Raw genomic sequence first — 68310 nt, forward strand, 5'->3', positions numbered from 1 at the left:
AAACTGTCATCAAATCATCTAGCTCTGGCGTTCATTAAGGCACAGATGCAAGGAGGGGAATGCTGGATTTGAAGGGCTGGAGGGGCTCAGCTCCTTGCAAACTCTCTCCTGGCTGCAGAAGTGACTGGGGTACTGGGGGAAGGTCCCAGCTCCATGAAGGTCCTCAATGCCACCAGGACCCCTCTGTGGCTTCCAGCCCCTGGGCACCTGTCCCCCCCCAGCCCCAGCCTGGCTCTCTGTGGCTTCTCTCCTCCCTGCCCTCCAGCCAGGCCGTTGTTCTCCTTGACAGATCAAGGTCCCCCCGAGGTGACAAACCTGCCTCAGGGAACTGGCCTTCTGGCACCTCCACGAGCCCTTTCCCCAGCCGGGATGGAGGTTTGGGGCACTGCTGGGTTTAGGATACACGCCGAACCATGCTCAGAGCCTGGCTGGGAGCAGCAGAGGTTCTGGGACTGCTGACACCAGGGGACACCCCCTGACTCCTTCACCTCCTCCCTGAGCTGCAGCCCCTCTCCTGTGCCAGAGCATTTGGTCAAACCTCAGCTGCTGGACCCCCGAGCGATGCCCCCGTGCTCGTGTTTTCACACGGGGAAGGCAGGGCAGTTCCGCAGCACAAACAAGTAATTTAAGGAGGGGAGCCCGGCCCTTGTTCAGGGTGAGGACAGGTCCATTTTTCAAGTGCAGACAGATTACAGTGCTACAGCACGATGCTTGAAGGTTTCATTTTTCCAGCCAAGATGAAGGCAGTCCCCACAAGGAGAGGCCGTCTCTGCCCCGGAGAGTTTACAAAGGGAGGATAAAGCATGCGACAGATAAAGGAGCAGCCTCTCTGCTTTGTGCAGGGCAAAACGGAGGCACAGCGTGATTGGGGGACTCGGTTAAGTCCTGCGGGACATCAGCAGTAGCTGATGGCGAATGCAGATGGCCCAAATCCCAGGCTTTTGTCTGAACTGCTGCTGAATTCTCCCGAGGCAAAAATAGCGATTTCGATTGCCTCTGAAGCACCCATCGAGGTGCCGAGCCCTCGGGGAGGGGGAGCAGCCGCGGCACTGGAGCAAAGTCCCCGGGGACACCACGTGGGGCGATGGCTCCGGCAGGGCAACGGGACACAGAGGGGGTGTCTGGGGCCAGGACAAGGCTGTTTGGGACCCAGAGGCCTGACCCCCAGCCACGGCGTTGCCCGAGGATTTCTAACTCCGGGCAACGTTTGTCCCTGCCCGGGGACCTTGGTGGCAGGGCTGACACGTGGGCTCAGGAGGACGGTGCCCCTTCTCCGGGCAGCTTGCAGGACACGGGCTTTGCCCTGTCCCCACTTAACGTGCCAGGCGGTGGAAGAGCTCAGCCTTTGCTGTGGGCATAGCAGAGCGCTGGTTGGAAACTGCCCATGTGTGAAGATAAAATGACGGGAATGTCACGTCCTGCAGCCGCCGTCTCCGGGAGCTGCCGGGATTGGAGCTGCCAGCGTGAGGCTCCGCACCGGTCTGGGGCTCCTCATTTCACCCTCTTATGGACGTGGCCCGGGGGCTTTGCCCGCAGCAAAAGCAGGAGGCACCGAGCCCCAGGAGGTGCAGCCACCCCATGAATGCCACCAGGAGGGAGGGGACAGGAGCTGGGATGCTTGGAACCTGGGCAAGGTCTGGACAAAATGTGCTCATCACCCTGATTTGGACCGGAATCTGCTATTTCAGTAGCTGTGACCTAATGCTCTGTAGGTGCCTTTGAAAATAGCCCAGAGAGCGTTAGCAGAGGCTGGGTTTCAGCAGGGCTCTACCCCGAGCTGCCATGGAGCAGCTCTGGCCATGCTCCCCTGGTCCAGCAAAGCAGGGCAGCTCCATGGAGAAGTCCTGAGGAGTTTTCATGGTGAATGACAGTGTTTGGTCCAGAAAATGCCCTGGGTCGTGGCAGCACACGAGGACAGGGAGAGCCAACAGAGCGCAAGGAGCAGTGCTGAAAGCCCTCGTTAAAAGCGGTACCAAAACCAAGCTTTTTCCCGTGAAATCATCTGGCTGGAATTAAATTATTTTTTTTCCCGACGGCAGCCAGCTCCTGCAGGGGTTAACTGCAGCCCCGTCTGTAAAACGCGTTTCCGAAATGTTTCCACTGCCCGTTGTTTTTACGGCCAGGAAAGGCAGGGCAGGCCCGGGCAGGAGGCGGCCGCGGGCGGAGGCTGAGGGTGGAAGGCTCGGGGTGGAGGCTGGGTGTTGGGGGAGGCTGCAGGGAGCCCCCGTCACCGTCACCCACAGGGCGGCTGCTTTCCAGCAGGGTTACGGAGAGGCTGGCGTCCGGGCTCCATCACCATGCCCCGGGCTGGGACACGAGGGCTGAGAGAGGCAGAGGGTGGGCACCGGCTGCCTGGGCACCCCAAATCTTCCTCTTGTGCTTTGCTCTGGCACAAGCCCGGAGGTTCCTGCAGGCTGAGCCCTCTCCTGCCACCCCCACCCCTCCCTGCAGAGCCCCCAGCGCTGCCCTGGCTCCCTCCTGCTCCTTTTCACAAGCCCTGGCTCCCGGCATCCTCCAGCGCTTTCAGACCAGAGAGGCTTCCAAGTGCTTTATACTTAGCTCAGGCACAGAAATCAGTGTCCAGGCTGCGGCAGAGCAGAGGCAGCCAAGTTTGATTTGGGCAAAAAAAAAGTATATTGAATTCCCTGACCTGCCTAAAATGAGGAGGTGAAGCGGGAAGGCGGCCGAGGAGCCACTGCTGCAAAGCGACGTCTGCGTGCACACGGGGGAGCAGAGCAGGGCAGGGCTTTAACCCCAGGCTGAAGGATAAATGAAGAAAATGTGAGGTTTTAGGAGCAGCAGAAGCGCAGAGCTGAGGTTTCTGCAGACGTGTGCCTCCAGGCTGGGGGCCAGCTCGCAGCCGGGCAAGCAAGCAGCCGATGGATGCAGGCGTTCGGTGGCCAGGCTCGGACCAGCTGGGTGGAGGTGAAGGGCTGGGGAAATTTTTATTTTCGCTTTGTGCCTTTCCTCGCTCTCAGACGTAATGAAATGCAGGAGCCAGCATTAATGCACCATTAAGACTGCAAATTTCAGCACGCAGCCATCGGGAAATGCAAATACCCGGGTCCGCTGTCAGCTCCACCTCTGCTGTGACAGCAGAGGAAGGGGCTGGCGCGGGGCTGACCTTTGCCACCACCACCAAATCCTCGGCGGCTCTCGGCTTGTGGCTCTCGCCCCCCTTGCTGAGCCCGGGGCTCCTCTCCCAGCAGCTCTGGGGCTCGGGGGCGACCCTCGCCGGGCCACCAGGGACGGCAGCCGGAGCCAGGGAGTGAAGAGGGCTGGGAGCGGGGGAGGCTGAAAGGAGCCCTTTTAGCAGCCGGCGAGCACCGTCTGTTCCACCTTGCAATTGTACTGTGCTTCGCTGGCAGGGACCTGCTTTTCCATAAATTTGGGTGGAAGGGAGAGCTTGGCAGAGCCCTGGGCTGCAGGGAAGGATTTACTGCCGCTCTGGCTGCTCCGCGCTCTCCTTGCAGGGCTGGGGCTCCTGCGTGAGTGCTCGGAGGCGGCGGTGGCGGAGGAGGAGGAGGAGGAGGATGGAGCATGACCAGGGTCTCTTCCCCCTGCTCCCACAGAGGGTCTGAATCCATCCCTAGGCTGCGAGGAGCAGCGCTCGCGGGGGCACACTGCCGTGGCCGTACCTTATGAAAAGAGGAACCGGGTGGGTTTTGTCTTCTCGCCCTTCAACTGTGAGCTGCCGGGATGACAAGGCAGCTGCCACGGTGCCTGCGTTGGGATGCTCTGCCTCGTGGCGACTTTCTATTTATTCTTCCCTTCTCTCCCGCTTGCTCTCTTTAAGTTGAAACAAGAGTCAACCGAGGGGGGAAGCGCACCTCAGACGTCCGTCCTCTCTCCTCTGCAGCGAGCACAAAATAGGCATTGGCCGTGTTTCCCGACGGAAAAGTGAGGTCTGGGAATGGATGAAGGCTTTTCCAAGGCTTTGGAGCAAGGTGTGGACAGCGCTGAGAATAGCATCTCGAAATCTCAACTGCCAAGCCCTTAGCCTAACCAGAAGGTTATTCTTCTTCCCTTATGCTCATACATATCCATTAGGATGAGACCATATGTGTGAGATGTAGATGAATTTCTTTCCTCTTGACAAGTCCAGTTGGTCTTCCTAGGTAAGGAAATGGTGATCTGTTCCCATCCAACTCTGGGCTGGCTCTCTGCCGCGCTTTCTTGAGTTGTGTTTGCCCCGGAAGAAATGGAGCTTCGACTCTCATGGTGCCCAAAGCAGCTTCGGGCCCAGCTCCACATCACCCTCCTGGGCCCTCAGTGACAGAGGTTTTGGGGGAGCTGCAGAGGTTTCCCCCCTGGGCACAGGAAGCCTTCAGTGGGGGGGAGCAGCGAGGTGAGGTGGGGTGGTGGGGAGCTGGTCCTGGTGACAAGCCATGTTCCCAGACAGGCTGCGGAGAGCTCTTGGTGAGGAGGTGCCTCCCAGGCAGCAGGAGCAGCACGGTGAGTGCACCCCACTGCTGCTGCTCCTGGGGAGGCTGCACAAGGGCCTGCGACCCCTCAGAAGACCCAGATGGGCCCCTTGCACATCTCTGTTTGCCTGAGAGTTTGTTGCCACCCTTTCAGTCAAGCTCTGCTATTGAAGGGTCCCTTGAAGATGAAGCAAGGAGAGAGGACTTCAAGGTGTCTGAGGAGGTTGAGGAGCAAGCCTGTGATGCAAGAGATGCGTGGTTGTTGCTCAGCCCCTATCTCCCTTCCTGGAGGAAGACATATCTGGACTGCGTGGGTCCTTCTGACATCTCCCAATCCATTACAGGCTGCGGATCAGCGCGGGGTGGCATCAGCCTGCATGATGGATAGCATTTAAGAGCTCGGGGGGGGACAGGTTCCTCTCTCCATACAGCCAGATCTGTCAGATCCTTTCAATAGCATTGATCACAAGTTGCTGCTGCTGTCCTTACGGCCAACGTACGGGAGCACAGAGCAGTGCCCTGGGCCTGAGGCATTTTCCAGCAAGCAGGTGTAAATGCAAGGGTGATCGCTGCCTAGGACAGTGGACCTGGGCAAAGGAACCCAACCCCAGAGGGGAAGGCGCTCCGGTGGCAGCAGCAGTGGCCAGGGCGCTGCTGGAAAGAGGGGTGGTGAAATGGGAAACGTGTCCGGTGGGCTCTCACAGCATCACAGGGCTGTCACAGGGCTCTGCACCCAGGCCTGCCCAGCTGGGCCAGCAGCTCCCCAGCCATGGGCCTGCCCCGGGGCTTCCCTGCTGGGTGGGGAAGGTTCCCCACAGAGGCAGCCCAGACACCACCTTCCTCCTGTGCCCATCGCTGGCCGCTGGCCCGTGCACACAGGAGTGCCCAGAGGGATGCTGCTGTGAGCCAGGGCTTGCTTTGAGAGCTTGCCTCCAGGTCATTGCTTCTCCATGGTCCCCAATAAAACAAAAGCATGCTCAGGATGACACCGTGGTTCTTGGGGACTCAAACCCCTGAGATCTCCTTCAGCACGGGGCCGTGAGGTGCCAAGGCTGCCCTTTCCCAAGGGCTGTCCCCGCTGCTGGCTGCCTGTGGGCAAGCTGCCTGGCCAAGACCTCAGGGCAGGCGGCAGGGAGGTAGATGTGCTGGGGGAAGGTGGTGCCCCGACTGCCATCCTGGTGAGGGGGAGGCCAGCACGGCTTCTGTGGTTGTTCCTCCACAGCTCCTGACTCAAGCGTGCCCAAATTAGCTCTTGCCATAAGTAACTTCTGATATTTCCCGAGGAAATCATTTCACTTACATATCTTTCTCTAAAATTGCAGTTGCCTTCAACCATCGGTGTTTGCTCGGAGTGCTGCTGCAGGCAGGAGCGATTCAGAATCTGTCCCTGCAGTCCCCGCTGTGGGGGCCCCCCGAGCAGGGAGCCTTTCCTCACCCTTCCCAGGTGCCAGGGCTGAGGGGTGCAGTCCTGCCACGGGACCGGTGCTGAATTTCACGGTGTGAGGGATGGAAAAAGGGCTGGCCGGGAGAAGAAGTGTGAAAGGATACCAGTGGAAGAGCTTTTCTTCTCTCTGTCTTGTTCTGGATTTCAGCTTCCACCTCGGTCTGAGAACAGACGCTTTTGTGTCGCTGGTGTCCTCCCAGACTTGGCTGCTGAGCGGACGCCTGGGAGAGCCAAAAAAGCTGCAGGCACTGGCAGAGCTGTGCTGCTGTGTCCCAGGACGAGCGTCCCCGTCCTGCCTGAGAGTCACGGGGCTTGCTGCTCCCTTTTGGCCGGCAGGGCTGGGGCACCGGCCTCCGGCCACGTGCAGCGGGAGCCACCAGGAAGGGACCCGGCCGCGTCCCAGCCTGCGCAGGCAGATGGCTTTTGCAGGGCGCTCCGGATGCTGGAGCGAGGCTATTTTGGACCACGTGGGCGTCTGAATTCCAGGCAAATCCCTGCTCTAAAAAACGCCTGCCAGGGTCCCCGGAGGTGGGAACGCTGCGGCTCGAGTGTCCTCGCGGCTCCTCCGCTGCCACGCCGTGTGCGTGCTGGCAGCACCGCCCGCTCACCGTGCACCCGTCCCACGCACCGTTGGGCGCTGCGGAAGCACAGCACATGCTTTTACCCTTCTCCTCCATCCCCTGGACACCCTGATGCCCCCACGGGCTCCCAGCCCCATGGCACTGCCTCAAGCAGCCGCTCAGCCCACGGAAAACCCTGCGTGGTGCTGGTGGGGGAGGGAGGGAGCTCCTGTCTTGACCCCCCGCTGCGGACCCACGTTGGCCACCAGGCTGCCAGCTCCATCCACCTTCCCAGCGGCAGGGAAAGGGCACGGAGCCACCGGCCGCTGCCCTCGCCCCGCAGCGCGGGGCCGAGCCGCTCCGCCACCATGCCGCGCACGGCGGGGCGCACGCAGCCGCGCGGGGATGGGAGAGGGCAGAGGGAAGGCGGCTTCCTGCCCTTCTCCCAACTGCCGCCGCGCGTGTTTGCTTTGAGGCCCGGGTCCCTCCTGCCAGGACATTCCCGGGCAACGGCTGCTGCAGTTTGCAAGGAGCCGTGGGACAGCCCCGACCGCAGCCGCCCCGTTCCCGGCTGCGCCGGCCAGCCCTGCGCGCCTGCCCCCAGCTGCGTCCCCCCCCCCCAGCCCCGCGCTGGGTCCCACGGAGGGGGGGGGATCCGGCCAGGGCCATGCTGCAGGAGTTTGTGTCCCCCCCACCCCCAGGCCCTTTCCGGGATGGGGTGGCCGGACCCAGCACGTCCCTGGGAGCAGGGGCCAGGACGAGCCGCTGTGGCGAGTGCCCGCCATGTGGGAGACAGCTGGGGTTAAAAATTAACACAGACAGAGCCTCAATTAATGCGCGGCGCGGCTGGCCCAGGGCTACGTGCTGCTCCGGGCATGCAGCTCCGGGGGCCTGAAGCTTCTGCGCCCTGAAAGCCTGCTGCTGGCCTGGGGGACCTGTGGGCTGGGGGCCTCTGGGCACGGAGGGGCTCGCTCAGACCCGCAGGTTAACACCCAGAGCCCGCTGGCCGCTTGCTGCCCCATTTTCCTGCAGCACCACGGAGCAAGCTGCTTTCTCCAAAGATGACGGGCTCGCAGCAGCCAGCTGGGGCGGGGGCTCCCCCGGCGCTGCATCCAGAGCAGCTTCGCAGCACTGCATCCCCCTGAGCGCCCTGGTGCTGGGTGCTTTTGGGCAGGGACCCATCTCAACAGGCACCAATGGCTGGAGAAATGCAGGCCCCCACCTCAGGGGTGTTGCCAAGGGGCTCACGGAGAGGCGCTGGCGTCCGCGTCTGTCCGGATTTGGGTCCCCGCAGCCCTGCACCCGCGCTGGGTGGTGGCACGGGGGAGGCGGTGAGCGGGTGCCAGCTCTGTAACCCACTTGGATCACAGCGGCTGGGCTCGGGGTTTTCGGGTCGGGTTTTTTTTTGGAACGCGCTTGCGCGCGGGAGGTTGTTGGGACGCATCTTCTCACGCAGCCTTGGCAGCCCTCCAGCCGCTGGAGCCCCGCATCCCGCTGGCATCCCGGGGCCGCTGTACCTGCACGGGCCCCGCCGTCCCCTCCCTGCCTGCCCCCTGGCTCGCTGCCCACCCGGCTCCGTCTGCGGCGCTCGGGTGCCGGCCTCGGCTCCTCGCTGTTATGCCAGCAATGCTGCGGCTGCCCGGCCCCGGGCCTCCTCCTGGAGCCACGCAGAGGTCCTGGATTTGCTCAGCAGCCGGGGAGAGGAGACAGCACAGGGCCTCGCCGCGGGAGCCACGTGCCCTGCGTGGCGGGGCAGGGTTTGGCACCGCTTCTGGCACACACAGGCTGGAGGCAGCGCCGCTGCTTGCACGCCTGCTTTCAGCCCTGTCCCCTCATCCTCCGTCCACTTTCGTCGCCGCCCTCACCCGTGTGCCCTCCAGCCCCATCCCCCTCAGCCCCCACCCCCAGGCTCCTCACCTTCCACCCCCATCCCCCTCCTCGCCCTCTGTCCCGTAGCCCCGGGGGTCACCGTTCCCACCGCCCCTGGCAGGCTGTAGGAGAAGGTCTGGGGGCAGGGAGGAGGCCCAGGGGCTGCCTGTGCCCAGGACTCAGCGCCCCAACCTCCTTTCTGCTGTACGGGAAGGCCGGGAATTTCTGCAGAGCAAAGGCAGGTCCGTGTGGATTTAATGGGGTTGTGTGGGCAGCAGCTGCTGGTGCTCAGGACCCGCCTGGCACGTCCCCTGCTCTCACAGTGGGATGTGGGGCAGTGGGTACCAGCACCAGAGATGCTTGGAAGCCCGTGGAGGTGCTGTGCTGCAGTCCTGGCTTTGCTCTCTGCCTCCTACGTGGTGCTGAGCAGCTCACGACTCCGCTGCGTGCCTCAGTTTCCCCTCTGGGGGTTGGTCCCGGTGGGCTGGGCTCCCCCCGTGGCACCCCACGGGCACCGAGCGCCTTCAGGCAGCCCAGCACGCTTGGAATGACTTCAGCCCCCAGCACAGGTACTTCCCATCGGCTCGAGCTTTCCAAATAAGCCGAGGGTGAGATCATGCTACGGTGTGTGCAAAACCCAGGCGCAGCTGCTGCGGGCCCTGCCACCACCCTGCCTTTGCGAGGGGGACGTCGGCTCCACGGCGGCACTGGAAGGTTAGGACGAACTCAGGTCCATAAAAAAGGGGAAAAAAAGGGCGAAATAAATGCAACAAAGCCCCAGGAAGCCCACGGCAGCATAGTGGGTGGACGTGTCACCGTGGCCATCGCAAAGTGTCCACCTGCTGAGTGGCTGTGGGGTTCTACGGGCTTTGTAGGTCACTGCTCAGGGTGAGGATGGGGGGAACCGTCCCTCTCCTGTGCCACCAGTGCCACCAGTGCCACCAGCATCCACCAGCCTGGTGTGATGGGAGAGTCTGTCTGCCTGTGCCAGGACTGGGGTGAGGAGTGGGACGGGTGGCACTGGTCCCTCATGGGGTCCTTCAGCTGTGGGGCTGGCCCCACAGCGGCACTCGCCCCACGGCTCCTGCTCTCCCCGCTGCAGCACCGGAGAGAGGTTTTTAATTTTTTTTTATTTTGGAAGTGCCCGCGCGGGGCTCGAGGCACTCGTGGGGAAGCGAGAGCATCGTCACACCAGCAGCAACCGCATTTGAAAATCCCAGTTGCTAAATATGTGAAACTTGCATAATTAACAAGACGTGTATCAAATACAAACAACGCATTCACAGCGCCTTCACGTTATGGTTCCTACCCCCCGCACCCCCTCGTTGCACCGTCTACATTTTTGTTTCATTTAGAGACTCAGGCGGGGTGGGAAGTGATTTTGTATTCCTGTGAAAAAAAAAAAATCAACGGCAACAAAAACGAGTTTCATTTTTGTCAGTGTTTTCTTTTGGAAGGTTTCGGATATTTGCTGGCAACCAAAAAGGCTGCAGGACTGAGGGCTTGTTGCTGTTTGTCCCTGGAAAGCTGCAGTGCTCTCTGCTGAAGAGCGAGTTTTAATGAATTTTTAGCTCCAATTTTTCATTTCCCACCACTCAAAACTGGAAAAGAAATCCCCCAAACTCCGGGCTGCCTGCGTTTCAGCGGAGGCTTGGTACTCAGCCTCGCTCGAGCGGAGCGGGGACTCATCCTGCAGCCAGCTCCGCCGTGCCAGGGGAAAGAAAAATGATGCAAAAAAAAAGAAAAAAAAAAAAAAAAAGTTTTGCAGAAAACTTCTCAGCAGGGTCCAAAGCGGGGAGGTGTTTGTCCCCTCCCTCGAGGTGAGGCATCATTTTTGAAGCCTCGATGCTGTGCGTTCGGGGGAATTTCCAAAGCGTGACCAGCAGTGACTGCGCTGGGGGAATCAGTGGGGCTGGGGGGGCCTGGTGCCCCCCAGGGATGGCCGATGTGCTGTGGGGGGGAGTGGGGTGTCCCAGCCCCTCGTCCCCATGGGCTGGGGGTGGTGGCAGCCTTGGGGGCGCTGGGCTGGGGGTCCCAAGCACTGGCCCTGCAAGCAGCAGGGGTGTTGGGGGCGCTCAGCCCCAAGGGGGGCTGTGCCAGTGGGGGGGGGGGGGGGGGGGCGGGATGGGGCACAGCGAGGTGAAATATCACGGGGTGCAGGACAGGGGAGCACCCTGGGGTGGCGGTGGCACAGGGTGGGGTGACACCCGTGGGGAGGGATGGGGGGACAGGGCGGGCGGAGGGGCAGGACGGGGAATGAGGGGTGGGGGAGCGCGGTGGGGGGGCACCTTTGGGGCAGATGGGGGTGGGGGCGACACCCCGGGGATGCGGGTGGGACACAGCACGGGGACACCCGTGGCGCGACGCGCCGGGTGGGTGGCAGCGCGGTGACACCCCGCAGGCGTGGATGGGACACGAGGGACACTGGGTGGGGGGGGACACCCGCGGGGGTCGCGGGGGACACGGACACGAGGGGGGGGGAGAGAAGGGGACACCACACGCACGTCGGGGACCCCCGTGGGGGCGGGCAGCGCTCGGTGCCCACCGGTGGCGTCGAACCCCGAGGTGCTGGTGGGTGGGTGAGGTGGGTGAAGTGAGTGAGGTGGGTGAGGTGGGTGAGGTGGGTGGGTATTTTTTTTTTTTTTTGGGGGGGGGGGGTCTCCGGGCGGCGCGCGCGCGGGGCGGCGGGGGGCGCGCGCGTCTCGGCGCGGCGCGGGGCGGTCCGGTCCGGTCCGGGTTTTGCCGGCAGCCGCGGGCAGCGGCCGCGGCAGCGCCGTGCAGCGCGTTTCGGGGGCTGTGCACTCCCAGAGCGAGCGGCGATGTGGAGGTGGGTGTGCGGCGGCGGCGAGGCACCGTGCCCGCCTCGGCTCCCCTCTCGTGCCCCCCCCCCCCGCCCCCCCACCCCCCTCCTTCCCTCCTTTTTCCTCCCTTTCCTTCCCTCTCGGCACCACCGGGCAGGTGCTGAGCCCCCCCCCCCCCCCTCCTCTCCAGCCCCGGGCGGCGCGCCCCGGTGTGTGCCCCCCCCCCCCCCTCACCCCGTCCCTTTTCCCTTTTTTCCCTTCTTTTCCCTTTTTTTTCCCCTTTTTCCCTTCCCTTTCCCCGTTGCTGCCCGGAGCAGCGGCTCCGTGCGCCCCAGCCGCGGCTCTCCCCGCGCCCAGCTCCCGGTAGGTGCCGGCCCCCCCCCCACCTCCCCGAGGTGAGGAGACGGGGAGGAGGAGGAGGAGGAGGAGGAGGAGGAAGGAGGAGGAAGGAGGGGGGGGGGTGTGCAGCAGCCCCGACGGGCGGCGGCGGCGGCGGAGTTGGGGGAAAAAGTCTCGGGAAAAAAGTTTGGCGGGGGGCGGCGGGGCCGGGGGGCGGCGCGGCTGCTGCGCCTCTCCCCGCACGGCTCCGCAGCGCTCGGTGCCGCGGTGGGGCGCGGGGCTGGCCGCCTGCCCGCACCGGGGGAGGGGGGGGGGGGGGCCGCCGGTGGCTGCGGCCGCTGCTGCTCGAGCGGCGCCCGGGCGGCCCCGCCGCCCTCCCCGGGCTTCCCCGGCGGCCGCTTCGTAACGAGCAAAGTTTGTGCCGGCTCGGCCGAGCCTCTCTCTGCCTGTTTTCCCCCCCCCTTAATCACACACACCCCTCCCCGGCCCGCCCGGGATGCGCTACCGGGCGGCGCTGCCCCGGTGCCGGCTGGCGGCGAGGCCGCCGGAGACGGGGCCGGGGGTGGGAGCGGGGGCGGAGGACGAGGAAGAGGAGGAGGAGGAGGAAGAAGAAACCGGAGGAAGGAGGGAGGGAAGGAGGAGGAGGAGGAGGAGGAGGAGGGAGATGGGGGGGGGGGGAGCCCTCCCCGCCGCCCCAAGCATCGCCTCCGCGGCGTGCCCGGCGCGGCCGCCGGTGGTTTCCCGGGTGACAATGGTGGCGGCGGCGGGGCCGGCCGGGGGCGGCGGGGGCGGCGGGCAGCGGGGGGGCGCCCGCTAGCGCCGAGCCGGCTCGGGGCCGCGGCGCCGTCCGCCCGCACCGGGCGCTGGGCACCGAGCGGGGCGCCGGGACCGGGAGCCGGCGGCGGCGGCGGCGGCGGTGGCGGTGCTCGGGGTCCCCCCGCGGCGGGGGTGGAGGTCCGGGGGTGGGGGACACCGGGAGAGGAGAGGAGAGGGAAGGGTGAGGGGGGGGAGGCGGCGGAGCCTCCGCGCTCGGCTCCCGGTCCGCCGGGGGCTCGGTGCCGCCTGGGCGGCGGGGGCAGCTCCCGGCGGCCGTGGGAGCGGTGCCGCGCGGTGCGGCGGAGCCGTGTGTAACAAGTAACCGAAGTTTTTTTTTTTTTATTATTATTATTTTATTATTTTTTTTTCTTCTTCTTCCCCTCGCAAAGTAAAAAAAAAAAAATATTTTTTTTTCTTTTTTTTTTTTTTCCCACTTCGCTGCCGGATCTGTAATATGCAATTCATAAAGCTCCGCTCCCCCTGCGTTTGATGTGAGGGCACTGAACATACACTAAGAATAAAAGATTAAATGGAAGCAGACGAATCGCAGTGTACAATGTGTAATATATCTAATACGCATCCAGAGCGGGTGCTGCCAGCTGTAAAGCGATAGTGGATTTTGTGAATGATGACTGAATGTTGTGATTATTGTACGAAACTCCGCTGAGTCGGAGCCAGGCAGGCCCCACGGGTGAACTGCTGCTTTTTTTTTTTTTTCTCCCCTTTTATTTTGATTATTACTATTTTTTTTTTTTTTTAATCCTCGCAGCGAGGTTGCATCCAGCCCGTCGGAGACGTCCTTCTTATTGCGGGGCCCTTGTTTGGTTTGGGTCATTTCGTTCTTTGCTCAGATGATTGATCGGGAGAAGAGGGCAGGGAGTGGAGGGCTGGGGGGGGGGGTTGAGCAGCCCCTCCCGCCCGGCGTCCCGCACATAAACAAAGCTGCGCACACATCCTGCGATAAGGGATCACATGTGTGCCGCGCCGCGCCGGGCCTGACCCTGGCCTGCCAACCTTTACTCCCGGGTCAGCTCCCTCGCAGCCGACGAGGGGCTCACGTGCCCAGGCGGCCCCAAGCAGGCGGGGGGCTGCGGTCCCGTGCCTGCCCCCCCTAACCACTTAGGGGTGCCGTCCATCCGTCCGTCCGGCTGTGGATACCTGGGGCCGTGTCCTCCCCGGCCCTGCGTGGCGGAAGTTTTGCTTCTCGGGAAGCGGGCCCTGCTGTGTCAGCAGCCCCTTTGTGGCGGCTTTGTCCGCTCCTCCGGCCCCAACGCGTCGCGGCCGCCAGCCCCGGCTGCACCTGGGCCTTGCTCATGTGGCCGCCGGCCTGCCCCGGGGGTGTCGCGGGTCCTTGGCACGGCGCCTCGTGGCTGGGGGTGCCGGGAGCAGCCACCAGCAGCCTCCCCAGCGCCGTTCCCTTGGGCCCCAGTGGTGCCCAAGGGGGTCTCGGGGCCTTTCCTGCCAGCCCTGGCCGTGCTTGCTGCCACTGCTTGTTGGCACGGAGCAGGGGGCAGTGGGGCAGGCCGAGGTGCTCGCCCCACTGGGGTGCTGGTCAGCGGGAGGGCAGGGCTGGCTCTCCTCGCAGGGCCGGGTTGGCAGGCGTGGGAGCCCTTCCCCATCCGCTCCTCCATCTGTGGGAACCCTCTTCTTAAAAATTTCCTCCCTGAGCAACTTGCCACATACACCCCGCACCCCCAAGGAAAGGCAAAAACACGGTGTAAAGCCCCAAACTGGGTGGCCAAGAGCTCCTGCCCACAGCGCCGGATTCAAGCGTGTCGTGGCACTGTATGGCACGAGCCTGGGCCATGAGCAGCGGCCACCACGTCCCCTGCCAGCCGTGCCCCACGCCGGGCTGGGCAGCCCCACGGGCGCGCTGGGGACACGGGGGCTGGCGCTGGGTGGCGCGGGGAGGGCCGGCAGCTGCCGTGCCCTGACCTCGGGGCGGGCGTCGGGGGGGGGGGACGCGCCGGCGGGTGACAACAAAAGCAAAGTAACAAAGGGCCTGCCGGCCGCGCGCACAACTTCGTCCCGGCCTCCTGGCCTCCCGCGGCGGGTGCTGGAGCCTCGCAGGGCTGTCCGGGCAGAGCGGGGCAACGCTTGGGGGGCTTCTCCTCGTGGCATGAGGGGGTCGGGGGGGCTCTGTCCCAGCTGGTTGGTGCTGGCAGGGTGTTCGTGGCTTGACGCCGTGGCTCGGTGAGGGCCATGGGGCTGCATCGTGGGCGCCTCGCCAGTGGGGTTACACCGCCTCGGTGGGGAAAAAATGCAGGAGGTGTCCGAGGCGTTGAGCCGAGTCGTCCTTGATGTGGATTTTGTGGCAGGGTGAGTGTGGTGCTGCCGTGGGCATCCCGTTGTGCTTGCCCTGCTGGGGGGCTCAGGGAGCCGCTGCTCCCCAAGGTGTGAAGTGGGTCAGCGGAGGAGGGGTTCATGGGCGCCGTGCTCCGAAATTCAGCCTCCCTAACAAAGGAGGGGAGAAGCAGCGGGGCCGAAGGGGTGCGGGTGTGGTATGAGGGGCAGGGCCGTGCCCGCTGCCCACCTGGCCCCGAAGCTGCGTTTGGGGCCCGCCGGGGCTGTGGGCAGGTGCGGGCAGCGCAGGTGCCGCTCACTGTTGTCCTGGGCCACGGGGACGTTGCACAACTTCCGTCAGCCTGCCCTCCCCAGACGTGTCCGCTCGCCCTCCCTCCCACCCCAGCTCCTGTTTCGGGGGCAGGAGGGAGATGGTTGTGCAAGGGGCTGGATCCGGGGTTGCCGCTCCTTGCAGCCACCGTGTGCTGCCCTCGTGGCTCCTGCTCGTGGGCAGCCCTGGGCTCCTTGCTGCTCACCGGTGCGGGCTGCCCCGTCCTGGCTGCCTGCCTGCCATCCCGCGCGGAGCAGCGGCGGCTGGGCGGGTGCTGCTGGGGCCGGATCCGGCCCCGTTTGTCCCAATCCTGCGCCCCCCTCCGTGGAGGCACCCCCAGGGAGCTTCTCAGCAGGGCTGCTCCAGCCCCGTCTCCCACCGCTGCTGCTCCTCTCTTGCCCCGGTGGCACGTTTGTTTTCCTAAACCTTGGGTGTAGGAACAACCTCTTGATTAAGTGTATTAATAGTTAAACTTTCAGCTCATAGCTTAAACTCACCAGACCACGAAAAGCCTCCGTCCTTTACTCATGCTCTGTTGCTCAACTAAAATATTGCACTCAAAGGTTTTTTTTTTTTTTTTTTCTTTCCTTTTCCCCTGACTCAACTTTGTCTCCTGGGAACGTGGGGGCCGTTCAGGGGCTCTTCAACGCCCTGGCCAGGGGTGGTCCCAGCTGCCCCCCATGCCCCGTGCTGTTTGCTGCACCAGGTGCAGAGCTCTGCCCCGAGTGCTTGCCATGCGCGCCCTTGGCCGTGGGAGGTGGCCTGGTGTCACCCGGGGCTGGAGCTGTTCTCCTGGGGACGTGTGTCCGGCTGTGCCCTACACAGAGGGCAGAACGTGCCGGGTGCGGGTTGGCACAGGTTGGGCTGTGTTGGGTGGGGAAGGGGGTGAAGGGGAGGCTGTGGGGCAGCAGGGGCACAAGGGGAGAGGTCAGGCGTGTGCCCTGGGAGAGCTGCAGTGAGGGTCAGGCAGCTGGACGGGGTGACCCAGCCCCAAATACGTGTGTTTCACCCTGGCCAATGAGCCTCAGGTGTCTGAAGATGGAGTTGGAGTTCATGTCCATCAGCATCTGCGGTGTGGATGTGGCGCAGAGCAGGCCCTCGCTCTGCCCCATGCTCCTTCCTTTTGGGATGCCACAGAGCTGGGGGTGTGCCGCGGTGCTGCGGTTTGGGGTGGTTTCCTCCTGCCTTCTTTCTCCTGGTGGCTTGGAAGCAGGTGGAGGGCACCGCACGGTCTGGGATGACACTCGTTGCCGTGCACGGGTGGCAGCCTGTTATTAGAGGAATAAAAGGAATTTTAAGGTCACGGGTTTTTCAACAGGCAGGATAAAGGCGGGAGAATCCCTGTGTTTTGTAGGAGTGCTGGGCTCGAATGCTGTTGTCTGCTGGCCACGCTCAGTGGCCACACTCGGTGTGTGCGGGCCCCCAGCCAGCTCTGCCACCCTGGCTGCTGCTGGGTCACTCCCAGCCCTGTGTGCCACGGACCAGCAGCCAGCACAATCCCACAGGCTCCTGCTACTGGTGTCCCTGGCATGCTTCTGCCTGCTGGTGTGGGCTGATGTGACTCCCTCGAGGAGCTCGGCCATCTGCTTGGTGGCCTCTGCTGTCCTGCTCCCCCAGTGAGGTGTCACCAGCCCCATCCTCTGTGCAGAACCAGCCCTGTGGGCACCCGCCCCATCACGGAATGGGAAAGGGATGTGGGTAATGGCCCTGCTGGATCCACCTTACAAGGCTTGGCTTGCAGTCCGTGCTCCTGCCTTGGGATTTGAGGATCTGGCTCTGTTTCCTCTTGCTCAAATGGTTTTGCTTGTACCAGAGGATCTTTCACAGCCTAACTTGGGCATCCGTTGTGCCGGCAGGACGCAGACCTTCACAGAGTGATGCCTGTGGAGAGCTGGCCCAGCCATGGGACGGTTTGTGTTGGCCTTGTCCCTACAGCTGATGGCAAAGAAAGGAGATGCCATCTCCTGACTTCCCAGGCGGGATGCGCTTGGTGCCCCGGCTCGGAGAGCTGAGAGCTGGGGAAGGGCTTGGCTCGTTGGCTCTCTCCATCGTCAAAAGCACGACACAGGTCTTCAACGGGAGCCTGGTGTGGGTGATAACCATGCTCTGTGCTGCGTTGTAAACTTGGTTTTTCACTTCGGGGTTGCCAGATCAGGTTCCTTCCGAGGGCCTGACAGCCACCTGTAGGGCACCGGGTCCTGCGGGTACCAGGAGGAGCTCCAGGAGCGGCTCCTCGCCTGCTCTGCAGCCAGGTTGGAGCCAAGGCCCAGGAGAAGGCTCTGTCCTGGCTCTGCCCTGTGCTGCTCTCAGGGTGGTTTTGGGGCTCAGGGCACACAGGGCAGTCGTGGCCGCCGGGCCGAGTGGGGCCCATAAGACCCATCCGATGCCGGTGTGAGTTTGCTCGGCACTGTCTGTGTTCTGGGGACGGATCAGGCCTGAGCAAGGTGTGGATTTGTGCCTCAGGAGCATGAGGCTGGGGATGCTGGCCTCCAGCTTCCTTTGCCTCTGCTGCCTTTGGTCATCTCTTGATTTCCTGGCGTCTGCCTGCAGCGTGAGGGCAGCCCTGGTCTCGCCCAGCACCGGGACGTGATGGATGTCTCATTTTTGCCTTTGCAGTCCCGCCTTGAGTTCTTGTCTCCACTCCAGCTCTTTGTAGGGATGTCTGGGCAATATCCATCTCCCACAGTCTTCCTTTCGAGAGTCCGTCTGCGCCCAAATGAGCAACACAGCTCCATCCATTCTGACCCCAGGTGGTCTCTTGGCATCCTGTGGGCCTCGGGGTCATTAATTCTCACTTGTTTTTTTGCCGGGACCTGCTCTTGTGGCTTTTGTGCCTCTTTCTCTTCCTCAGAACTCCATGAGAAAAGCTGTTTGCAGTCCAGAGCCCGGAGCCTGTCACTTGAGCATCTCAAAGGCCGTGGCTCTGGATGATCCTGAACATCGGCTCTCGTTTCCACCGCCCACGGGGGCCGAGTGTCCCTCAGGCTGTCCCCGTGCTCTCCAGGCTCTTCATCCCTCAGCCCACTTGCTGGTCGGAGGCAGGCTCTGGAGCTGGACGGCGGCTACCGAGGGGCTCGAGACCCTCTGACAGCGGTGCAAAGCGTGGGGCAGGCCCATGGGAGCCCCCCACAGCAGCGCAGGGCTCTCTCTTTCTGCTCTGCTGGAGATTTGAGTCCACAGCGAGGGCGAGTGCCAGAGCTGTGCCCTCAGGTGTCGCGTGGGGGTTGCGTGTGGCCTTGTCTCCTCTCCAGCTTCAGCAGCTGCCCAGCAGGCAGAGCCCTTGCCTGTGCCACCCCTTTGCCCCCGTACACCTCGTCCTCCTCGGGCTGTGCCGCTCTGTGCCGCCTGCCAGCTGGGACCTGGCACGGTGCTGTCCCCCCCCCCGCCACTCTGTGCCACCAGCGCTGTCACCCCTGCTGCTGGCCCCGCTGCACCTCCCGTCCCCGTGTCCCTGTGCCGTGCCTGGCTCCCCCGTGCCGCTGCCGGAGACTTTTCCCCCAGTTTCTGTAACCCCTGCGAGCGAGCGGCCGAGGATCGCTGACTCCGGGGAGCGCTCGTCTTGCCCTCTGCTTTACCTTCTTCATCTCCCTAATCTGATGACCGGAGGTATGCGAAGCATTTCAAATATGGCCTCGTTCGCTGGCTCCGGACAGAGCACGCAAGAGGCGTTTCTTCACACTCCTATTCCAGCCTGCTCTGCCGCTCCTGTTCCCTCCTCCCCTGGGCATCCCGCTGCGGCGTGCCCGTGCCGTGGGGCACGCCGTGGGGCCCGGCGGGGCTGGTGGCCGTGGGGCCCATTGCGTGCGCCTGGCTCGGGGTGGGGGGGGGCCGCCGGTCCCCTGCATGCTTTACAGGTCGGATTTGGGGTGTGCCGGAGGCTGTGGGCAGAGGCACGCCAGCACCCGGCTCTCCGCGAGCATCCTTTGCAGCGTGGGCGTGCGGTGAGCGCGTACCGACCGTGGGGACCAGGACGTCCCCGCTGCCCACAGCCCTGGCACGCGCCCAGGTCCCCTGCAGCGCTCCGGCGCGGTGGAAGGACTGGGAAGGACGCTGTGGGTTGAGCAGGGCTCAAACCAGGGAGGTGTCTGGGGGATGGGGGCTCTGAGCAGCGCTGTGGCAGCCTCAGGTGGGGCCGGGGCCCGTTCTTCACCCACCTCAGTGGGGGCGATGAGGCCACGGAGCACAGACACAGCTCAGGGTGGAAGGTTTGGGTGTGCTTGGGTGCTGCTGCCAGCCCGGCACCCCTTGGCACGGGCTGGCATGGAGCTGTGGGGTGAGGGACGGGGGTGCTGGCCATGGGGGGAGCACCCGGCCTGGGGAGTCCACCGGGTGTCCCCGGGAGCCCCGAAAGGAGGCGGTGACCCCTGAGAAGTTGGTGTGGGTCCTGCACCTCCCGGCCCTGCGAGGAGCTGTGGGTGCACGGCTGAATCGAGGCGCGCCTGCTCACCTCGGTGGCTCCCATCAGATTGGTTTGGGTGTGTGCAGGGCGCTTGCCCCTTTCTGAAAGTGTTGATTAAATCACTGCTCGGCCAGAAAGAGGATGCAGGGAGGACGCTTTTCCTCCCACAGGCAGGGGAAGTGACCCGGGAGGTGGGGGGCAGAAGGGGGACAAGGGCAGCTGGGGCACGGGGGCCCTGCAGAAAGTGTCTCCGGTGGGGTTTTGCAATCTGTCCAGGCTCTGCCTTGCTGTGGGAGGGGGAGAGGTGCTGGGGAGGGGGCTGTGTGTCACGGGGAGGTCCTGAGGGCCTGGGAGGGGGGAGCGGGGAGGTCAGCTGTGCCGAGCTGTGCTGTGCCAAGCTGTGCCGAGCCGAGCCGAGCCGCGGGAGGAGGCAGTGGGAGTCTGTCAGCGGCTCCCAGCTCAGCTGAAGTTGCTATTTAAAGCTGGGGCAGGAAAATAAATGCAGAAGATGAGAAGGGGGAGGTTTGGGGAAGGGCCCTGCGTCCCTCTCTGCCTGTGGGAGCACCGGGGCGCGGGTGGGCTCCGGCCGACCCCAACCTCCCCGCGCCCCACGGCCCTTGGGGACAGCTGCTGGAGCCTCGTCCCCGAGGGGTAGGGGCTGGTGTGGCACTGTGGGGGGAGGTCTGGGAGCAGCGCGAGGCGTTGGTGCCGTAATGCATCAGGACAGCTCGCAAATTCCAGCAAGGTGCTGTCTGCGGCCGAGCGTGCGCTGCCTCGCGTCCGAGGGGGCCACGCTGCCACAACAAGTTAGGTCACGGGGAAGGGGGGAGGACACCCTGCTGCCTGCCCTGTGCTGCCGATCCCAAAGGGCTCCAGGAGCTGGTGCCTGCGGCGCCCTGGGCTTGGAGCCCCCCACACCTTGTCCCCGAGCTCAGCTCCTGTCCCCGTGGCCGGGTAACATCTGGCTGCCGCCGACGGCTCCGCTCCCCTCCGGCGCTGCTGAGCTTCCCGGCACGGAGCTCCCCATCTCGGGGCGTGCTGGTCCCCGGCAGGACTGCGCTAGCTCGCTGCCAGACTGACACCGTTTGGCTCGGGAGAAGCTGTGTGTTCGCACATGGGCGCTTCCAAAGCGAGCAGCTGGGTATGTGTGCGGAGGAGGAAGGAAGGAAAGGGGGAAAGCCAGCCGTCAGGGCGTTTCTATTGATGAGTTTGTTTTATCACGTAGGTGTCGAAATACTTTGCAAAGAGAGCAACTGAGCAATGTTTGGGCCTGGCCTTTAGCAGAGGCGTGCCGGGAGGGGAGGGAAGGGGCCGGGGCTGGGCTGCGGCGTGGCCCAGGGGCAGCACGGAGCAGGGCACGAGGCCATGGGGGGAAGGAGCCGGCTGAGGAGCAGAGCACGGTGCTGGGCAGGGCACTCCCAGGGGTCCCAGGGACCCCGCCTCGAAACCCTTGATCCCCCAAGGGCTGAGGGGAGGGCTGTAGGTTTTCCTTCCATCCATCGGGGGTGTCCAGATCAGCCTCGCGCCGCTCAGCTTCTCCCCTTGCCAGCGTCGGGTTTTGTTTCCTTAAATAAAGAGCCCTTAAAAAACGCTCATTAGCCGTCTTAATGGGAAAACCGGAGTCACCTTGAATGCAAAAGCAGCGGCGCGGTCGCTCCCTGCGCCGGGCTGCGGGTGCTGGACGCCGGCTCCCTCCCCGGTGCCCGGCCCTGCAGGCAGCAGCAACACCTCCCCGAGGCGCCCAGCCCCTGCGAGGACAGGACGGGGCCTTTTTATTTGCAAAGGCGTCAGGGGATTAGTGGGAGGATTAGTAAATATGACCCCAGGTAAAGATTAAGACAAAAAAAAAAAAAAAAAGATGTTTCCCCCCCCCCCCCCCCCGTGCTGATGCAGCGTGAAGATTAAAATGGGATGGAGTCGCGCGGTTGGTGTACTGGTGGAGGGGGGATTTTGGCAGGAGGGACGGCGGGGGCAGGTGACTGGGGGTGCTGGTGGCAGCGCCAAGCTCCCCCCTGGGGTCTGGGGGTGCTGGGTGTGAGCTGGGAGGGGGTCTGGGCTCCCACGGGATGGAGGAGCAGGGGCCACGGGGAGCGTTTTCGGCTCTCGTGCCCTCACCTGCACCCGCGCCGAGTGCCCCAGTAATTGCAAGCAGCCGAACGCTGGCAATACCTGACACTGCTGCGAGGCTGCGGCTCCGGCAGCTAATGTGAAAGGACGTTCGCTCGACAGGGAAGGCTCGAAAACACTCAGAGCATCTGGGGAGGCAGGAGCAAATCAGCTCCCCCAGCCCACAGCCCTCCCCTGCCCGCGCAGGAGCACTCTCTGCTGCCCGTCGGGCACTCTCCTCTGTCCCTGGCATCCCGCAGATGGGCCTGGGGCTCCCCGCCGAGCGACGAGCTCTGGGGATTAGCTGGGGACTTGGGATTTCGGCTGCACGCTGAATTGGTTGGGCAGATGAGGCTCCTCTTTGGCCGGGCCCCGGGGTGGCCGGGGAGAGGCTGCTGGGCTCCGCAGCCCGCCTCAGCGCCGTGCTCCTGATTTATGCCAGCGCCTGCAGGAGCTGATTGGGAGCGGGAGGTGCTTGGTTGCACTCAGCTCCAGGCCTTAAATTTTGTCACTGCTCGTGTCTCAGGCGGCGCACGGTGGGAGTGGGACCGGCTGCCCTGGGCTGGAGCCCACCCCCGATCCCGCTGGTGCCCGGGGGGGAGATGCTCGGAAAGGGGGGCGAGGGAGGTCCTGCTGTGCGCAGAGGGGGACAGGACCCTGCCGGGTGTCTTTTGGGAGGACGCTGGAGCAGCCCTGGGGGTGTGGATGGGTCCTCTGGTGCGGGATGGGAAGTGGCGAGGGCTCTGAGCTGTGCCCAGAGCAACAAGAGGGTCCAGATGGTGTCTCTGCTGCATCCTCCTCCTCCTCCTCCTCCTTTCTCCTCCCATCGGACGTTTGCGTTTCTGGCTCAGGGCTGTCTGCCTGCTGGGGGGAAATCCTCCCCTGGATTTGGGACCCTCTCGGCAGTTTTTAGAAAGCACAAGGGTGGATCTGCTGCTGTCAGCTCAGGACCGGGGTGGAGCTGGGACCTCCTGCCCCCTCCTCCAAGCACCTGGTGGGCCAACACGCCCGGCCGTGCTGCTGGAGAGCCCTTTCCGTGCAAGGGCAGGGTGGGGATAATGTGGCAGCCCCCGTGCTCCGGTCTCCTCCTGTTTCTGCTGGCATTGTGCTGCTTTCCTGCCCCCTCTGTTCTCTCCGTCCCCGATGTGTCACCGAAACTGGAAGCCTCAAAGCTGGGGTCCCTGAGGTCGCACACGGCCGTGTCCCAGCCCCTCCTGCCCCCGTTTCTGGGTGCGTTTGCAGGTGCCCACCCCTGGTGCTAATGCACGGGAGGTGCATGGCGGGGGGCACCAGCCCCTTTGATCTGTGCTGCTGCTGTTGGAGGGGGTGGATATGGGGTTCCCTTTTCTGGGGGTGAGGCTGTTCCCTGCCCAGAGCCTTTTCCCTGCCAGCCAGGGGCGGAACAGGCGTTGCTGCAGCAAGTGGAAAGTTGGAGGGGTGAAGCACGGCCATTTCCCCTCCGAGCCACCTCTCGTGGCGGTGTCTTTGGGTTGTTTTCTGCAGGGACCCCGCGGGCTGGCACCAGGGACCCTGCTTGCCAAGGTGGGTGGCGTTACGGACGAGCCCTGTGTGTTCCCCAGCCCCGTGGCAGAGGAGGGCACGCGCCCGCTTTTTGGTCTGTGGGTCACCTTTCATCCTGCCGGTCAAGGCCATCCTAGGGACCCATCTGTCACCCTGCTTCTCACGACAGCTCGTGGGAGCGGAGCAGCTGAACTCTCCCTGCTGGCCTCGAGGGAGACGAGAGGACAAGGGCAGGATTTTTTTTCCCTGGTGCCAGGGCTGTGCTGTGCCATCCCTACAGCAGCACCGGCTCGGTTGGGGTGCCCAAGGCATCCGGGTGCCGTGCTGTGTCCTCGATGTGGCTCTTGCCCGTGCTGTGTCCCTGTGGGACGCGGCGAGGACGGGGAGCAGAGGGGCACTGGGAGATGCTGGAACAAACCCCGGGGCCGTTCTGCTCCGCCTGCATGGAGATCTCACAACCTGTGCCTGGGTGGCGTGGGTCTGCTGTGATGTGAGGGAATCAAGCACCCTGCTCCCCAGCAGAGGTGGAAGGGTCCCTGGGTCGGAGCAGGAGCTGCGATGCCTTCCAGGGGCTCAGGTCCCAGCCTTGCCAAGTCCCGTGCTGCAGGACCAGGTGCTGCTGTTCCCCTCCCGGGCTGCCTTTGTGCTGCACCCAGTGCCAAGCTGGCTGTGGCCCCGTGCCGAGCGCTGCGCTGTGCCGGGGAGCGTCCCGGCACCTGGAGGACACCCCGGGCTTGCTGGGCCCTTGTCCCCACGTGGCTCCACCAGCAGATGTGGCCTCGGAGATGGCTCTGAGCGCCGATCCCTGTCCCTCCGTCCTGAGCTCCCCAGTGCACGGGTGCCCCCGAAGGGAGGAGTAGCTCCAGGGTCACAGCCTGTGCCTGCCCTGCATCGTGCTGGGGCTGTGGCTCCTTGTGGATGGAGCGTGGGCAGGATGAGGCCAATATTTCTGCTGGGTGCAGTGGAGCCCCAGCGTGCTCCCTGCCACAGCAGTTGGGGGCTGTTGGGGGCTGTGTGCGGGGCTCAGCACAGCCTCAGTACTCCCCCAGGGGGGCCTGGCTTTGCTTCGGTTTGGGAAGAAATCCCCCCAAGGGCAGGAGGAGAAAGAGGCTTCGATTTTTGTCAGCAAAAATGTTCGCCCGTGAGAAAGACAGTGCTGTGGTCTAAATTAAGTTTAATGATTTTAACAAATCTCCGTGACCCCTCACGCCCCCCAGCCACCATCGGGCGAGCTTTGGCTCGGGGTGTGCGAGGGCAGGAATCAGCCACAGGGATGGGCAGCGGGACGAGGAGGGCCTGGGGTGGAGAGGATGCTGAGTTCCCCTGCTTTTGGGGCTGGGAGTGCCCCAGACTCGGTTTGATGGTGGATACAGCCTCCCCCCGCTGCAGGGCCAGGTTGGTGCCTGGCTTTCCTGGCACCCTCCTGCTTCGGCCCAGGCAGCGGCCGCATCCCCGGCATGCGGGTGCTGGCGCCGGCGTGGGGCACGGGCAGCGGTGAGGCTGTGGCTAGGCTGGGGCTCGTGCTGTGGGGCTGTGCTCCAGCCAGGGAGAGAGGTGGTATTTGGAACAAGGGCTGCGACTCATAGGAAATCACGTGGCTCGGAGACCTGGGGCTTTACGGGAAGAGAGATTAGAGAGGAGAGGGGGCGAGCGCGCAGGGGCTGGTGCCTGGGGCTGCAGCCCGCAGCGGGGAGCTGGCTCGTGCGCTCCCCGCTCGCACGCAGCTCTGCCACGGCTGGGGGAGCTCGGTGGGTGCTGAGCGTGGTGAAACCCCCGGGGGCTCGGCCCCGCTCCGTGCCCACCCTGCGCCCCGCTGCCGGCCAGCAGCAGCAGGCGGCTCGCACAGGGAGAGAAGGCGCAGGGCAGGTGGGCAGCAAGCCCTCCCTCCCCAAAGCAGATGGTCCCTCCGAAGCGAGCTGCCCCTTCCACATCGATTACCCGGGCTGGATGGTTAACGATTGCTTTCCAGGGTTAATTAAACTCTCCTCGTCAGGGCTGCTGCACCGTGGGGGAGGAGCGTTCCCTACCTGCGCTCGCGCTGCTGCCTCCGACTGCAGCCCTTGGGAGGGAGCGAGCCTGTGGCTGGAGCTGGGATTTGCTTCCAGGCCAGCACTCGCCCTCAATATAAATCCAGGAGCATGGCAGTTGTGCGGGGAGGATCTCTGCGATGGTCGGCTCTTCTCTCTAGGGCATCTGAAGCACGGCGTTTGTCAAGGTCAGCCGTGGAACCGCGAGTTAACCAGCTCACCGCGGCCTTGGATGCCGGAGAAGAGGCTGGCGGGTGTCTTCTCCCCCGTCTGTCGTTATTTTTTTTTGAAACCAGCCTGGTCCCTCCTCCTGCTACCTTGTTCCTTTAGGTCTAGGCTGCAAACACGTCTCTATTTCCAATTATTTTTAAAGCCGTCAAATATTTGGCAGCTGGACAGTCATTGTAAAGTAGCGTGTTTTGCAGAGCGGGTCACCAGCCATGCAATTGTTCAGAGTTTCTGATTCTTGCATATATAAATACGCCCTTTCATCAGGAGCTCTCAGTCGAAACTGCCATCTTTTGCCTCATTGTCAACATCGGCGAGGTTACGCATCGTTTGCTGACTCACAGCCTCCTGCTCTAATTACTCGGCTAAACTCCCTCTGCGGAGCTCGGGGCCGGTCCAAGCCCCTCGCTTTCCCTCTCCCTGACCCAGTGGCCACTGAGCCCTGCCTGCGGGGCTGTGTCCCCGTCCCGGTGCTCGCCACGACCCCCCTGCCCCTTCCTTGCCCGCTGGGCTGGTGGAGTGGCCGCGGGGAGCTGGCGGCACGGCTTGGAGTGCTGAGCGCAGCCGAAAGCTTGCTCGTGCCCAGGAGGTCTTGGGGAATCCTCTGTGGTTCTTGCGCTGCCGGGGTCTTGTGCTCCTTCCAGGATTTGGGGCAGGGGGTGGCTGGGGGTGGCCAGCACGGTGAGTGTGCTGCCCCGCTGGGAGTGCATGTGGCGTTGTCCCAGCCCGTTGCCCAGGCACCGAGCACAAAGCAGGGTGCCCTGTCCCTTTTCCAAACACCTCCCACCAAGGGACACTGCTCCGGTGCCGCCGGAGCGCCGGGACCCTGGTGAGGGGATCGTCGGTGCCGGGACCCCTGGGGTCAGCCGGAGTCTCCTCTCCTCCCTCTGCGGCAGCACCAACTCAGACAAGCTGTGCACTAAACCTGTTAGCTTATCCTCTTTTATCCCAGTCTGATATGATCATCCGCACTGTAAGCTTTCATCCAGGCCCAGCGTGATTTCCAGCGTTGGAGTGATTTGAACAGACGCCGCAATTACTGCAGGCTTGGTCTCACCCCACTCCTCCGCACCGGCTTGGGCTCCTCCGGAGGGCTCCCGTCCCCACGTAGGTGCCCAGAAGCAAAGCTGCAGAGGATGGCACAGGCTCTGGTGTTAATTATTTGCGTTATTTCTTAAATACCCCTCATCCCGTGCTTGCTGGCCTGGTGGTGTGCCAGCAGTGCCATCGGGAAGCGCTCCCCACGCGCGGGGACCTCACTTTTGGGGGCTTGTGCCTTCCCCTTCCCGAGGGGGACCCCAGCCTGCACCCCGCACCTGCTCCCCCATCCCAGCCAGCCCGGCCAGATTTCTGCAGGGCTCAATCTGGCTTTAAGGCGCTGTTTTTATCTTCCCATGTGGTCGGTGGTAATATCGTGGTGGAAACAATGCCCCTGCAAATCCCGCTTGCTCGCAGAGGTGAAACCCAGCCTCGTAATCCAGCGGTAACAGCAGCGCGCCAAGCCCGGTAACGCAGCACTGCTTGCTTTGGAAGAGCAGATATTTTATTTATTTATATATATATATATATAAACATATATGTGTTTGCACAGGCTTCTGTCTGTCACAGAATGGTACAACCACGCATCTTATCTTGTAAAGCCATATTTTGGCCCTTTTTTCAAAAGAAAGTGAATTTTAAGCACAGGAGACAGTGATGGTTTCTTTGGAGCTGTTACGATCTGCCATGTACAATAAATCCGTCTTAGTTTGTGGATTATTGGCCCAATAGACCGTAACAGCTCTGTCAGCCCCTCCTGGCATGCTGTGTCCAGCGAGCTCAATGTTGTGTGGGTTTTCCTTTTTTTTCCTTTTTTTTTTTTTTAACAGAAATTTCCTAAGGATTTTTCCATGCCGTGTGCATGTACGGCAGCTGATATGGAAATCACAGGAGCTCAGTTGTGTGCCCAGGTTTTTTTTTTTTTTTTTAAATATTTCCCCTCTGAAAATACCCAAAGGCACAAATCTAGATGATGGAGTCCAAGCCCCCAAATTATGTTAAAGCATAAAGGCAGAGCTGTCACTCTTCCGGAGAGCGGCAGGATGGCACGGAGCTGTGCCTCAAGAGCCGGTCGGTGGTTTTGGGGAGGGTTTTGCTGGTTTGGAGTGGGGCTTCCCCTGGACTGCCCCAGTTCCACTCCTGCTGACCGCTTCTTCCTAGGTCCTGCGTGCCCTAGGTCCTGGCATGCAGGGTGCAGCTCCCCGGCTGCTCTGCGGAGCAGGAGCCGGGCGTCCCAGGGGGCTGGTGGCATCCCCAGGGAGCCCGTGGCGGGGGGATTAGCACCGGGGCAGCTGGTGGGGGGAGACACATCCCTCTTTGTCCTCGAGGCTGAGCGCTGTGGGGGAGCACTCAGGGCTGGGACAGAGGTTTGGGGGGCTCGGGGCACGCCAAATGCTCCGGGCTGCCACGCTGCGCCGGGGTGGGCTCGTGCCGGTGGTGCCACGGGGCCTGCCTGGTGGCACCTTTAAGGCCCCCAGCCCCGGTGCTGGGGGAGCTGCTTGGGTCGGAGCAGCTCTGTAAGCCCATTAAGAGCTCAGCGAGCCTTACGCCTCGGGGGTCTTGCAGCGGGGACTTGCACTAGTCCAACCTAAACCGCTCGAGCTGCTGCGGTGGGGGCGCGGGGATGGTGCTGGGTGCGTGGTGCCGGCAGCCCCAGCTCCCAGCACGAGGCCGGTGGTCAGGGGCTGCAGCTCAGGTCCCCGGGGAGGCCGTGGGGGCGAGGAGCGTGGGCTCATCCCCAGGCAGCACCGCCGTGGTTTTCCCAGTGCCTCTTTCGCTGTGGGTCCTGAGGGGGGGTCTTCTCTGTCCTGGGCTTGTGCCACGTGGAGGAAAGGTGCTGGGAGGGTGCGTGGGGCCCGGGCAGCTGGGTGGTCGTGCCAGGGGGTTGAAGCAGGAGGAGAGGGCCACTGGGCCTCGTGGAGAATGCTTCCTACCCTTCACCTGGATGTGCCAGATGTCAGACCAGTCAAAAACAAACAAAGGAGGAAAAAAATTAGGGTGAGCCTTTGTGGAGCCCTTGGGATGGAAACGTGCCTTCTGCTGTTTCGCTTGTGCAGTGCTCTTCACAAACTTTCCCTTAATCACGCCCTGGGTTTGCCAGCAGCCCACCACAAGACCAATGGGGTCATCCCGGGTATTTCCCAAATTGCCGGCGCCCGTCCTGCCTGTGGCAGTGGGTTTCGTTTTGCCTGTTCCCCCCACTCCCCAGGCTGAAGACTGAATTCCCCTAGTGCTCCCCATGCCTGTGGGACGGGATGGTCACGGCCAGCAGGAGCAGGCGTGGGGGTGGCAGCAGCAGCTTGTGACCGGGAAGGGGCGAGGGGCTCTGAACCCACCCAGGGGTGGTTGGGACAGGGGTAGGCAGCAGTGCAGCAGGCGCTGGTGGTGGCAAACCCATCCAGCCACACCTCGTTCCTCAGCCACTGGGGAAGTGAGAAAGGACAGGGACGTTTATGCCGAGCTCTAGTTTTAGCTGCAAACCACCATGGGAGCCAGCTTGTTCCCGGCTGCTCTTTGTGGTGCTGCCTGCAGAGCAAGCCCCTCGGCTCCGTGCTGGGCATCCTGCAGCCCCTTTGCTGCCTCGTCCTGGCTCGTGCCATGCCTGGTGGTGGTGGTGGCCCCTCGCTCCTTCCCAGCTCCACTTTTGGGCAGTTGTGGCTGGTTTTCTGGGGTCTGCTGCTGCACAACCCATCCCAGCGGTGTTTTTTTTTTGGTGAGGCAGCGCTGCTGATGCAGGAACGCTGCCCCGTGGCTGCGTGCAAGACCCCGGTGGAGGTCTGTGTGCCCTGCAGTGATCCAGTTGCTTTCTGTCACCAAACTTGTCATCCGATCAAAGGACACCGGGGCTCTCCCCGCGGTGCCACCGTGCCCTGGTGGCACCGCCCTGTGTCCAGCCGTTCTCTGGGAACTGTTCTCCTGCCAGTTCTGCCATCCTCCTGCCTAGGACTGCTGTTTTTCTGTGCTGTTCTGGTAAGCTACAGAGAAGGAAGTCCTTCCCCTTGGGCTGAGGAAGCATCAGGAACCAGCAGAGAGCCGGGCACGGGGCCCGGTGTCCATGCAGAGCATGGCGTGGTGTTGGGGCAGGATTCCCCCCGTGGTCCTGGTGCTGCGTGGGGACGGAAGAACAGAGGGTGGAGGGACAGAGGTGGTTGTGGCCAGGGGCTCTTTGTGGCCTGAGTCTCCCTCCCCATGGGCTGGTGGCAGAATTTCTCTCGTGACATCACAGACGGTCGCTGCTGGAACCAGCGTCACAGCAGCGATGCCCCCACTTCTTCCCCCGTCTCTTTCCCCCGCTGCCCCCGGAGCCCAGCTGCGGGCTGCCAGGAGCTGGCTGCTCTCCCCCGAGCCCTGGCGTCTCCGAGCGCTGGGTGTCACCGCTCGTGGCCGGACTGCAAAACCCCCGTGGCTCTGCTCCCCAGGGGACGAGGAGCTGGGCGCTCCGTCTGCAGCAGGTACGGAGGGAGGAGGGTTCTGGGCAGTGGCGTTCCCTTGCCCTCCTCCTGCTTGTGACAGGACCTTCTGCATCTTCTGCCTGGTGCAGAAGAGTGAGCCCAGGTCTCTCCTCCTCACCCTTCTGTGCCCTGGACTCCCCGATGCGTGCGGCCGGGCTGGTGGCATGGGGACACGGTGGCTGCTTGGGTCAGGCAGTGCTGTCCTGCGGTGCCGTGCCCCAGGGTCTCCAGTTTCCACCACCCCCAGCCCCAGCAAGATGCTGGGCAGCCCTGCGAGTGCACACAGCGGGGTGGGAGCTCCTGGGCCCGAGCGATCGTTCGGTGCCCGGCCGGGAGCGCCGGGGTTTGATCTGTATTATTGTAGATTTAAAAAAAAAAAAAAAAAAAAGAAAAAAAAAGTGATTGCTCTTTCCCAGTTCTTGTGTTTCCTGAGAGCGGTCTAGTTTCTCGCTTATCTTCAGACAGCCTCAGGGGTATTCCCTTGGAGTTTGGGAGTTTAATCAGGCATTGCTGGGGCATGTGAACTCTGCGTATAGCGGCTGTTCCCATGGAGGGGAGAGCCTCTCGCAGATATTTAGGTTGGCGTGCCTGTGCTGGGGGCTGGGCCTGGCTGGGAATGCGCGGCTCCTTTGCCCGGGGAGGGGACGGGGAAAACGCCGGGCGGCGACCTGCTGGGCACGGGGTGGCTCCTGGGCAGGGCGCTGGCAGCGGGCACGGGGGGCATCCAGCGGGCAGCCCCCCTGCAGCGGGGCTCTCAGGAGGCGGCGGCGGCGCTTGGCTCCTTGGCGGTCTGCGCATCTCGGCCCCTCCAGCCCCGGCTCTGACACCTGCGTCCTTTTTTCCCAGCCGCTGAGTTTTTTGTCCTAGCATCCTGGGTGGGGCCCCAGGGGTCCCCGGCAGCCATCCCGACCCTGTCTGCACCATCACCCTCCTCCCAGCCCTCCCGCAGCCCCGGCCCCGCCGGCCCTAGCCCAGCTCCTCTGCTCCTTTTGTTTCGGGGGGGGGGGTTTAATTCTGCCACCGAGCAGACAATCGGGACCTGCGTGGAAATGACCGATAGGCGAGATGCTGGGCTTTGCTTTGCTGGTGAAATCGAGGGCTTTTGTTGCTGGCTGTTTAGCAGGCAGTATTTCTTTTTGGGCTGGATATATTCCTGGCAAGAAAAATGATGGATGCTCTGTTTCGTTTCCAGTGGCAGTGTTTCAGATTCCTTGCTCCAGGGCAGAAGCTGAGCTAACTCCGATTCTGGAGCAGCTCTGGTACCTTGGCAGCTTAAAGGCCACGGGGTTGCTTGAATGACAAGTGGCACCGAGCGCAGGGAAGGCTCGGGAGAGTCGGTTTTGTGCAGCGTGCCCTCGATCTCTTGCAGGAAGCGGGGCGGGAGGAGTGAGAGCCCGCTGAGCGGGGAGGGAGCCTTTCATTGTCTTAGTGCTTTGCAGGCAGAACGTGTGGCGTTAGAAAGCAAGCCCGACGCACAAAGGACCGGGGCGCCGTGCCTGCCCGGCGAGTGGGGACGCGCTGCGAGTCACTGCCGGGGGTGGCTGGGTAGGTGGTGAGAAGCACAAAGTCTTGGGGCACCGCTTGAATTCCTCTGCCCTGGGAGCTCCTGGGCTCCCCTCGCCCCCTTTTTCTGCCCTGACCCCTCCCGTTATGCTCAGATGGAGGGGGGCTGGGTGCGGATCCTGGCCACTGGCTGTGCTGAGAGCGGTGTCTGGTGGTGCTGGGAACCTCTGGGGAGCACCAGAGGCACCAGCGGGGCTCGGCTGCTGCCCGGGGAGCACAGGATGGGGTCCAAGGCTGGGGGATGAGGCAGGTCTGGGGTTTGTTCCCACCTGGGGGGAGCTGTGGGTCCAGAGCTCCTGCAGTAGGACTGCTCCTCACCAGTCCCTTGGGGCTCCTGGAGGCACGGGGCAGCTCCTGCGTTGAGCTGGGGCTGTGCCCAAAGTGGCCACGGGCTGTGGGGTGCTGCTGGGGGCTCTCTGCCACGGCACAGAGCAGTGCCCTGCCCACCCCCAGCCCCGGCCATCCAGCCTTCCTCCTTTTCTCCCTCTTCTTCTTCCTATTTTTCTCCTGCACGCATGGCCAAGTAAAACATGGTGCTGACCAGAAATAACAACCGCCAGCAGATCCAGACAATGGATAAGCCCCCAGTGAGGGCAAGGGCGACCCGAATCCTCCCAGAGGAAGATGGGATTATTCTGCGTCCTATTAGACATCTGTCAATAGCTGCCATTTGTGGACCCCGGCTGCTTCCTGATGGCACAGCCACCTTCCTGGTGTTAAAATGACTCCTGCAGCAGCAGCAGCAGCCCGTGCATGCTGGATGAGGGCCCTCTTCGGGTGCTCAGGGCCCTGGGCTGGTTTGCACGTGTGCTATCAGCGCAGCAGCCTTGCCCTCGGGGGTGTTTTTGGTGTTGTGGGAGCCTGAGGTGCTACCAGGTCCTCTCAAATACATCTTCAGCCGGCAGAGGGCTGACGGGCTGGTCCACAGCCATCCGCTTGGCCCCTCGCCCCGCTGCCCGTGGGGGTCCTGAGCATCCCCTGGGGGTGTGCTCTGCCACCGCGTTGCCTCCAGAACCTTCTGGAGGTTCGTGGGGGTTGAGAGAGCTGGGAGGAAGAGGGGCCTCGGTGCTGGGGCTGCTCTTGGACGTGGCACTGATGGATTTGGGGCTCTTCATCAACAACTACTCCCATGCTGCCGTGCCTACAACTTTGCTTTTAATTAACTTCGAGAAGCTTTGCTGATGCTGATCAGTCTCTCTGTGACCTGGTTATCAGTTATACCCCAAGTAATTTATGCTTTAATCGGCCCATCTGTTAGCTGTGGCGATTCACACGTCTTAGGCCTCGTAGCTCTGGAGGGCTGGGGGGGGTCTCCTCGGGCGCAGGCTGCCTGGGGTCCCTCTGCAGCACTCGGTGCTCCTGCCGGGGTGCCCAGGGCCGTGGCGGGGCGGCTCGGTGGGAGGGCTCCCCGCAGCTCTCTTGGCTCGAGGGAGAGCAGCGTGTCTCTGCCAAAACCTCTTTCAGTTCCCTTTTATGTCCCCTCCCACTCGGAGGGCTTGGGTTCCTTTCCTTTGAGACACTCTCTCCGTTTTGCTCTCGCCCCCCGGGGTAGGGCAGTGCTCGGGTAGCGGTGCCGGCTGCGGTGCCGTGTTCCTGCCCCTGGATGCTGCAGCCATGGGGTCGGTGTCTCCTGGCTGCTGGCACGGGCAGCAAACGTCCCCAGTGCCCTTCCCATGGGGTTGGTCAGCCCCGGTCCCCTGAGCATCGCCGCCTTGAAATAATGTCGGTCACCTCCCTCGGCAGCGTGATGGGGAGGCACTGGGGGGGCTCGGCTGCACCCTTCGTGCTGGAGGCTTCCCTCCAGGAGGGCCTGGGGGATTTGCAGGGTGGTTCTGGTGGGCTGGGACCACGTCTCACTTCCAGGGCGGACCAACGTCTCCTTGTCCCGCAGACCCCGTGCTGGCTTGCCGGCTAGCCTGGAGAGGACAGCACCTCGTGTTATCCTCTGGGATTTCATGGGTTTACTCCAGCGCTTGGCTCTTCAGCGCCCGTTTTGTGTCGTGCCTCCTCCTCCGGCCCTGGGCGTGGGACGGTGCTGGGGAGCTGACGCCGGGCCGGGAGTGGGCGAAGCATGGAAGCGCTCCCCAGCAGAGCCGTGCCACGGCGCGTGAATGTCAGATGCTGCTTGGCTGTGAGATCGGCTCCTGCGAACACAGATCTGTTCAATCCCATTTGGAGGGAGGTGGGGGAGGCGGCGGGGAGGAGGGGGGGGCTTCCCAAGTCTCAATCTGGTAGGTTTTAGTTACAGTCGTTTTCAGATTTGGGCAGCGAACAGCGCGGCTTTGGCACGGGGTGGGGGGACCGGGGGGGGGCTGAGCCGTGCAGGGAGAGCACCGGGGGAGGCGACGCTGCCAAGCCCCCCATTGTCCCCCTGGCTGCAGGGGCTGGCTGTGGCTGGGCTCTCCTTCGCCTGGGTCCCCGGGCAGCAGCTGTGTGAGCAGAGGAGGGGGAGGAGGAGGCGCCCGGAGTTGTCCACAGGGCAAATGGAGCCCTGAAACACTCGGATGGACGTTTCAAATCGCGTTATCTCCATAACCGCCCTGCTCTGGCCCTTCCAAGTGGCAGCGGAGATAAGTGGATTTCGAGGGAGCGCCTGGTCGTCTGACATTTAAGACTCCTTAATCCACAACCACCACCCCTCAAAGGCAGGACGGAGCCACGTTTCCCAGCTGGGTGCCGTGGGACACCCCAAGGGCCCGCGTGGGCTCAGGCAGTGGCTGGTGCCCGTGCTGGTGGCCGAGCACCGGGGCAGGTCGGGTGCCTTGAAAGCGTGGGGACAGCGGCTGCCTGGGCTATGGCTGGGAGGAGATCGGGGTGCTGCTGGCATAGGATCAGCTCTCCATTTCCTCTCGGGCACAGAGGTGGTGATGTTGGTGGCATATCTGTGCTTGGCACAGCAGTCGTGCCCTCTGAGGAAGGCCAGGGCACTTCGCTGCTGGTCTGAGTGTGTCTGTGCAAGGCAGGAGCTGTTGGGGAGGTGGCATTTCTTTCTGCCCGCTGGTCTGGGCACGCACAGGAGGGCGGCGTGGCCCCGCTGCTCGTCCCTGGTGGGCGCATGAGCCGTGGGCAGCGTGGCACCGTGCGCCTGGCACTCGCTGCTCCGGCTGCCCCTGTGCCCAGAGCTGTTCTTGGGAGGCGCCGCAGGAGCGGTTGTCTGCGAAGAGGACGCCGGTGGAAGCCACTCTGTGCACCATGATGATTTGCCATCTGCTTTCAGGGCTATTTCCAGATGCTGGATTTAATCTTCCATAGCCTTTTTAATTCAGGAGTTGGCTTCTTAGCGTCCCCCAGTGCCACCTCGGGAGCAGAGAGGAGCAGAGCGGCTGCCACAACCAGCCCTTCCTTGCCCACCCGGTGACCTGTCACACCTCTGCCCAGTTCACCTGCAGGTGCCAGGGGCGAGGCTTTGCATTTACAACACTGCCCCAAAAAACCCCAAGCCTCCCCGTCCTCTCTGGACATCCCGAAGTGCGTGGGGGTAACTTTCTTTGCACACCCAGGAGCTGGTCTTCTGGCTGGACCAGTTTTGGGGAGGATAAATGGGAAGGGCAGAGCTTGGGGGCTGTTGGGTTGACGGAGATGAAGACTTGCAAACAGCGTAGGTGCAGGATGTCCTTGTCGTTCTCTAATGGTACCCCTGCCTGTTAACAGGTCCTGCTGAATGGATGTCCTACAGGGACATTTCGCCTTGGGAGACTGCGGTGTGATTTCCCCCTTCCTACCTTGGTTCACCTCCGTTTCCCCACGTGTTTTTGGCTGTTCAGTGGCCACGATGCACCACGGGAGCCCTGGGACACCCCTCGCACCCCCACCACTGGCATCACGCCCATCGCCCATGCTGCAGGGGTCACGTCTGACCCCCCCCAAAAAAAATTTGGGCTGTGAAGGTGCCTCCAGCCCAGGGCAGCGGCAACGGTTAGGGCTGGCGGTGACGTGGTGGGTCTGTCTGTCTGCCTGTCTGCCTGTCTGTCTATCCCAGTGCTTTACTGGGAGGTGGGGGCCGTGCTGGGTGGCTGGCCACTGCCTCGGCTGCACGGGGAGGGGCGAGGGGGGAGGAAGCAGGGACAAAAACCCCGCGGTGGACACAATTACAGCCACGTAGTGCCTCCTTTTTAGAGGCTGAAAAGACGCTGGTTTCCCTTCCGTCGTCCGTCTGCTCCACCTCTGCCGGCCAGACAATGGCGTGGCCCCAGTGCCCACCAAGCAGCGCACAATGGGGAGGGAGCCGCGCTCCCGGAATTTAAAAAGCTGAACTTTTATTTTCTCTCTTTGTCTCTTGAGCCTGGGAGCACCTCGGCTTCAGCTTTTCTTCTTCTTTTTTTTTTTTTTTTTTTCTTCTCTCTCTTTACAGTCGTGTCTGTGCATGGCTGAACGAACAGTGGCTCTTACGGGAGGAGATTGATTTATTTAAAATTAAAGGAAAGCAGAAGTTATTTTTAAAGACAAGAGTTTTTACATCTGAAGGAGCTGATTACTTTCCAGTAATGCTGGGCAGTGGACAGTGAAATAATGCAGGGGGGCTGGAAAGCACCGTCCGTCATTTTTACAAGAAGCAAGGCGCCTCTCCCGCTCCTCTCCGAGGATAAACGGCTCCTGCAATCAGCCAGCCGCTGTGCGCACCGCTCGGTGATTGCTTCTGCAGGTGCTGGGCCGCGGGAGCTCCTCTTGCCACCTTTTTTTCAGAGTTGCCGGCACTCCTGTAGCGCTGGGCTGAGCCCAGGGAAGGGGAGCAGCGGGGTGCGGTGCTCCGGAGGTTTTGGGTTCTTTTGGGTGAAGCCCTTGGAAAGGAGAAGCCTGGGGCTGGGTTGGCAGGAGCCACTGCTGGCTCACCCAGGGAGCATCCAGGCTGGCATTTCTGGTCCCTGGGGCAGGGAGTTCCACGGAAGGGCAGCTCCAGGCAGGTTTCTGGGGCTACCCAGCCCTCTCCATGGGCTCCAGCTCTCTTGGAGCTCACTGGCAGCTCGGGCCCTGGGGTGTGTGCTGCCAGACCTGTCCTGAGGCTCAGTCCACGCTGGAGGGGATCCCACAGGGATGGTTCCCAGGTCTCCGTAGGCTCAGGTCTCTGTAGCCCTCTCCAGAACAGCCCAGGACCTTGTGCATCGAGCTGGGGGCCACTGGGGCTGTCCTGGGGCCTCCTGACCTTGTTGGTGTCCCTTTGAACCCTGGCATGCCTCCAGCCTAAGCCGTGCGGTGCAAAGACCTGGGCGAGCAAGCGCATCACATGCTGCTTAATGCCGCGTCTGGAGCTAAGCACCTTCCGACAGGGACCCAGATGACGCCGCCCGGCGCCTTCCCCAGGGAATGGGGGCCGCAAAAGGGGGGCAGGAGCGGAGAGAGAGAGGGAAGGGGGGGCACCTCCGTCTTCACTCGGGTCAATCATAAAGACAGGATTAAGATAATTAATTCCTTCCCCCCTCCACACACACACCCCAGTAATTAGCAACCTAGGCAGGGGCTGGGGAAGAGCGGCCAAGACGTGTGGGGGTGTGGGGTGGCCCCGGTGGTTAAGGGGGGGGGTCCCGTCTGTGCCCGCCGCAGCCGGGCACCCCGCGGCCTGGGCCCCGGGAGCCGGAGGCAGCGCCAGGCGGGTGCAGATGGCGGGGAGCTGGCGGCCGCGGAGCTGCAGCTGGGACAATGGTGGGATTGTGCGGCGGCGGGGCTGCTGGCTCGGCGCGGCTGCCCCTCTGCTCCGGCAGCTGGGTGCTTTCCAGGGCACCCGGCTGCGACGGCCGGCAGCGCGCTTGGGTGGAGAGGGTTACGCACGGTGGCAGCTCCGGGAGCCGTCGTCCCCCCGGGGGGTGGTGGGGAAAGGGGCTGCAGTGCGGGGGCCTCGTCCCGCTGGCGCCGAGCCTGGAGCGCAGCGCTCGCGGTTTAGGTTGCCGCGGGGTGCTGCGGGGGTGCCCGTGGGTCCTGCAGGTGGCCCGTGGGGACGGCGAGCAGCGGGACCCACGCGTGCCCTGCCCGTGGCCACTCAGGGTGGGAGTCCCGTGGTCCTCGCTGTCCTTGGGGAAAGCCATTTACCAGCAGCACACAAAGCCCTTCCCCTCCTGGCAGGCTCTGCGCTGAGCAGCCCACGTCGGCGGAGGCTGCGGGGTTCGCTCAGCCCCAGCTCGGGGCTGTGTGTGTGGGGGGGGCGGGGGGGGGGGGCTCCAAGCTGCTGGGACCTGATTTACACAGCGGGGTGGGACCGGAGAGCAGGTTCCTGATACAGCCAGCTGGAGAGGGCTGGCCGTTACGGCCGACCGCGGGGGAAGATGTGCCCTTGGAAATAACTGATGGAGACGGAGACCGCAGCGTGCTGCTGTGCAGAGAGAGGCGTGGAGGTGCAGGGCTGCCAGGAGCACAGCCAGGAGGGAGCCGGGCAGCGGGGAGGGGGGGGCTTGGCGGCAGCAGCAGCAAGCTCCAGCTGGGACCGACGTCCTGCAGCCAGTGCCCTCCCTGCTTCAGTGCCCACGCAGCGGGGTGTCAAAGAAGGGGGTGCAACAAAGAGCCCCAAAAAGTGTCTGAGTGGTATCAGTCAGCTCAGGCTCCGTCGGATTACGGGGGGGACAGAAGCGTGAGTTTGGCAGGCTGGTAAATCCAGGTCTGATCCAGCACCGTGCCCTGGGGCTGCCGATCCCTGCTCAGCGGCTGGGTCTGGCTGTGAGCTGCTGCCCGGGTGTGCGGGGCAGGGGCCGAAGTGGAGTGTCCCTGTGCAGCCATGTGGCACTGGGGTGAGCCCTGCTGGGTGTCACACGCTTGGCACTCACCCCCCGAACCGCACCTAGGTGGCCACGGCCCTTCCTTCACCTGGGCAGCGGCTCGGTGCCAGCTGCCCGGAGGCAGGAGCTGCCCACCCGGGGGGGGAGCAGGGCTTTGCCCCGAGCGGCGGAAGAGGAGAAGGGCCGCAGGAAAGGCGGTCACAGGCGGGCGTGAGATAACGCCGCCGGGCTGCTTTATCTCACATCCTCCCGTTAGATGCTTTTCCTGCCGCGCTCCCCTCCTGGCCCCAGCGCCGCTGGCTTTTTGTCGTTAAGGTGTGACCCGGCCTAACGCCGCAGGAGCGAGCTGGGGATGGGGACGGGGCCCGCTGCTCCCGCTGCTCCCCGGCACCCCGCGGCCGCCCGGACGGAGCCACGTCCTGGCCTTGCTGCCGACCTCTCCCTGCCCGGCCCGGGGCTGGGCCACAGCACTGCACACGTGGCCGCCAGTCGGAAGGGCAGGCTGTCCTGCCGCTGCAGCCCTCCCTTCCCACGTGAATTGGAGAGCTCCAGGCTGGAACCCGAGTCCTGCATCGATCCACACTGCATCTTAAATCCCGCAGCAGCTGAAGCAAGCGGTTTTAGTGCAAGGGGTGGGGGTGTTTTTCTCCGCAGGCGAGCTGTCTCCTGTGTTGGGGTGAGATGGGCTCTCTTCCTGTTCCAGTAATGTGGTGTTTGGCACGGGGACCTTGCCCCCGTCAGCATCTAACGGCGGTGCTGTGAGGCAGTGTGCAGAGCTCTGCTGCCGGGCTGTGTCTGGAGGAAGCATCCTGGGCTCTAGCAGGGTGCAGGCACCACGAGGCCGGGCACGGGGGTCTCAGCAGAGCCTTCCGTGTGTGGCCGTCTCCCTGCACAGCGAGGGGCTGCAGCCGAGGGGGACCTGTGGGACAGCGGGGCCGTAGGAATGCTGCCTGCGCGGGGGCTGCTGTGCGCAGCCTCCCCAGGGCAGCGTGGCAGGCGAGGGGCCCCCTCCGGCACTGCCCTCCCCCAGCTGCTGCTGGGGTGGGGACGTGGGTTCCTGCTCCGCTAAGCCCTGGAGCTTTTCTCCTCTAAAGCCTGATTACTCTGGCGGTGCCTGTGCGTGCGTGCATGCGTGCGTGCTCGGGAGGGGAGGAGGAGGAATTTCACAACAACAAGTGTTTGCAGCCACACTGGGCCCAGCTGCCCCCGACGCGCCCGAGGGGCTGCGGCGTTGCTGCTTCTGCAGGGAGGAACCGAGCCGAGAGGGCTCTCCCAGCACCTCTGCCGGAGCAGCAGTGCCCGTGGTGGCCGTGTGGGCAAAGCACTTGGGGACACGGCACCGGCGGGTGGCGAGGGGCTTGGAGCTGGATGCTGAGGCTGCCCTGGGGCTCCCGTCACCCGTCCAGTGGTCTGGGTACGAGGGCGCAGGAAGAGGCTGAGGAGGGCAGCCTAACCGTGCTGGGCGAGCAGCATCCGCAGGGGGGGAGCCGTGGTGTGCCAGCTCCGGGGCAGCCTGTAGGCGCCTGCCCTGCCTTCCGCTGCGGGGCCGCATGCTGCTGGAGCAGAGCAGGAAAGGAGACCCGTGACTTCCCTGGGGTTTCAGTCCCTGGGGGAGGAGAGGCGGGCACAGAGAGCCCTTAAGCTGTGCGGTGACATTGCTGCCGGGCCAGGACTTCCTTTGTGCCCCCCGATTTCTGTCTGGATGGCGACCCTTTTAAAGAGCAGCGGAACGGATCTCCACCGAGGTCCGTTCCCTGGAGTTTCTTTGTTTGTGGCGCTGAGACTTTCATTGCAGGGGGAGGAAGAGATGCTTTGAAAAGCCTGTTTGCTCTTGCCAGTACTAACTCTCTTTTATTTTCTACTTCCAGAGCCGTATGTTTTGTATCAGAGCCGCAGAGTATGTCTTTGCACTGAAATTGTACTGAAGACCTTTGCAGCCGACCCTGGAGGATACGCCCCGTTCATGAGCGTTCCCGTTTAAGCTTTCTCCGGTGGCTGGTGTGCTGGTGCTACAAGAAGGGCTTTGGGGGTCTTCTGCTTTGGTTTTGGGGTGCTTTTTTTTTGGTTTGGTTTTGTTGTTCTGCTCCGTGCACCATGTCGAATTCGGGCTCCCATCAAGACACTGGGAACAAGCCAGAGACGGAAAAAAATAATCAAGATGACTCTCATCCCCCTGTCAACTCCGAAAGGAGGAACAAAAGTGGAATAATAAGTGAACCTTTGAACAAAAGTCTTAAGAAGTCCCGTCCACTCTCCCACTATTCCACCTTTGGTAGCAGCAGCTCGGTAAGCGAACATTCAGAGAAAGGCAACCCCTTAACTAATGGCAACGAAGCAACTGTGGAAAAAAGTAATTCTACCTCAAAGCACAAAAACATCTCTAGTATGCTGAGCAAATTAGACAGGGTGTCAGAAATCTCCTCAGAAGGACAGAACGCCCTACAACAGTTTGCTCAGTCGACAGAAATGCTCAAAAGAGTGGTACAGGAGCATATTCCTCTAGCAAGCGACCATGGGACTGGTATCTCTGATATGGAGGCAGTCTCAGCTGCAGAGACAATGAACAGCCCCTCTGATTTTCCTTACCTGGGGGCTTTTCCCATCAACCCAGGCCTTTTCATTATGACCCCTGCTGGCGTGTTTCTGGCAGAGAGCGCGCTCCATATGGCTGGCTTGGCAGAGTATCCAATGCAGAATGAATTGGCATCTGCCATCAATTCGGGGAAAAAGAAACGGAAAAGATGTGGCATGTGCCCGCCCTGCCGAAGACGGATAAACTGCGAGCAGTGCAGCAGTTGTAGGAATCGCAAAACTGGCCACCAGATTTGCAAATTCCGAAAATGTGAAGAACTCAAAAAGAAGCCTTCTGCAGCACTGGAGGTAACCGGCCCCTGTCAGGCACCCTAACCCTTCCTTGGGCTGCTCTCCTGGGTTCGGATCTTGCCCTAGATAATAAAACACCTGGTACTTCTTACTTTTTTTCTTTTCCATTAACAGTTCTCACCACGAATTGTGTGCTTTCCCAGTGCCCCTGTCCCTGCCCTTGCCCTTCCTTATGTACTGGGGTGAGCGCTGGGCTCCCTCCCCACCCCAGGGTGATGGTGGCCCTTGTGTTGGCATCTGCTTGAACGCCAGTGCCAGCATCCATAGAGGGGTCACAGTGTCAGCTCTCCACAAGCCAGGGAGCAGTTTCTAACCCGGTGGCTGGCTCGAAGGATGGCAGAGGTGTCTTTCAGGGTAGAGCTTGTGAGCAGTAGTGGTGGCGAAGCCTGTGTTTGCGGTGCACTAGGAGCCCAGCCCTTCAGCATGCTCTTTGTTCCAAGAGGGAGCGAGGACGCCCGTGTTTTTGGGTGGGAAGTGGCTGCAGCACAAGTGTTGGGCAGGATGCAGGCGAGGGCACATTTGGCATGTGGGGCCGCTGCGTCTGTGCTGGGGCGATGTTTTTTATCCCCAGGGCAGAGTCTGGTGAGGTTCACTCAGGTGCATCCCTGACTCCGTGCATTGCCAGGAGTGGGTGAGTGCCAGGGGCAGCTGCTGTGCTGTGGGATGCAGCCCCTGGTCTGGGTGCCTGCTTTGGTGCCTTGTGGAGCATCCCCTCATGGCCCCTGCCTTGCTAAAATGGTCAGGGAAGGTGCATTGTTGGCATGGGGACTGCAGGAATGGTCAGGTGTCTGGAGTCATGGGATTCAAATTCACCCTGGGCCATGCATGCCTGGCATAGCACGTGGTCAGCCCTGGTGGGTGCAACATGGATGAAGGCTTGGGGTGCTGGGAAGCAGCTGTGCTGGGCTGAGAGCTGTCTGCGGGCTCCCCCATGTATCATGCCTAACCTGGGTGTGATTTCTGTGGGAGCACATCCAGACGTCAGCTGTGCCTCTGTGCTTCCTTGTCCTCCTCCTGCTGCTGAGCGCACCCACAAAGCTGGCAAAGGCTAGAAGTCACCCTGACATCAGCCGGATCATGCGTCCTGGCACGAGGGCATTGCCCGTGCACTGCTCTTCCCAAAGAGATAACCCACTGTTTCCCTAACCATGTTCTACGTTTTCAATTAGCATCAGCTCTGAATGAATAGTGAAGGGGAAAAAAAATCTATTTGGGCGGTGGGGATGAGGAGAGAGGGACTGTGTCTTTCAAAAACCGCTGTATTGCTAAATTATATTCTTGTTCTAATTTGCTGAGTCAGTGATCTGGAAAAAGGGAGAAAGGAAAAAAAAAAGTTCATCTCTTCGGAAGAGTCCTAAAACGGGTCAATAGAATCAGAGCTCGCATCAGCCGGAGGAGCTGCTTCCTTCTCCTGGCACAGTTCTGGTTTGGGGACGATAAATAGCTTGGGGAGCCCAAGAAATGGTCACCCCCTTGATGGTTTTCCTGTTCCGCAGCTGGCTGGGAGTTTGGAGCTGCTCAATTTTGTAGCATTGAGGCCTGTCCTTCCTGGGTGCGGGATTGTTAAGGTTGAGGAAAAGTTGGTGATGCTTGAGCAGACATAGGTTGCTCTGGGGCATTGGCATCTCTCTTTTGGAGCAGATCCTCCTGGAATGCCACTGTCAGGATATCAGCTTGTGCTGTGCATTGATCTTGGTAGGGCTGAACAAGATTGTGTCCCTGTGTGGCTGGGAGAGGGATCCTTGGGCTGATGTCCCAAGGTCAGCTGTGTCATTCGGTCTCGGCCCACATCATCCAGCATTGGTGGCTGCATTGCCTTAGGCCAGCCTCAGAGCAGACACCAGAGCCACTGCCACCTGAGTACCCTGGAGCCCTGCCTGGAGGTGGCGGTGGTTCTGGGGGGGCAGAGATGCTGATACCTGGGCAGCTCCATGGGCTGCTGGTCCTGCCTGGGCATCAGCACGTGGCGGTGCTGAAGTTGAGCTGAAAAATTCATAGGGTTTTTTGAAGCGTTGTCCCCCACCATGGGGGACTGTACTAGAGCTGACAGGGAGAAGAGCAGCCCGCAGTGACCCTGCTGGGCTGTGTCAGCCTGCCAGCCACACGTGTGGGTAGCAGCATCCTCAGAGAGCCCGGGCAGGGGCCGCAGCTGTGATTAAACATTGATCTAAAATCAAGCAGTAAAAAAAAAATAGAATTAAACCTTTATGGCAACATAAAAATCAGGCTAAATCCCCATCCTGCCATTAAGCTTTATCTGCACGTCTAAAAAGCCTGAATAACCAGTCGCCACTGGTGTCCTGCTGTGGTGGCTGTGGGCTGAGGCTCCAGGGCCAGCGAGGCAGGTGGGACGCTTGGACAGCAAGAAGGACTGATTCAGAAAACCCACTAGTTCCCTGCAGCTTCTCCTAACCAGGAAGAGTGAGCTCAGGATGGGCTGGGAAGAGGGATGGCCTCACCAAGCCTTGGTCCAGTGCCTGGGGTTGTTTCCCTTTGGTATCTCGTGCTCATTTGTATGTGGAGAAACTGAAGGAGGAAGCTTTCATGGGTGCCCTAGGTTTTGGCCTGCTGTCCCATCTGAGGCACATCTTCTTGGTGATCATGTTGCTGTGTTCTGGCTAACACCACTTGGCCTTGCTAACATCATGGTCCTTGCACAGGCCACCTGTGGTCTCATAAACTCTGGCTTCCCACTTCTATCCAGCAAAGAGGTGGGAAATGTCCCACCTCTTTCTGGGTAGCCAGGTCCTCCTCTCAGAGGAGCACAGAACTTCTCTTGGAGCCTTCTCCCCACGCCAGATCTCTCCTCTTTCCTTTCCTGGAGGTGGCTTCAGAGAGGTGCTGTGTGGTGTCAGGCACTTTGTCCCGTGCAGGATTGAGCCTGGTCAGGGTCGGACCATGTTAGTGGCTGGCTTCATCCCTCTTCCCCCCCCCAATTTAGCGAGATGCTGAGAGGTGGTGCTGGGGCTGTGCAGCAAGAGCCCCAGGCTGCTCTTGCGAGGCATCATTAGCCCTCTTTAGGTGCTGTGCAAGCCCAGCCAGCTTACCCCCTGCCTCAGTTTCCCTCCCCCTGCCCTCACACAGCTCTCTGCCAGCTGGGGTGGGCATTGAGGCGATGCAGTGCACTGCAGGATGTGGCTGGGCGCTCCGTTTCTCTGCCTGCTGTCTGTCTGTCCATCCCTGACATGGGTGGGTGGCCAGGGCCCTCGTGGTGGGCAGGCTGCAGGAGACTGGAGGGGACGGGACACGAGGGGACAGAAGGGGACAGGATGAGCTGGCTGTGCCTGCCACGGCAGTGGCGGCTCGGCTCGGCCCAGCCATTGTGCTTGCTATCGGCCGGAGGGGAAGCCGGAGGCCATGCCATTGTGTCTGCGTGGTGCGGGGACAATCGGGGGGTGGCTTTTCCAGGTGCCCCCTGGGGAGCCCAAGGCTGGCCAGACCTTCCCCCCAACACCCTCAGAGGGGCTTGGGAAGGAGGGAAGTCAGGCTGGGTGGGTGCTGCGGGGATGGCCACGCAGGCCGGTGTCCGGCATGGAGGCCTCTGCCACTGCCCCTGCAGCAGCTCAGCTGCTGCCCGTGGCCCTGTGCAGAGCCTGCCGGGGGTGCTGGGCCTGGCCTCAGCGGGGCCAGGTGCCTGTGACGGCTGTGGACCAGTGTCCTGGGTGGGCTTTGCCATGCCTCGTGCGGGCTGCCAGCCCGTGTGGCCGAGTGGCCGTCCCTGATGGCCTTGTCACTGCTGTTGGGCACTTGCTGCCCCGGGAGCCAGGCCGGTGGCCCCCAGCAGCGGCTGCGCGTGGAGGTAGCTGAGCTGGCCCCAGCCTAACGCCTTGTCCCTTCTTTGTTCTGTTCCTCCCTCCCCTGTCTCTCTTCCTTTCCAGAAGGTGATGCTTCCTACAGGAGCCGCGTTCAGATGGTTTCAGTAGGAACGGGAATCCCAAAGCTCTGTCATCCAAGTGCAATGTCACTGCTTGCTTGTGTTGTCTCAGGCAAGGGATTTTTGGCTGAAATGAATGGATGCACCTGTGTCTCTTTAGAACCAAAAATATTTTCTCGCAAATTTCATTCCTGTTTTTATAATTTTTTTTTTTTTTGCGTTTGTTTAACATCTTCGAGTCCTAGTCAGACATTTAACTGCTTTTCAAATAAAATAATTAAAAGAAAAAAACAATGGATCTGTAAAGTACCAAGACTTAATAGACAGAGTATGGACAATCAGTTTCTTTCTGTGTTTTGGTGTTGATGTTGTTTATGTGTGAAAGATGCAGTACTTGTGTAGGGAATGTAAATTTACAGTAACCTTTTAAAATCTAGTTACTAATAAGCACTACTGTAATTTAGCACAGTTGTTTAATTGCACCCTCATTTATACTTTTTATTTGATTATTTCCCATCATACAATAGAGTGGATAGTTTCTAGAATGCCTCAACTTCATGTTTATAAATGAGAATATGTTTAAAGCGATGTAGTATCCCTTCTCCTAGCCATTCACGTATGTAAGTTTAACCAGCAAGAGGTTTGGTATAAAAGATGGAAGAAAACAATTGCTACAAAAAATGGTGGTCTTTGAAAAAGGAAAAAAAAGAATAAAAAAAAAAGAAAAAAATGTCATTGTTAGTTTATTAATATAGAACAAGAAATACTGCATACAGAAAAAATCCTAATTGCAATGGTTTACTTCTAGAAGTAATTTTTGTAAACTTACTGAAGTTAAAATCAAAATAAAAATAATATTGCAGGACCTGTGCTGAAGCAGTTATGAAAAGTGATATTTCTCTTCTGTTCAAATCCCCGTCTCTCCAGCTCTCTACATCATTAAATTGAAATGCTGTTTGTAATGTTTTAGCGATCCAGGCTGTTTTTGTGAATAAAATGAATGCATGTTTTGTGTCATGATTTACAGCTTTGTTATTTCTCTCCATCCCCGTTTCAAACAGTTCTGGCCCCCTCGTGCCCGCTGTGCTGCCTGCGCAGCGGCCGGCACCCATGGCCTCTGTGCGCTTGTTGCACCAGATGCACTCCTGTCCCTTTGCTCCTGGTGGTTCGTGGTGGGTCCCCAGCAAAGGCTGCACGGTGGCCGTGCTGGGCGGTGGAGGATCCTCCCCTGGTACATGGGTGTGTGTGGTCACCCCCTTTCCTCGTGCCCTGGAGCAGCAGGGAGGGAATCGCTGCACTGTGGGCGTGCAGGGAGGGGAGATGCTGCGTCTCTGCGAGGGTACCCCGGGGATAGCCTACAGCTCCTGAGCTTGCCACTCCACGCCTTTCGTCATCTCCCACCCCTGGGATGGGCCCAGCCCCTTGGCAGGGGCTCACCGTGGACCCTGTGCCTGCCCAGGGCTGGGACACCAGGACATCTCAGCACCTCCCATGGAGATGCACCGCTGCACCCAGCTCTACTGTCTGCGAGCAACAGGGAGAGTGTCGGCACCATGGGGACCCCACCACATCCCGGCAAGGGAGACGCAGCAGTGAAATAAAACGATAACCAAGGAACTGCACCGACGCCGAGATCTGCACGTTTCATCCCGGCAGTGGCTGGGTTAAGCCGTCCCTGTCTCCTCCCAGGTATATTTCACAGCCTGACCTGCCTGGAGTTTTGCCGTGGAGCGCATGCCATTTGTTTTTGTAAAACAATATAATTAACATGCCACAGATAACTGCATTGAGACTTGTTTTGTCAGGACAAGTACAAAACGAACCTGTAGAGAAAGGAACTCTTCAAGGTAAGGTGAGGTGGTGGCGGTGTTGGGGAAGCAGTTGTCCAGGTGTCCAGGCCAGTTTTGTGCAGGACCCTGGGTCAGTGGGACAGGGGACGCTGGCTGTGGCACTGTTCCAGGCATCCGAAGGCTTGGGGTGCCGTGTCGTGCTCCCCATTGTGCTGGGGGGGTGGAAACCAGTACTCCCTACCACTAGGGAGGGGTGCCGGCTGCATGGGAGTATGAGGAGCATTGCCCCAACGAGGAGGCTGGTGTGCTGAGCCCTGGGATGTAGCTGAGCTTTGTCCCAGCTCCAGCATCTGCTGGCCAGATGTGCACCCTGAGGGAGGGAGGGAGGGCAACAGGGCAGCGACGGAAGGATGGTGCGTGGGCTCCTCGCCTGTGGGCAGCGACCTGCCCAGGACAGGCACTGCAGGAAGCGCCTCAGGGCGGACAGGAGAATGTCCCCAGCCTCCATCTCCAGCAGCCTTCGACCTGGCTGCCCCCACGGCCGGCTGCTCCTGGAGGCAGGAGCGTGGGTGGGAGCTGGGCACTGCTATCTGCCGTGCCCCGTGCGCTGCTATCCCGTGCCCGGGATGGTGAGCTCGTGGGGATGGAGCCAAGCCAGGGCGGTGAGGGACAGATCTGCATGGCTGGTGTGGACAGACAGACCCTGCTCGTGCCCCGGGGCACGCATAGCCCTGCACCAGCGTGACACTAGCAAGGGTGTGTGGGGAGATGTTTCCCAGTTCGTGATGCTTGGGCAACAGCAGAAATCACTTAGTGGGAACATGTGTGGGGGTGCGTTCTGGAGAAAAGGAGTCTGGCTGTGTTTTTATGACTGCGGCTAACATTTGGGACTGTGAATACTGGGGGGAGGGGGGAGAAGGGGGGTCAGCCCTTAACCCATGCTGAGAGAGCGTCCTGGGGAGGGGGCAGAAACAGAGAATGACATGCAGAGCCCCGACCCCATGGGAGGCAGAGCAGGGAGCTGCTTCATCCCCCAGCAGCCATAGCCATGGGCTGCCCTGCAGGGCCAGACCCAGGTGTCCCCCTTCTCCCCCCAAGTCCGGGGCCAGGTGTGGAGCTGGGGGGTCCTGGCCATGTCACCCCCAACCAGTCTGTGCTTGGTGCTGTGTGTGCAGCCATGGGAACATGCTGCATGGGCACGTGTCCCTCCTACCTCTACAGGCATCACCCCAATTTGGAGCTTTGTGGCAGCCCAAATGCTCCAGGGAGCCCCTTGGGAGTCGAGGGAGATGTGAGCAGCACCCAGCCCCTGTGGGCAGGGAGAGTTGGAGCAGGACAGCGAGGTAAAGAGTGGCTGTGGTGCCCTGCAGCTGGTGCATGGAGCCCGTATGGGTCTTTGGTCTGGGAGTGACTCCGCAGCCCCTGGCTTTGCTGCTGCTGCTCTGAGCCCAGCCCTGCTGCATCTGCCTCCTTCTTGCTGTGTGCTCTCCTCCAGCCGGTGCATGGAAAGGCTGTGGGTGCTGGCAGGGGATGTGAATGGGAGCAGGGCAAGTGGTTTTTGCAGGAAGATACGGGTATTAGCAGGGGACATGCAGGGCAGGGCCTTCCCCAGGAAGGAAAACAGGACTGGGAGAAAGGAGCTGGGGAGCGGGTGGGAGGTGGGCAGGTGGGAGATGGGGTGCTGGGGCTCTGGGCTGACCCCTCCACCTCACCTCCGTGATGGGCTCTGTCTTCCCTTTCCTTACCAAACAGCCCCTCTGCTGTGCTGTGCTGGGTCTCCTGCCCACCCCAACGCTGCTGGGGGCTGCTCCCCAGGCTGGGCAGGCTGCGTGGCTGCGCCCAGCATCGCGGGGAGCAGGAGATGATAATAACGAGCTCAGCACATCGCTGAGGGAGCTGCTTGGGTGGTACCACAAGGGTTGGCATGGGGTCGCGCTTAATTAACATCCTCATTAAACGCTTGGAAGAGGAGCTACCGGAAGGCCAACCAAACTTGCCATTGGCCCTGCAAAGAGAGGGCATGGAGGTGAGTTTGCTTTGACTTCAGTGGCTTCGCATGGGAAGGCACCAGCAAGCGATGCCCGGAAAGGATGGAGCCTGGCCTGGGGCTGCAGAGCAGCTCAGCTGGGGCACAGCAGCGATGCCAGCGGCGCTTTGCACCGGGAGCAGCCGAGCAGTGCCGGAGAGGCAGTGGGCTGCCGGCCGCCTCGGCCCTGCCGGGCTGCAGGCTGCAATTAGCGGCCTGGCCCCGGGCTGACCCGTGCCCCCCCGCCCCGGCAGAGCGATGGGGGCAGGATGCAGGAAGCGCCGAACAAAATGTGCTTCAGCCAAGCCGGATGGCGGGCTTGCCGCGAGCACCACCGGCCAGGCGTGACCTCCTGCCAGCAGGAGGCTCAGGGCAGGGGAGGGCCGGAGGCTGGAGGTGGTGAGGGTCCCATGGCTCTTCCCCCCCGGCCCCGATGGGCCACTGAGTTCTGCTGGTGGGCGAGCTGGACCCACGGCAGTGTTGCTGTCACGGGAAGGTGTCCAGGGCCCTGCAGCACCACGTGCAGCCCCCGGCCACATCCAGCCCTAGCCCCTGCCTTGCCTGGAGCAGGGTGCCCATTTCCAGCATGGGGGAAGCCCGGGAGTGGGATCAGTCCAGGAGCCCAGGTGGGACTGTCAGCTGGGTGAGCTGAAGCAGAAGGGTGGCAGACCTCCCTCCTCCCCACCTCCCATCCCAGGGGTCAGGGGATGGGACAGCTCAGGCTCGTTCTGTAGGAACAGCACACAGCCTGGGAGCTGGCGGGGCCAGGACAGGATCTGCCCAGCCTCCACACAGAGATGCTCCCCAGCCTGTCCTGGCATGTGAGCTGCTGCTCCCCCTTTACTGGGGCTCCAGGGGGTCTGCTACAAGCCACTGTCCTGCACTGGGCATGGGGATCCTGACTTCTCTTCAGGTAGATGGCTTGTGCTGTGGTGGACTTCCTGATCATCTTCAAGGCTGTAGGAATATCAACCTAAACAGACCTCTCCAAGTTCAGTTTCCCCCAGCTTGCCCAGGGAACTTTGCCTGTCACAGAGCTCCTGGAAGATTTCTGGTCCAATTTCCATCTCTGGCTGAAATTTTCCTAAATAGGTGTTCATTTTTCAAATCTGGACTAAGATCCCTTGCCTCTTCGTAGCTTATCCACTGGGAGCCATCACTGTGTTGTCTTCTTTCCCCAGGAACTGCCCGTGCAGAGGTGTGTGATGGAGGAGCGGTCCCTGCCAGGACAGAGTGCTGCCCACACCATTACCTCTGTACGAGAGCAAGCCTGAAGAAGGTTTTTTCCAGGGAAGAGGATCCTGCACCACTTGAAGCCTGACATCCACATTACTCCACCTCTGGGATTTTCAACCTTCCTGACAACCCCCCCTCTCCCCCTGAGACCTCCGCGTGGCTGAGCTGTGCCAGGTGGATGTTTACAGGAAGGGTCCCTGGCAAGGAGCCCATGGGTAGGCACTGACACTCATTCCCACAAGGAATAACACAGGAAGCAGTCCTGCCATGCCGGGCGTGGAGCTCTCAGCCCCACTCCCTGCAACCTGAATGCTCAGGATGTGCTGGCTTTGTGTGCACGAAGGAGGGCATCTCTTGCCTCCCTGGCTTTGTCCTGCAGCACCCCGTGGCATGGAGCAGCCTGTGGGCAGCGAGGAGCGGGTGGCCAGGCTGAGCAGTGGTGTCCCTTTTTCTAATCACGAGTGCGGTCCGACTAATCCCGATGAGCATGTGGGGTCCCCAGCCTCGAGCCGTGCTGCGGCGGCTCTGCTCTCCCAGCCGCGGTCTGCTGGCTGCAAAGTTCACACCAATCCTGCTTAATCGGGGCCTCGCTGCTATGCCAAGGCCAGTTTCAGCACTGCGTCAAGATGTTTTAAGGCCAGAGCAGTCAGGATTTGTGAGAAATAGGTCGGCCTGTGACAGCAGAAGGAGGCTACTAAACACAAGACGCCGTGTTAGTGGGGGAAAAAAAAAACAAAACTGGAGCTTCTGCACGGTGGGGAGGGGAGGGAGCGGCTGGTGTGGCTGCAGCCCTGGCATTAGTGTGAGGATGATGAGAGGGGAACGGCAGCAGCTGAGTGGGGATTAGTGGTGGCAATGGGGACCAGCTGGGGGTTCACAGCAGTGCCACTGGATCCGACAGGCCCAGCGAGGCCTCAGGTGGGATCACATCCAGGCTGTCCTGTCCTGTCCCCTCCGGCCAGTCCTGTATCCCCCTGGGAGGGATGTTGGGATCCTGAAGGGCAGGAGGGTTCCTGCCCTTCTCTGTTCTGCCTTTGAGGACCTTGGGCTGGCTTCTCCTGCTGCTGGCTGTCTGGGCACCGTGCCCCAGGCTTATCCCATCCTCCTGCCCCACCTCCCTGAGCCCACACTTTTGGTGCTGGAGGAGCTGCTGGGCTGTGTCACGAGCAAACCCACAGGCCAACAAGTGCTTAGAGCAGGTGCTACCAAACCCACAAAGGGTACAAGAGCAGGGGTGAGACCTCCCAAATTATTCAGTCGCTTTTCCTCCAAGTACCAACGGGTCCCCAATACTTTCTGGCCTGGCCTGTTCGCCTCCTCCTGGTTGGCGAGGAATGGTGCCCAGGGCATCCCACAAGGCCACCTTCTGCCACAAGTGTCCCCCACGGACCAACAGGAGGAAAAAAATTCCCCCTTTCTCACCCACAAGTGCCATAATGCAACATCACTTTGTCCTGGCAAACTCCTGTGTGGCCCTGTGTTTCTGCATCTCCCCACGTGCCCTTGCCATCGCTGAGCAGACCCACGCTGCCCTTGGGGACACGTCCCTGTCCAGGAGAGCAATGTCACTGCCTGCTTGCCTTCCAGCTGTGCAGGCTGGGACTACAGCAGTGGCATGGCCATGAGCCTCCCCACATCCAGCAGATTGAGCTTTCTAGCTTCGGGATTTGGGGATTTTGGGGATTTTTGCGTTTGAAATTAGTGTCACCCATGAGGTACAGCCACAGCAATGCAACCCTTGGGCTGACAGCTTTCAAGGGCACCCACGAGCCCAGTGTGTGGTGGGAACGGGGTCAAAACATGGGGCTGCGGGGCCTCGTGAGAGGGGCTCCCTGGGCTCTGGCAGTGGGTACGGTCTGACGCTTTGCCCCAGGTTTCTCCTGCAGCCTGCACTCGTGCCCCCTGCTCTGGCAACGAGCCACAGCTCCTGCATGGTGAGGGACTCCCGGCGGCTGCACGATTCGCTGCCTCGCAGCGAGTCCTGACATTTCGACACAGCGACAGCCGCAGGGGGAGGTTTAAATTGGCTCTGCTGGCAGTACGTGCCTGTGCAACGGGGGCGGCAGGGTCTCCCCCCGCCAGTACCTGACCTCAGCGGTGGCCCTGGCCACCTCTGTGGGGGCCCAGCTTGGCCACGGTGCGCTGTGGTGGGAGGGGGGTGTGGGACGGGAGCTCAGACCCAGGGCAGAGCGGAGGTGGGAGAGGACAGGGCTGGAGGGGGCAGAGGAAACGCTTGTCCTGTGGGCAGGGGGAAGCAAGAAAAGGGCAGGAGAAGAGGCAGGAGTACGTGGAAATGAGACACAGTGGGGATGGGAAACCCTGCAGCAAGTACAAAATACTGGGTACGGGGCATGGCTGTGCCCTTGGCGACCTCATATCGCAGTCAAGCCCATCATGAGATGGCTCCTCAGAGAGCAAGGCCAGGCCGGGGGGTCCTGGTGGGACCTGCTGGGCTCGCTGGGACACAGGACCTGGTCTCTGCCCGAGGCTGGGAGATGCGCATGGGAACCAGCTGGTGGTGGCAGCCTGCCTGCACCCCTAGGAGCGTCTGCAGCTCCTCGGCACAGCACGCAGCTGCAGGCTCTGTCCTCCCACCTCCATTTTCTTACGTTGCCAGCTAAAGTGACCATTTTCCGCTTTGATTTCAAGCTGTGCGCACAGCACAGCGCTCGCCCTTTCGGCTGGACACAGGGAAGAAGAGGAATGTAACCAGGCAGGTTTGTGCAAACACAGGCACTGCATGGTCCCACTCGGTCTTTAGTCTGGTAAGCAAAATCAGCATCTAATCCAGATCAAACAGGACTTTAGCTCCTGTCAGAGGACTGATCCCCTATTTTGCCCAGGCTGTGGTATTTAAAGGGACACGGCCAGGTTAAGTACAGCTGGAAACAAAGGGTTTGTAAAAATAATCATAATAAAAATAACAACAACAAAAGCTGGGAAGGATTAGCTGGAAGAGAGTCGGTAATGAAATATAACTGCCAAAGAAAACTGTGGTTAATGGAGACATCTCCCTGGAGCATTTGAAACCTCAGGTAGTGGAGGAGGAAAGAGATAAGTGAAACCACTTAGAAACCAGCAGCAAAACAGCCCTGGCTGCTCCTGGTCAGAGCAAGATTCTCCTCTCCTCTCCTCTCCTCTCCTCTCCTCTCCTCTCCTCTCCTCTCCTCTCCTCTCCTCTCCTCTCCTCTCCTCTCCTCTCCTCTCCTCTCCTCTCCTCTCCTCTCCTCTCCTCTCCTCTCCTCTCCTCTCCTCTCCTCTCCTCTCCTCTCCTCTCCTCTCCTCTCCTCTCCTCTCCTCTCCTCTCCTCTCCTCTCCTCTCCTCTCCTCTCCTCTGCTCTCCTCTCCTCCACGGCCTCTTTATTTTATTTCCAGCCTCGAGGCAAGCAGCTCTCCGTCTGGGTGCCCAGGACCTGGCTGTGCCTCCCCAGGCTGGTGCAGCCCCAGTAGGATTTAGCCACCCGACTTCTCCTGACCTTAATAACCAGCACTGACTTAACTGGGAGCCTGGTGGCTAAATCCCGCGTGAGTCTGGGAGTGTAGGAGTTGGTGTCACAAGTAATTTATTCCACACGTCTCTCAGCCTCCTAAACTTGGGGAAGCCAATTCTTAACGAAGATCCCCATGCTGCTGCAGCCTGTGATGGGGCAGCTCTGCAGCACCCTTGCTTTACACCCAGTTTTCTCCTTTCCCCCATTACATAGGAAAGCAGCTGGTTTGCCCAGGAATAAGCCCTATGCAGAGCCCTGCTGCTTGCAGGAGCACCAAGCATCCCTCCACCATAGGCAGCTCCAGGCTGCCTCTGCCATCCCCGTGCCTACAAGCCTGGCTCGCACATGGGTGCTGCACTGGGGGTAACACAGGCTGGGGACCTTGCTGTGGTATCGTGGAAGGGCCCCATGCGGCTCTTCTGCTTCCTCCCAAATGGCCTTGTTGATGTGCTGAGGCTGGAAGAGCAGAGAAAGCTCTCCAGTTAGGCTGGTGGTGTGGGGTGGCTGTGCAGTGCAGAGGGAGCTGGGACAAGGAGGACAAGGCGGACTGCTCAGCTGGATGTGCTCTTGGCAGCCCCACCAGGAATTTTCCTTGGGCTTCTGCGCCAGAGTACAGAGCTCCTGGGCAGAGATCCTCGGGGAAAACTGTCCTGTGGGACCCTCGCCCCACCTTCCCCCAGCACCCATTGACCGAGCAGTGCTGTGTCTCTGGGGCAGAGCCCCTGATCTCCACTGGGGCAGTTTCACTCATCTGTGACACCACTCTGCTCTCCAAAATAATGCACGTGTCTGCCCTGCTTCTCACCGTGAACATGAGGCCAAACCAAAGCAATCAGCTGGGACTCATTGCAGGCATGGCTGCTCTCGTGCCGCTCCCTTTCCTTCAGCAATGGGTTTCCTTCCAGCACCCAGCGATGCCAAAGGGACCTGTGGCCATACCTTTGGGTGCTTGGCTGCTGCAAGTGGCAGAGGGTCTGCTCTGGGGAGGCTTCACAGGCAGTAGCCGTGGGCAGGGGCTCACCACGGGGCTGGTGGCTGAGGGCTGGGCTGGAGGGAAGGTCTGGCAGCTGGGATGGACCTCTGCTGCCGCAGGGTTCAAGCTGGGTTACAGCCACTGCCGCAGTCTGAACATCATATTCATATTCCAGTCGCATTTTTTTTGGCATCTTTCCCCTCTTTGGACATGGCTGAGCTCCAGGAGGGGAGGGCGAAGACAGAAACATACTCTTCTTGCCTTCTCTCTGCTCCTCTGACCATCTTGGAAGAGTTTTTCAGTTGTCCCATGTAGTGCCAGAGCCAAGCTGAGCTGCCACCAGCACAACCTAGGCTGCTCTGCCTGCTGCCTGGATGCTTTTTCAGTTCCTCCTGCTGAGGGAACTCAGTGGGAACTGGGTCATGATCTCTCCCACCTCGGCTACATGGTTGCCACCATGGAAAGCCCCTGCCTCCTTCTCCACTTGCCTGTCAAGCTGTGCTGGGAAATTAAATCCTGCTGGTGGCAGAAGGTCTTGGAGGAAGCCCTCCTCTCCATGGCCTGGGTGCTGAGCTGACAGGTGCTGGTGAGCCAGCACCAGGCTGTTCCGCCTGCACAGCTTGAAACCCGTACTCAGAAACACCAGGGCAAAGAACGCAAGGAAGAGGAGCAAGCACCTACCCAGAGGGATCAAACACAGAAATCCCAGCTCCAGCCTGGGAGGCCCTTGAGCTGCACATCTCTGGGGTGGGGAGCACCTGGAGCTGCCTGCGCCTATGGGTGCCCCTGTGCCCTGGGCTGGCTGGTGCTCGGATGTCCATTCGGTGCTACCGGCAGTCTGCAAACAAATCTTCAAACACTTCCAGAGGCTGATCAGTCAACCGTGTGTGTGTGCGGTACCTCGGGAAAGGGAGCAGCCACGTCTGACCCCAGCACAGCCATCTCGCGCCAGGTTGCAGGCGCAGCAGTGGGAGAGCTTGGCTAGCAAATGGTCGTGCTTGGTGGCCGAGCTGCCTTCTCAGCGATGGCCGCGCAGCTTTGGCTTAAATCTGAGGGAGGCTAATTTAGTCTGAATTGGCCAAAGCCATGGAATATTTCAAACTAGTTAATGTGGGGCAAAGGTGTACTCAGGATGTGAGGGGGAGTGGGATTGTATTATTTTGGATATTTAATAAAAAAAATCCAGTGAAAAGAAATCACTTTGGGTCAACCCAAGATGTTCTAAATACTCTTTATAAAACAAGAAAAGTGTTTGGGTAGAAGGCGGCACTTGGTTTTATCCATTACCAATGTTAACCAAGTTTCTAGATCAATTACAAGTGAAAAGTTGAAAAATTCCTCTAAAACGGCAGAAGTCAAAAATAAACATTTTGCTTATTCTAAGACGGAAAATGCTCCTTGTCTTTTCAAATGGAACCCAAATCCAGGGACAGTTATATTCTTTATGACACTGGAGACTGTGTTGGGTAAACTCTTGGTGTGAGCTGCTCCAGCACCAGCATCCTCCCTGGGAGGCTGCGGATTTTGCTGCAGCGACTGGCATTTTGTGTGCTGGGCTGTGTCTGGTGGCGACAGCTGGAGCATGGCAGCGATCCTGTGGGCAGAGGGGAGGGTCTCATTGCTCCCCCTTGTCTCTGGCCAGGACGGGCCCTGGGGTGCTTGTGCCGGGTGGCTTGCCCTGCTGGGTCTGCCCACGGACCAGGTTTTGGAGTGCAGAAGCAGAGGCAGGGGCAGGTGCTGGCTGGCAGGGTTGGCTGTGGCTCTGGCTGAGGGGAGCAGGGCTCTTAGAGACTGTGTTGGAGTGTGCAGCTCATGGTACAGCTGCTTATCCCACCTGAAAGCTCAATTCCCACTGCGGACAGAGGCCAGCAGAGCCACCCCCTGCCTTTGCCCACGCTGCCCACCCTGCAGGGACCGCACACAAGGCACCAGCCTCAGGGCCATGGCTGGTACGTGTCCTGCTGCAGGTTTTTGGGCTCCTTATTGTGCCCATTCTGCTTGGGTACAAGCCTGAGCTCCCTGGGGGCTCTCACCCCGGCAGGGCCCAGCCCCTTGGGGCTGCTCTGCTCTGCCTCTCCCTGCCCTGCCCGGCTCAGGCCCTTCTCGTGCCCCTGTCGTGGCAGCTGTGGGCAGCAGCCTTGCCTTTTGCTCTGCTTCCCCAGCGCTGGTTATGCAAGTGGCTTTGGAAGCAACACAAATTACAGCAGGAAGAAATCATCGCGGGGCTCTGGTGGGAAAAAGATATTATCCCGCCTTGCTAGCGAGCCTGGCCGCTGGCAGGTAGGGCCGGAGGAGAGCTGTGCTGCAGGATGATCGCTGATAAGATGCCGGGTCCTGCTCCGATGGCCTCGGGAGACGGAAGCGCTGCACTGTGAAGCTATGGAAACGGCGAGCCTCGGTGCAGAGCTGTAATTGGGCCACTTCTCCTCGCAGCACAGCAGCGCAGGCAGGTATGCCTCGCTCTTTTGTGTGCGCGGGGGAACGGCGGCGCAAAGTTGCTCCGTTGGAAGCACGGCTGCACCCGCCAGCCTCCCCCCCCTTGCCAGCCTCCCCCGGCCCCGCCGCCCTCCCGTTGAGTCACCGCCGTGCACGGCTCGAAGGCTGCGCCCGCCCCGCGTGAAGGTCACGCTGAAAAGCGTTGGCAACGCCAGGGCTGGGCGGCAGGAGCAGCGCCGCCGAAGTCGCTTGGAGGCTTGGAGGAGCCTCCCGAAGTTACCCTCCCAGGAAGGAGGGCTTTTATTGTTTGCCAAGGAACGCAAGCCCAGAGGCCCGTGAAATTGTCAGGATGTGTGAAATCAGGCGCTGCCGGGCAGCTCTCCCGCACGACCATTTTAAATATTTAAGGTGTTGGTGGTACGGGGTTCGTACCAGGGCGCTGGTGCGGATCTGGGGCCGGGGGGCTCGGCTGCCCCAGCTGGGGTCCGGCAGGAGCAGGGCTGGCAGGGGCCGGGGGGCTGTGAGGGAGGCACTCACGAGCCAGACGCTCCTGCCCAGGAGCCCGCAAGTGACAAACACGCTCGGGAGCAGGAATTCATTCCTGTAAATATGTTTGCATTATTTATTTTAAGCATTTTTATAAATCATAATAGGAGAGACATCTGCTGTTAAAACTGCAAACTGCATTCATGCCTAGGGCAAGATGGGAAGAGGCTTTTTTCCCAGGAAAGCTTGGCAAACTTTGGGGAGCACTGCAGATTTGGGGGCAGCATCAGGGAAAATGCCTGGGGGGATTTTCTGAGGGTGAGCTAACTATCCGCCCTGCCCGCTCCTTCCTGGGGTCTCCATTTAAATGCCCGCTGCCCTTCCTGCCTCCTGCAGCCCTCCCGCTTTTGACACCTCTTTATAGGCAGCTTTATCATGAGGATGGCATCTTGCTCTTGCTTTTGAAATGCCCAAAGAAGAAACCAGGACTAAGCCTCCCTGCTCCTCTGCTGAAACACACCCCTGTGTGTGCACTGGCGTGTCTTTTTCCCCTTGCACTCAGCGGAGGTGTCTGGAGGGGGGCTGGCACCTCTCTGCAGGGAGGGCTCCGCATCCTCCATGCGGCACAGAAAAGCCTCTCCCCAAGCCTGGTGGCATTTCCAAGCCCCCAGGCTGGAGGCGGTGGTGGCTCTGGGTGTGGGGAGGAAGCTCCGGGTGACTCTGACTCACTGCGTCGCAAGATTAATTGCCAGGCATTGCAGGAGGTTTATCACTGCCACCCTCGGCTTGCTGGATCGCACCTCTTGCCGCGGCTCCGCACGCCAGCGTGCATCCCGGGGAGCTGGGGGGGCAGGAGCAGGCTCTGCATGGAGCCCATCGGTGGGCAGGGGCAGTGTCAGCGGGGTTTACCCCCTCTGCACCCCCTAGTTCAGCCCTGTCAGTCACCTTGAAGCCAGGTCACTTCGCCCTCCCTCTCCCCGTTGTGTGGCTCCAGCCATGCTGCCACATGTGGCTCCTTTCCCTGAGCTGTGCTGCAGCCCCGCAGCAGGGCCTGCCGAGGGAAGGCGGTGGCAAATCTGCTCTCCAGGGCTCCTCCGGACGTGTGCAGGGACTCTCCGTCCTGACAGCCTCAGCCAGAAGGTCCCCCAAGCGCTGACAAGCTCTGCAACTGTGATGAACCAAATCTTTTGCATAATCAATAATTAATGTCTGGGGTTTCCAAGCAGCTAATTAATCTCTTGGTGAAGCAGGAAAAAATATTTAGAATAAATGTAGGTGTTTTTAAGCCAGGTGAGCAGAAGTTCATGCCTGATCCAGGCTCTGCTTTCAAGCCCCGTCCTTCCTAAACATCCCTGGAGAGCTCCTTGCTCAAAGTGATGCTATTCATTGCCAGGGAGTGGACAATATTGATCATAAATATTTGCCTAATGAGATCATATCTGCTTTCCAGCATATGCGGTGAGTGACCTCGGAAGGCCTGTGTCCTTTGGGTGAGCTTGCAAAGCACTCCATTGTCTGGCTGAGTGCTTAGCTCTTGAAGTGAGCTCTACCGGGCCCGTGTGCTGGGGGATGTCTGCTGCTGGGTCACTGGAGGCTGGGACCTTTGCTGAGACACACCAGAGCATCCAGTCCTACTGTTCACCCAGCTGGGAAAGGCAGAACACCCATCCTTCAGGCTCCAGGTTGAGGCAAAGGTTTGAGGGGATGTCTCTGGGTCACTGGTTTCAGACCTGGGGAATCTTGCAGGCTTCACTGGGTAAAACATCCCACCTGCAGCAGCACTCCCACCTGGGGGACCTCTGCCAGCTTCACTACAAGCTCCAGCAACAACTAAGCTCAGGTAGATCAGCCCTGAGACACAGATTTGATTCAATTTGAGGAAATAGGAGGGAAGCAGGGAAGTGATGAGGAAAGGTCCATTTGCAAACTTTAGATTCAAAGTTCAGCTTTCAAAGAGCCTCCTCCAAAAGGAGTCCAGCCAAAGGTCCTTGGCCTTCTGCTGCTATCCTCTGCACCAGGGCAGCACTCCTGTAAGCTGGCGCAGCTGCCTGGCTTGTTCTGCCCACAGGAGGATGGAGTGAGCAGTTTCATCTGGCTCCTTCAGCCTCCGTGGGTCAGAGGGGATGGACTCACACGCTTAGTGCTGAGCTGTCCCCATCTCAGCTGGCTGTCCATCCTTCCTCTCCTGTCACTGGAGAGGAACAGATTATTTCAGAGTGGGATCTCTTTGCTGAATGAATGTCGACACTCTCAGGGCCCGTGCTGTCCTTGAAGCACCTGTTTCTCTCTCTGACTTTTGGTGTCCTTGCGTGGCTATCCCCAGCTGCAGCCCCGCGAGGTCTGGCAGATGAATTGTGGCAGGTAGGTGACCATGGCTCCTCAGTGGTGATGGGGGAGAAGGTTTTGTAGGGTTCTGGTCAGCACCAGACGTGTCTACTCTGCCTCCACACTTGGTGTTCAGATGCAGGCTTGCTGCAGTCCATGTATGTGCTAGCAGGCTATGAATTTGCTCTCCCCAGCCCTGGCTTCTCAGCTTGTCCCAGAATAGCCAAGTCACTGACTCGTGGCTCGTTTTGAACGATTGCCAAGCAGCTGCAGCTGTCCTTGACTTTATCGCTGCTCCAGTGCGGCTTTGCCCAGCTCCACAAGTTCACACTAGGAGACTCCACTCCCCCTTCCCAGAATAGAAGACATCCAGGGCCCAGCGTCAGCAAGTTTAGCAGCTGTGGGAAGCGTCCTCTGAGCAATCAGTAATTTGTCTGGTTGAAAGGCCTCAATCCTTGTGGCTAATGAGTAGCTCAAGATGAGACCTGTGATCTTCTCACCCTCTTGAAGCCTTGCTGGTGACTTCCAAGGACTCTCTGGCTTGCTCCCACCTCCGTGCCAGCTCACAAATGGCCTCCTGGCATGTAAGCTGATCCTCTGCAACCGACCCAAAGCTCATGGTCAGCTCTGGTTTTCTGCTGCTGCTCCCCACACTGCTCTCAGCCACCTGTCTCCATCACACCCTCTGCATCCTCGCTCCCCGGTAGACTCCTACCTTCCTCTCCATTGGTCCCACATCGAGCACTGCTCTCTCTAAACCAACCTTGGTCTGGTTCAATGCTTGTCGAGGAGACATTGTAGGGGCTCTGTGGTAGGCAGAGGGACTGATGATTGATGGTGATGATGCAATGACCTGCTTCTGATCCTTGTAGCCAGCTCCTTGAGTCTCCAGCCCCTCTTAATCCTCTCTTCAACTTGGAAAAGAATACAGCTTGTCTTCTGAAGAGGCTTAGGTATGTGAGGACTGACCTTGGGTTTGGTTCATGCTGATGGAGTGTAAAATCAGAGCATAGGGCAGATAACTCAGCCAGGGGAACAGGTCGACTGGATAGCAGTTGTATTTCTGTGCAGATGCTTACTGCATTCACCCACTGGTTTCTGCAGGAGCAGCATGGAAAATTAAGGCACAGTGCGATTAATGGATTTACCCGAGACCTGTCAAGCCTCCTTGTCCATTGCTTTAAGTCTCTCTGCTCCCCTAGAGAAAGTTCAGCTCCCAAAGAAAGTGGATTTCTTCACTTTCAGAAGTGTTACAGGCTTGGAGTGTTAACTGCCCCATGTTATCATGCATTGGCTGAAGGATGGGAACATCCTGGACCGAGCTAATTCAGTGGTGTTATCATTGCTGGTTCTCTGAGCAGTATGATGGGATGTCATCTGCTCATCTGCCTTCAGGTTTAGTGGCCTTGGGGTGAAGAAGAACATGAGCTCAGGGCAGCTAGGGAGGACTACTGCACAGGACTGCGGGAGCTTCCTCTCAGCTGGGAAGCATGGCAGGAGCAACACGAGTGGTGGAAGCGCTTGGGAAAGGAGGGATTCAGGGGGACAGCCTTCCAGTATGAGGAGGTTAGCGAGAAGATGGAGCCAGACTCTCATAGTGGTGTACGGTGAGGAGGAGAGACAGTGGGCACAAGCTGAAATAAAGGGAATTCAGGCTGGAGACGGAGGCACACTTTTTCTGCACAAAGAGAGCCAAGCACCAGCAGGTTGCCTGGAGAAGCTGTGCAGTCCCCATCGTCAGAGGTTTTCAAGCCCCCACTGGACAATGTGATCTTATCTCACAGCTGACTTCGCTTTGAGTGGAAGGCAGGGCTAGAGACCTCCCGAGGTCCCTTCCAGCCTGAGCTATTCTGTAACGCCACAATGAGGTCAAGATGATTGAGCAGTGAAGGGCAACACTCCAGGACCTCTCCACCGCCCCACACGACTACCTCCACAAGCAACTATTCTGGCTACCGAAGGCTGGAAGTAGGTGGCTGAGCCACACTTAAGATCTCAGTGCATGGAATTCTTTTGTTCTGGTGCTTTTTGGGGTTGCTTTTTAGCCTAGATCCTTTTACTGAGCTGTTCATAGCATGGCCTTAGGAAGCAGCTGGTGCGGCAGTGGGCACAAGAAGCACTTTGAGCTCTGTGTCCAGGTCTGGAGTCCAGCAGAAGAAGGATGTGGAGCTCTTAGAGCAGTTCCAGAGGAGGGCCACAAAGATGATCAAGGGGCTGGAGCACCTCTCCTGCAAAGAAAGGCTGAGAGAGCTGGGGCTGTTCAGCCTACAGAAGAGAAAGCTCCTGGGGGGACCCCCATTGCAACTTCTTGGTACTTGAAGGGGGCTTATAAAAAAGATGGAGAGCAACTCTTTGCTCAATCAGATATTGACAGGACGAGGGGGAATGGTTTTAAATTAGAAGAAGGGAGATTTAGATTAGAGGTTGGGAGGCAATTTTTCACTCAGAGTGTGGTGAGGCACTGGAACAGGCTGCACAGAGAGGCTGTGGATGCCCCATCCCTGGAGGTGTTCAAGGCCAGGTTAGATGAGGCCCTGAGCAACCTGATCTAGTGGGTGGCATCCCTGCCTATGGCCAGGGGAGTTGGAACTAGATGACCTATGAGGTCCCTTCCAACCCAGGCCATTCTATGATTCATAGGGCAGCAAGAGGGAAAGATCAGGCAGAAGACAGGTCTGCACAGTGGCTGCTGCAGAAGCTGGTGCAGAAAGGACACGATGGCTGAAAGAACAACAGGTCACCCAGTGCCACGTTCTGCTTTGGGTTGGCACCCTTGCTGGCACTGGGACAATGAAGTCTGGTCTAGGGCAGCAATGGTTAAACTAAATTGCCGTGCTTACAGAGAAAGTGCCTGGAGAGAAAATGCTCACAACGCCTCCGGGAAAACAGAGGTTCACAGGGTCACTCGCCTTCCACAAGCATTCAAGTGGCTGCCTTCTGAGCATGGACACTGGACCTGGCAGTGCTCACACCCCATCCACAGCACCTCCTGGGCACGCATCCCCTCCCAGGTGTGGGGGCGAAGCAGGAGGAGGCTCACAAGGCTCTGCAGCCAGCCGGCAGTGCCTGAGCCAGTGGGACGTGCAGAGATGTGCTCATGCCAGCCCTGCTGTACTGCAGGCTCAGGGCCTCCAGGGGAGGAGAGGGACACTGCGGCAGCCGAGTCAGTGTCTCCATGAGCTCAGCCTCTCAGACAACCCTGCAGACCACAGTAGCTGGCCTGGCGGGGATGTGATGTGCAGCGCAGTGGTGATTCCTCCCTTTCTGTTTGCTTCGACCTCTTTGTGAGGGACTTTTTGGTGCCCAGGTTCACATCCTCTTTGCCCAGCCGTGTCAAAACAAGGTCAGCTCTCAGCTCCACGTGCACTTCGGTGCCCAGGTAGCAGCCAGCAAGGTGAGCGGCACCTGGGGGTGCGCAGCTGCCTGTTCCCAGCCCTGCTCCCCAGGGACACGTGCTGCCCAGGCTGGGGAACGCTGGTTCCTTGGCAGCTCAAGGTCCAGAAAAAACTGCAGTCACACAGCTATATATAGCCCAGGAGAGCGGGCCGTGAGCACTGTGACGCAGCCTGGAAGCAGCGCCTGGCAGCTCTCCAGCAGCTGGCAGCGAGGCGCGTGGCTTTTGCTTTTTAGGGGCAGTGGTGTGCAGGGGAGGCGGGGGGCAGGGGCTGGCAGCGGGAGGGATTCGAGGGGGACTTCATCCTTATGTGGCTCCAAGTGCTGGAGCACAGTGGATGTGATGCTGCTCATGGTATCTGGGGCTGGGAAGAGGCTTTGGTGGTGCTGAGACCCAGGCCAGGACTTCACTCAGCTGCAGCCTCCTGCTTTATGGGACTTGGAGAGGTCACAGTACAGGGACTTGTGGCATGTCGGCTGTGTGGCTGGGGACCCCCTTTGGCCCTATAGCGGGGTGAAGGCTATCAGCACTGGAAGGGCCCTGATCTCACCCCATGGTTTCCTCTGGCCTGAGGATGGAAGGGTCTCTTGGGCTGTGAGGGCTCCTCAGAAGGGAAGCAGAAGCCATCACCACTGATCCAGCAGGGCCAAACCAGCAGGAACAAAGCACGGCAATGAGCCAGCTAGTCCCAAACCACGCTGACAGCTCCATCATCACCTTCCTTCCTCACCACATCACCTGCAGCTTCAGGGTGTCCTCTACTGTCCCAAAGCCTGGGGAGACCTCAGGGAAGGGGCATGGTGGGGCAGGATGTTCTGCTGGACCCTGGGAGCTTCAGGTCTACAGCCAGGACATGCTTTGGCCCTACTCATGAGCCAGAGCTCTGCTTGGTGCCTGGCTACTGGGTGGGAACAGGGCCTGGTGGCTCTCCCATGGCACTAAGGGAAAGCCAGGAGATGCTTGGAGCAGCACAGGGTCTGCTGGAGTCAGCACCTCTCCACATCTGGACAAGCAGAAACCCCCACCAGCAGGGTCTGAGGTCAGCCTCTCACACAGCTGCTTGGCTTGGACAGGGAGGGACTCGCTTTGCCATGTTAGCAATTTGATTGTTAACAGTGAAACCTTACTGATCAGAATCAGAATAAGCTTCTGAGTGATTCCTGTGCCCATAGATCCTGACTGAGGCTGTGGAGGGCAGCAGTAAACCTGGCACACAGCACATGGAGAGCTCCAGCAGGCAAATATCAGCCTGGAGAGCAGGGCTGGCAGTGGGTTTAACGCACTGGTGGGGATTGCCACATCTCAGACTGCAGGAGCAGCCCCAGCTCTCATTACTGGCACTCGGATGTGTGTGCTCAGCCCCATGGGACGAGGTGGGAGAGGTGGGTAGGAAGCCCTCAGCGGCGGTCACAGCCTTGTCCTGTTTTGCAGTGGTGACCCTGGGTTCAGGCTCACTTCCCTGCTCATGCCGAGGTGTGGAGCAGGGTCCCACCAACCCAAAAAACACTCCATGGGTTTCACAGTGCCGAAGGAGCAGAGAGTGCCCCAGCGTGCGTGCTCCGAAGCAGACGGCACTGCTGCACAGAAACCTATACCCAAATGCTCCGTATCATGTTGTACAGCATGTCTAGAGTCAGGCCAAAAAATTTAGACCTGAAAATGCATATAATTGCCAGGCAGGACTTTGAGGCTGGAAGAACTTCAAAGAAAACTGAACTCTTACGCCTTGACAGCAGTGTGCTGGTGCTCTACGTTTAGTGGGACAAATCCTACCTTTGCATGTACCGTAGTCCTAGCAATGCCTGAAGGTCCAATCTGGCTCACTGAAGAGCCTGTTTCAGCTGAGAAACTTGCAGCACTTAAATATTTGTTGGTTTGGCTCAGAAATAAGGCTTGCTGGGTTTAGCACGATACACAGTATTCCCATATAGCTCTTTCTCTCTCGTCCTACTATTTCTGCAGCTTAGTTTTTTCAGCTCATTGCCTAGAAACTGCCCCGCAAGAGTGGTAAATGCTGTCACTTGCAGCAGATCTTTCTTTGGTCACCGATGTGTCTTGAATCAGCATACGGGACTGGTTATGGAAGCTGGTTCCTCTGCAGAGCACGGCACAGAGCCTCTCCTTGTCCCCAGCACGGGTCCTTGTCCCCATCCCACCACCCTCTGCTTTAGCACAAAACATCCCCATGGTGTCAACAACCTGAATGGGACCCAAGGCTGTGGGGGAGGCCGGGTGCCTGCAGGCAGGTCCCCAGAAGGGCGAGCAGCATGGGGTGGTGGTAGGAGGCCTGGGAGGCAGCAGGGTGGCCTCAGAACAGACGTAAGCTGCGATGTGCACTGCCCTCAGGGCAGCTGGCTGGTGGCACAAGCACCTCACCAGGAGCAGTGCAATGCCTGGGCACGGCCCATGCCTGGGTTTTTCACGAGTCCATGATCCCCCGTGCTTGCTCTGCGGGCGGTGGCAGCAGGGAGCTCACCCCAGCTTCTCACCCCATGACCTCCACCCTGTGGCATCTCCCCGCTGAGCCTTGAGCCTCCCCTGTGGCTTCACACCACGTCCCCAAGCCCCCTTGCTGCAGCATCGGCTCCCCGTGCCTGCACAGCCCCGTGCTGAGCACCTGGCCTCTCCCTGCTCCTTGTTTTCTTTCGGAGGCCAGGTGAAAGCCAGTGGTTTTAAGGATCCGTGCTGGCAGAGAAGAGTGAGCAGATGGTGCCCTAAAATCTCCGCGCCCCAAAGAGTGAGCCAGCGATCATTTTTTTTGAAGCTCTCGAGATATTTTTTCCAGATCCTGCTGAGTCTGGCGAGGACTGTAATTGCAGCTTGGACCGGCTGGAGAGGGCAATACCCGGATGGGCTCCCTGCCTTTCAGGCTGTAATTGGGCCCTGGTGATACAAAGCACAAAGCTCTTTCCTTCCTGTTTGTTGCACTCCCTCTGTGAAACCTTCCCCTGCCGGTGCTGTGCATGCTGGAAAATATGTAAATACTAGGGCACAGGAGAATTACTCCCTCGTGCCTGCGCCACGTCTGAAATCCCCATTAAAAATATATGTTCCAAAAAGAGCACCTCTGCACTGAAGCACAAGCTCTCCTGGCAATGAGGGGATGTTTGAAGGGAGCAGGAGGGAGTGGATCAAAGGGTTTAGCCGCACGCATCACTGAGAGAAGGGACAACACGGCAGTCCCAGCTAAATTAGCAGCAGGAAGGGGGTTTGGGAGGCTACACAAAATCAATAGGACTATCTGGAAATACCTGCCACTCACATGGGAGGTTGCAATGCAGCGCTGGGGACGGCGGTGCTGGGCTCAGCTGTGCCAAGAGAGGAGGGAGCAGCCCCAGGGCTGCACTGGGCCAAGCAGGGATGGAGCAGGCAGGGACGTGGCCTGCAGGGCAGGGGCTGGCAGGGCTGCAGAAGCCAGGTCCCCGAGGTTCCCCCTGGATGCATCTCCCCCTGCGTTGGGCTGGCTTCCCCCAGCTCTGGAGCGATGGGGATGGCAGTGGGAGCCACCACTGCAGTGCTGCACCCCCTCCTTGTGCCACACCCGTGGGGTCCCCTCCCAGCTAGGTTCTGGGGGACACACACTGTATTGTCCCAAAGGCCCCTAAGTAGTGTAGGAGTGCAATTTGGGTTTTCTGGGTGCTCCACAAAGGCTCAGAGAGGGGCTTGGAAGGTGTGGGAGGGGAGCGCTGGTGATATCTCAGTCCTGGCCTCCTCCACAAGCGCCCCTGGGGATGTGCCTGTGGCCAGGGCAGCAGCTCCCGTCTGCAGGCTGGGCGCTGGCATCCCTCGCAGCTCCAGCCGGTGAGAAAGGACAACCCACAGTGAGGTTTTCTGCCTCTTCAAAGGAATTCAGTGTTCAGCAGGAGCTTTCAAAGGAGATTTAAAAAGAGAAGATAAAAAAGAAAGTTAAAAGCTGCCCAGTGAGGGGTGGAAATGGGAACGTAGGGAGAGATCAGGGGCAGAGCCTGCAGCGGAGGAGCGGCAGGACTGTGGCCAGTGCTGGTGTGAGGGGGGCGAGGAGAGCCCCAGCATCCCCCCGTGTGCACCGCCAGCGCACAGGGAGATACCGGGAAGGAAAATGTTAACAAACGGTGGCACCCCCCTGAAAGGAGCCAAATGTAAATGAGATAATTAAGCTATTATTTAAAGCCAGAGGAGACGGTGGGGACAGGCCTGGGGTGGCCGGACTGCATTTTAATCAGCTGCCTGGCTGGGGCTGCCAGCTTGCACGTGCCCAGCCAGCACTGCCCCCCTTGCTGGGGCAGCAGGGGACATCAGGGGACATGTCCAGCATGGGGCTGGCTCCAGCACCACCACCCATGTTCTGCTGCATTTCAGGAGCTCCTCAGTTTACCCGCTCCTGGTATGTCAGGGGCTAACATCCAGTGATGGTGGTAAGCAGGGCAGTGTGGTGGGGGTAAATCCATCCAAGGAAATGCAAAACGTGCATGCTCCAGCAGTGTTGTCTGGACTGGTTCCTAAGAGTGACAACTGGGCTTTGGTAGCCTTTCTTTTCCCCCTCTTGTGCTGTGGCTCAGTTTCCCCAGCCATGAAGGCAGTGCCTGATGCCTGGGAGATGCCCTCAGCGCCATGGGGAGCTCCAAGGTCACCTGTGAACCACAGCAAGTCAGTGGAGGCGGCAGGATGGGATTTCCTTCCTGTATTTCTCTATTTTAGTCAGGAATGGAAAACTAAACCCAATCCAAAGTCATCCACAGCAAGGGGCACGAACTCATTTTGTGCCCTGTCATCAGGGGGCAGAGGACCCACTTGCTGGAAGCTGAGACCTCTGACCATCAGGGAGCAAACGGGTGGTTGTTCACTGTCTGTCCTCATGTTGCAGCTGAGACCTGGGGCAGATGACATGATAGGGGCCAGACTCGAAGGAAACCTGAGGAAATGTCTGTTCTGCGGGGCATCCTTAAGGTCTGGGACGCTGCTGCAGGGGCTGAGGGTTCACCTGGGAGATGCAGCAGCTTAAAGATGGGAGAAGAAAGCCCACAGAGAGCTCTTAAGCAGAAAGGTAGCATCTCTCTAGCTCAAAAAGCTCTGCCTCGTGAAGTTCTGGAGACCAGGAGAGCAAGGAAGCATTGCACACACCAGCCACGTTTGTAATGTCTTCCCAAGGCACCTGACACCGGCCCCGATGGCAGTAGGAGACCAGGTTAGAGGAGCCTCTTCTGCGCGCCTGTAACACAGCCATTGTCTTTCAAGAGGCTTTCTTACAGTATGGTTAAGGAGTAAATTAAAAGCCTGATCCAGAGTGGCTTTCAAGTGCCTAACTCTTATTTAGGTACCTAATTCCCGCAATTTCAATTCCTTTGCAGAGCTGGCCCCTTAAGCCCTGGCAGCACTTGAGAAGATGTCACCCAGTGTCCCCGCTCAGCACCGGGGGCTTTCGCCACCCCCCTCCCCATGCACCCAGCACAGGGGCACGGGGCCAGCCCTCCCTGCTGCAGCTCCCTAAAGCCACGGTTTTGCTCCTTCTCCCCAG

At 60.4% G+C, this 68310-nt stretch overlaps 1 protein-coding gene across 3 annotated transcripts; it reads left to right on the plus strand.

Moving 5' to 3' along the window:
• The first annotated feature begins 11011 nt into the window (after positions 1–11011).
• On the plus strand, positions 11012–46332 carry CXXC5 (CXXC finger protein 5). Of its 3 annotated transcripts, none has more exons than XR_014618838.1 (3): positions 11012–11124; positions 39771–40866; positions 44664–46332. XR_014618838.1 is itself a non-coding variant. In XM_084295028.1 (3 exons), the coding sequence occupies exons 2-3, from the start codon at positions 39997–39999 to the stop codon at positions 44706–44708; spliced, it is 831 nt and encodes a 276-aa protein (XP_084151154.1). In that variant the 5' UTR covers positions 11015–11124; positions 39771–39996; the 3' UTR covers positions 44709–46327. The 3 variants fall into 3 exon arrangements, 2 of the variants coding, with proteins under 2 accessions (XP_084151154.1, XP_084151155.1); XM_084295028.1 differs by having other exon boundaries at positions 11015–11124; positions 39771–40782; positions 44664–46327; XM_084295029.1 differs by lacking the exon at positions 11012–11124 and adding an exon at positions 11387–11461 and having other exon boundaries at positions 39771–40782; positions 44664–46327.
• Positions 46333–68310: the final 21978 nt, after the last annotated feature.

This window comes from Netta rufina (assembly GCF_964035555.1).
Source record: "Netta rufina genome assembly, chromosome: 14".
In the NCBI taxonomy this organism is placed as follows: Eukaryota; Metazoa; Chordata; class Aves; order Anseriformes; family Anatidae; genus Netta; species Netta rufina.

What these genes read in the sequence shown, in the direction of transcription:
- CXXC5 (XM_084295028.1), top strand. Translation starts at nt 39,997, where the DNA reads ATGTCGAATTCGGGCTCCCATCAAGACACTGGGAACAAGCCAGAGACG. An exon ending in AGCCTTCTGCAGCACTGGAG is followed by an intron (nt 40,783 to 44,663) that starts GTAACCGGCCCC and finishes CTTCCTTTCCAG; the next exon opens with AAGGTGATGCTTCCTACAGG.